This window comes from Anastrepha obliqua, chromosome 2, assembly GCF_027943255.1.
Source record: "Anastrepha obliqua isolate idAnaObli1 chromosome 2, idAnaObli1_1.0, whole genome shotgun sequence".
Taxonomy (NCBI): Eukaryota; Metazoa; Arthropoda; class Insecta; order Diptera; family Tephritidae; genus Anastrepha; species Anastrepha obliqua.
Window position 1 is genome coordinate 19,309,658 of NC_072893.1, and position 72,089 is coordinate 19,381,746.

General features: G+C 38.9%; 2 protein-coding genes and 1 pseudogene across 2 annotated transcripts; 2 read left to right on the top strand and 1 right to left on the bottom strand.

Annotated features, from left to right (window-relative positions):
• Positions 1–27,354: 27,354 nt before the first annotated feature.
• Positions 27,355–28,951, bottom strand: LOC129237155 (uncharacterized; annotated as a pseudogene).
• Positions 28,952–29,311: 360 nt separating this feature from the next.
• On the top strand, positions 29,312–55,913 carry LOC129237156 (uncharacterized). The gene is made up of 4 exons (XM_054871657.1): positions 29,312–29,396; positions 29,730–29,923; positions 33,858–33,954; positions 55,472–55,913. The coding sequence occupies exons 1-4, from the start codon at positions 29,312–29,314 to the stop codon at positions 55,615–55,617; spliced, it is 522 nt and encodes a 173-aa protein (XP_054727632.1). The 3' UTR covers positions 55,618–55,913.
• Positions 44,305–46,221, top strand: LOC129239476 (protein spaetzle-like). The gene is made up of 2 exons (XM_054874983.1): positions 44,305–45,538; positions 45,629–46,221. The coding sequence occupies exon 1, from the start codon at positions 44,807–44,809 to the stop codon at positions 45,512–45,514; it is 708 nt and encodes a 235-aa protein (XP_054730958.1). The 5' UTR covers positions 44,305–44,806; the 3' UTR covers positions 45,515–45,538; positions 45,629–46,221.
• Positions 55,914–72,089: the final 16,176 nt, after the last annotated feature.

The window sequence follows — 72,089 nt, forward strand, 5'->3', positions numbered from 1 at the left end:
TCATGCTAAGAAAGAAGAAGAAGCCTTCCTTGCTATGGGACAACACAACACCAAGGAAGAGCTTTAAAACGAAGAGCTCAGGTTAAGAGACGTGAGCTGGCACCATACTATGGATCTACGTCAGCCAAAGTCTCTACTGGCGGGTATAATCAAAGGAGATTCAGGTAACTCGCAACCATCCCTAAGGACAAACTGATAATGCTAGTTGAGTATTCTCACAGGTCACTGCAGATTGCGCAGCCTTCTGAACAGGATTGAGATATGGTCCACTGACTTCTGTCGTTTCTGTGAAAAGTCCACGTAGACTCCAGCACACCTACTTCTCGAATGTGATGATAAAACGCGAAGAAGATATGACGGCCGTGTGTGGCTGGAAATAGCCACATATGCTCAGCTAAACCCAGCTCTTTCTCAGGTTTATTGAAGGAACTGGGTTCAGATTGAAGTACTGCAGAGCACAAAAGACCATGAGACCGAAGTGAAACCGTCATTTTCTTTCAATCATTTATTCGTTCTTGTTTTTTGGATCATATTCAAGGCTTTCATAAAATAAATAATTAGATAATTGGCGCGTACACTGCTGATAAGGGACTCCTCCTCCTATTTGTGGTGCGCGTCTTGATATTGTTCCACAAATAGAGGGATCTACAGTTTTAAGCCGACTCCGAACGGTCATTGGCTCCCGAGCTGTCATCGGTAAAAGAAAAAAACTTTTCCTTTTGCTGTTTCATGCACGAAGATTCGAACTTACGCACCTCCGAATGGTAGTCACGCACCAACCCATGCGGCTACGGTGACCGCCCAAGACTTTCATACGATAGGAAATAAATAGTTTGATGCTCCATCAGTCTACCAGCGCTGGATGTGAAGTATCTTCAAGTCCAGCATCTTAATTTCAATTGAACCGCCAGAGAGGTTTCTTGCCTTCAGCATCGAAACTTTTTTGTAGCTTCGGAAGTCTTCCCATGTGTTTTTAGAATCATTAGAAGCCTCTCATTTGACTAAATTTTTTTTTTAATTGAAGGCACAAAGCGACGCATCAAGCACAACAAAAATATTTTATTACGTCGATAAAAAATCACAAATTAAATTATGAGCAGCAGTTGACAGATGGAAAGCTCTCTTCTCGCTGCTGTAAATTTCTAGAAGCAGTTACCGTTAGCGCCACCAGGATGCAATGTGTTACCGCCTCAATCAAACCTTAGAAGACTGGACAAGATTTAGTTTAGTGGTACCGAATTTTTTTTTATTTTTATTTTTTGCAGACGGCGAAGTAAATTTAGGTACTGAAATCGTCAGCTATGTGCAAACTAACTAGTTGAGTTAATGCACCGAATAGGCATTGTTGCAGGCGTTGAACTACGACACCTGTAGCCACTACCTGCAGGAGGCATACAACAACAGAGACGCGCCTTGCCATACTGGCACACAAAAATTAGTAATGTCACAGAGACGAAATGCTTATTTCGAAATTGAAGGAAATGTTTTGAAAACTCCGGAGCATAGGTACACCTGTGCTCAAAATAATAGTAGCGCGACGAATTATTAAGTACCATTTTTTTTGTATTTAATTTTTTTATTTAAATTTTTTTTTTAAGTATAGTATATGCTACAACAAAAACCATAACCAAAACCAAGGTAGGTAGGTTAGATAGCAAGAGTATCCAAGGTACACTACAAGTAGCACTTACGTGCCGTTTTGATATCATCATGTGGACCACTACCTGCAAAAAAATTTAGGGAAGAAAAAACAGCCATCCAGTGCTGTTGATGTAGTGGAGTAGAGAAAAGGGATTTAGGCTGCAGAAATTCTTCAAGTCATCCGCAAAGCGCACGCTAAGGAATCTCAAGCGCCTAGCCGCCAGAGTCGGACGTTTGCAGAGAAAGTGCTCAACAGTCTCTTTCTCCGCAGGATCCCCACAGCTTCTGCAACAGGAGTTGTACGGAATTCCAAGCTTCTCCGCATGAGTACCGATCACACAGTAACCAGTGAATATCGCAATGAGTTTGGGAATTGAATGGCGGGGGATTCCCATCACCTTGAACGTTCTGTTTATATCGTATTGAGGCCATAGTGTTTTCGAAATATCACACGATGAGACAGCCCTCCATCTGTCTTGCGATTTTTTTAGAAAGAAATTGTGTAGTTTCCCTTAACCAACGGTCAAGAGGACACCGTTCTCTGAGAAGGGTACAACTGAAACCGGTTCTGTCGGCCCCTTACTGGGAAGCTCATCGGCAATTTCATTACCCTCTATATTTCTGTGCCCAGGAACGCAGATAAGGGAAATATTTCCTGCACATTCGAGACGTTTGAAGTTCCTCCTTACAGGAGTTCACCAGAAGAGATCGCAGGCCTTGATCGCAGCTTGACTATCGGAAAAAATATTAATGTCTCCTTGCCAACGGCGATCCCTAAGCATTTTGCATGCTTGAAGGATCGCGAAGACCTCTGCTTGAAAAACGCTGCTCGTATCCGGCAGTTTAGAGGAGTCTGAAATATTGGCTGATTTAGAGAAAACCCCTGCTTCTACTCCAGATTCCATCTTGGATCCGTCAGTGATCCGTGCCGACTCCCCTCTTTCCAATTTTGCCTGCTCGGCCTAACCTAGCACAACCCTCAAAATCCAGTTTGCGGAAGGAGAGATCAGTACGAAGTACAGAGAAGGAAGGGGATATCTGCTTCAAAATGCTAGTATGTCCTACAGGAAGTTGACTCCAGAAGCCAATCTCCTTCAACCTAATAGCGCTCTGAGCAGTAATGGACTAAACTTGCAAATCCACGGGAAGTAAGTGTAGAATGACGTTGAGGGCAGCAGTGGGACAGGTTCTACGTGCAGCAGTGATTCCCACACATGCAGTTCTCTGCACTTTCTCTAATTTAGTGATGTTCTAGCCTTTCTGAAGAGCTACTCACCAAACTAGGCAACCATATGTCAAAATTGGCAGAACTACTAACATAACTAACTACATCCAGAGTACGACACGTGGTTTGAGACCCCATTTTTTGCCGAACATAGATTTATAGGCATAGAAGGCTATACTGGCTTTCTTAAATCGATTTTCTATGTGCAGCTTCCAGTGGAGCTTGGGGTCAAGTATTACCAAGTATTAACCAGGTTAGGTTAGGTTAGAGAGTGTAAGACACTGGTTGTTTAGTCTTGGAATCTTAAAAGGTGGAGGCAGAGTTGACTCAGAGGCCGCAAGTGGCAGCCCAGTGACCTATCTAAAATCTCAGCGTTGACTGGGGGAAACTGTCCCGAGAGTTAAAACGTCATCAATAGCCACTAGCCAAAGGAGAGGCGAGAGGACGCCCCACTGCGGTGTATCCCTCTGTACGAACCTGGTGATTCTAGCCCCTCCTGCCACAGCATTTATTTCCCTACCACCAATCATGGATGAGATCTAGAAGTAGATAGGTTTTTCTACTCCTAGCCTGCAAACAGACAAGCAGTGGAGTACGCAAAGGTGAAAGTAAAGATTTTGTATAAGCCAACCAAGGAGAATTCTCGATATCGTATGCAAAATCAATTGTCAAAAATCAACGCGATTTTTGAGCCACTTCAAACTTACTCTTTATTATACCAAAATTCTACGCGCTATAAAACTGCATACCTAAAAGTTGTCTAAAAATTCTAATTAAAAAGTAGAAAAAGTTTGTTGTTTTAAAATTTCTTAAACTGTTGTGAATTTTGTACGAAGCTTGAAGCTTTGAGTGAATTTTGCTGTACAAAGCACCATAGTTTATATAAATATAAAAAAATACAACAAAACTAAACTAGTTAAAACTGCATCATTCATCACGCTACTATTATTTTGAACACAGCTGTACGCACATTTAATTGCACTCACTTATCCAAGGTGACGAATATAAATAAGTGCGCCCACCGGCCACTGGCAGCGACGACAACTAAGGGCCGTTTAATGTGTGCTGACGGGCTACTGTTACACTTTGGTGCATATTGACACGTCCGACGCCTAGACATGTGCATGAATGTGTGTGTTATGTGCATACATGTACCTCTTCCCACACACACACACATTCGATAGTGCTGATGGCGACAAACTGACTGGCATTTCATGGCGCTTGTCTGAACATTTGCTGTCAATTAGTTGGCCGCAAGCAGCAGGTAGATAATGCACACAAAATACAAGCAAAAAACAGAAATGTGCTTAAGGCTGTTTGGAGATGTTCGCACACATTAGGGTGACTCACCAAAAAAAGGTTGCAATTTTTTCATTAGGATTGAAAAATTTATTATGTTTTAAAATTTCTGCCAAAATTTTTCGGAAAAATTTTAAGACGTGAGCTGAAGGAATTTGAAATTTCGTGTAAATAAAATAACGTTTTAAAAATATTTGTTGATCACCTCACATAATACAGAAGCTTAAACTTTAAAGGTCTGCATGAAATTGCTTAAAAAATTTATGAATGGAATCGAAGTAAACTTATTTTTGGACCTACTTTCAAATCAGTCCAGCTCACGTAAATCTTAATATGATATTTGCCTGAAATATTTTTCATTTGGTAAAGTAAAATAAAATAAAATAAAATGAAATAAAATAAAATAAAACCAAATAAAATAAAATAAAATAAAATGAAATGAAATAAAATAAAACAAGCAAAACACTTCAATGCTGATGCGAACTGGTTAGCCAAAGAAAAAGAAAAAGCGGGTAACGTAGCTACGACATAACAGCGGAAGAAATAAAGAATCATATATGTATGCACTTCAGCTAACTGGAAATCCCCTATAATGAGCTACTGAAGAATGTAGCTGCTATCGCAGAATTTCTCACCGCCAGAGTAACCTATCTTCTTCCAAAGGCCACACCATCTGCGGATCCAGCAAAATATCGCCCAATTAATTACTTGCTTGAGCACGACATACAAGCTCTTGAAGAAAATTATCGCTAGCCGAATATATGAACACTGTGAAATTAACGGCATTTTATGTGAAGAACAGAAAGGTTGCAGGAAGCGCACAATGGGATGTAAAGAACAGCTTATTATAGACACCGTAATCACAGGAATAGCTCTGAGAAGAAGGCGGAATTCAAGCGTCGCGTTTATTGACTACAAAAAAGCTTTTGATTCAATGCCGCATGACTACCTATTAGAAATATTAAGAATATACAAAATCGATGCTGACACTGTTGCGCTCTTGGGCCGCATAATGAGCAAGTGGAATACAAAACTGGTTCTAAATGGAACTGTTTCAAAACAGATTTCAATCAAACGTCTTATATTCCAAGGGGATGCCTTAAGCCCCCTATGGTTCTGCATTGGCCTCAACCCGCTTAGCAGGCTTCTTACACATAAGCAAAACGGCTTTACACTGAAAACAGAAATAAGAGAGCATACGTTCAACCATCTTCTATTTGTTGATGACTTGAAACTTTACGTAAACAAAAAGCATAAGCCTCATGAGCTGATAGATGTCACTAAAGCTTTTACCGATGACGAGGGAATGGAATTTGGAACAGATAAGTGCAAAATAATACACTTGATTAGAGGTCAGCTTGATGAATTCGAAGAAAATTACGCAGTAGATCAAAATATTATTATAGACAACTTGCATAGCAGCGAATCTTATAAATACTTAGGATTTCTGCAACTTAAAGGAATCAACCACACGCTAGTAAAGCAAAACCTTATTAAAAAATTTGAGGCACGACTGAAAGCTGTATTAAAAACTAGTCTAAACAGTGGAAATAAATGCAAAGCAATTAATACGTGGGCCATACCTCGTTTGACATACTCGTTTGGAGTAATAAAATGGTCTCAGATAGACATCCTTCGGATTGAAACGCTGATACGCACCACTTTTACAAAGTTCCAAAGTCATTACCCTCAAAGCGCTGTGGAAAGAATATCGCTTCCTTAAAAAGTTGGTGGGAGAGGAATCATCAATATAGCGCGTCTACACTTCTCGCAAACTTTAAAGCTACGTACATACTTTCTAAGCAGCGAGTCGCATCTATTTAAAGCTATCGCTATGGCAGATAATGGCTTTACCCCGCTAAGTCTGGTGGAGCAGGATTTCCCAGTACCTGAGGGGGTTAAATCCCCAGCAGAAATGATCGCAGCATGGAAAGCAAAAACAATTCACGGTGCCCATCCCCATGATCTCGAAATGGAATGGATAGACGCACAATCATCCAATTTATGGCTGAAAAAAGGAAAACTATTTTCTGAAACAGAAGGTTTCGCAATCGCTATCCAAGACCGAGTTATTCCAACAAGGAATTTCCGAAGGTCGATACATGGCGAGGCAATAGAAGATAGATGCCGAAGGTGCGGCATTCACGGCGAAACAATCGACCATATAATTGCTGGATGTAGCGTACTTGCCCCCCGTGAATATGTCATGAGACATAACAATATAGCAAAGATCCTCCACCAACAACTTGCGATAAAACACGGTCTCTTACAAGCAGAAGTCTTGTATTTTAAATATGAACCAAAGGCAATAATCGAAAATGCAAATTTTAAACTGTACTGGGACAGATTTATATCCACATATCAAACAGCAGCTGCCAACAAACCTGACATTATCTTGTTCGACAAGACAAATAAAACGATCGAAGTAATCGATATAGCGATGCCCCTTAATCGCAATATCCAAAGCACATACTCCACTAAAATATCGAAGTATGCAGTTTTGGCCATAGAACTTAAACGGATGTACAAAGCGAGGGAAGTTAATATAGTACCAATAATTATATCTTCCACTGGATTATTGCCTAAGCATTTAATAAAAAACTTGAAGAAGTATGACTGCCAACACCTCTTAGAAGACATGCAGAAGTCGACCATACTGGACACATGTGCAATAGTTCGTAGATTTTTAAATATTTAAGCAATAGCAATCGCATGGGCGTAGAACTTGGACTACGCTGCACCAGAGCACAATCCCTTGAAAATCTTATCCGGAATGTGTAATCTCCGGCAATAGCCGAGATGGATTAAGCTCAAATAAAATAAAATAAAATGAAATAAAATAAAATAAATAAATTTCTTGAAAAGTCATAAAATATTGAAAATAGAATAAAAAAATAAAACAAATAAATTTTTTCCAAAATCTTAAAATATTGCAAATAAATAAAAATTAAATAAAATATAATAAAATAAAATTTAAATAAAATAAATAATTTTATTTTTTCAAAAGCCTTAAAATATTGCTAATAATATAGAAGAAAAAATAAAATAAATCAGTTTCTTCAAAAGTCTTAAAATATTGCAAATAAAATCAAATAGATATAAAATAATTTTTTTTTTTTTCAAAAGTCTTAAAAAATCGCAAATAAAATAATTTTTTTTTCAAAAGCCTTAAAATATTGAAAATAAAATCAAATAATTTCATTCAAAAAGTCTTAAAATATTGCAAATAGAATAAATAAAAATAAAATAAATACATTTTTTCACAAGTCTTAAAATTATACAAATAAAATTAAATAAAAATAAAACAAATAAATCTTTTCAAGCGTCTTAAAATATTGCAAATATAGTTATTTACTTTGAAAAAGGTACGGATTTGTTTTGTTTTTTTTTTTTTCTTTTTTAAGGAGACCAACGCACCCTAATGTTCAAATGTTTGCATGTGTGTGCGCACAACTGTGTTGAGCACACTTCGCATTCTTAGCCGCTTCGTTCATCCTACACCTGGCATCAGGTCCTTGTTATGTCGTTGCACTTGTCGACAATGACCTTTGTCCGCCTCGAGAGCCCTCCATTCAATGCTGGATTGTTATTACATTGTTGTTTCGTGACAGCATTGCTGTTATTGCTATTTTTTGAGGAAACATAAGTGCACGCCCTACTGTCGCAAATAATTGCTGGCTACTAGGTTTGTGATTTTTTTCGCCGCTCCTTCGACATTAAGTAGACATAAGTAAATAAAGACAGTTCCAGTGGCGGCAGGAATATAAAGACGCAAAGTTTGTGTGTATGTAAGTAGAGTGCGGTAGCTCAACAGACAGTTCTAATGACCTGTTGTCGCCATTTCAGTGTTACCAAAATTTTAGTGGTATATCATTTTCATTAAAATAATCATTTTTAGCCTTAAAATTGTCTTCTTATCATCATCAATACAATTTTGACCCAAGCCAGTCACGCACTTAACTATTCATGAGCCTTTGTGCGTGGGCGATGACGAATATCGCTGACGGTGGAACAATGAGCTGCATGGGCTTCACCGTGATATGCGACGCTGCCATCTTTTGTTGGGCTTTTGACTTCTCTTAATGCGTGCTGTTCGCGCCGGGATCTTACACGCAGAGAGCTAATCTTTATGACGCCTTCGAGGGGCAGATGTGTTTCTTTGTTGTGTGCAGTTTTTTATGGCAAAAATGTATAGCAAAAGGAGGTTTGTCACTGCCTGCCGCGACGCGGCCACTTTTTGGAAAAATTCCTTCCATAATTTGATTTTTCACGTCCTCGAACGATCGAACGGAAATCATATACAAACTCTCTGGCGCAGTGATGACAAAGGCAAAGAAAGAAGAGTGTCCAGTCTGCGTTTGAAGACTCAAGTCGAGAAGGACTCGGCTTCAATTTTTGTCTCTAACTGACGCCAGTTAACACGAGATGGAGAGAGAGAGGGAGAGAGAGAGAGAAAACGACTAGCAAAGTTTATTGAACTCAATGAAGGTCGGAACTAAAATTGGGTCTATATTGCTTTCTAACAGCTATTACCATTCAATTTAGTTGGAGTTATAGAAATTTGGAATTTTAGAAGTTCGATTTATAAAAGTTTGACTGTATTTCGATGATGAAATTAACGTAGTTTAAAGTTCCCGATTTAGTTCAAATATGCGCCGTTTTGATTCACAGCTTTTGCCCATTTTTAAGGCAATTTTATAACTCCCCTAATGAAGAAGTTTTGCTGGTAAAAAAAGGCCTAACAGGCTCATTTTCAAAAGCCTCTTTTGAGGTCCGATGCCACGATCGTGAGATGTTTCCTACCCCAGCTATTGAAAGAGAAATTACCAAATAAATTTACTTCATCCAATTCTTCTTGGGAGACGCCCCTCCCGGGACTACTTTCGGCATTACTTCCGGAGGGACCAGGACGACATCCTTTAAGGACCAATTCTATTCACCCACGTTTGCGACCACTTTATTTTCACAGCTTTCTTGCTATAGGCTCGTCTTCTTTTGTCTCTATCTGTTCGGCTTTGCTTTGTTCTACTGCGTCAAGGTCTGTCTTTTTTCCCCGTGATACGTATCTTTTTCCAGTTATCCTTGCCTTCATATCGTATTCCAGTTATCCTTGCGTTCAAGCACCAATCGGCTCCCTTAAAGTATCTCTTTCCACGAGCCATTTGTCACAACTAAAAAACGTGTGTTCGGCGTCATCGTTCGGCTCTTCGCAGTATTTACACCTGGGGACACTTACCTTACCCTTACGGTATAGGTATTTTCGGAAGTATCAGAATTAAGTCATGAAATAGCCCACTTCCTCGAAGTTCCCTTAGACCCATTCACCTATCGCAGGAATCAGCTTCGCCGTCCATCTGCCACTCGATTCAGTGTCCACCGCTGCATGATTTGGCATCTCAGTTCCGCGGTGTTATTGATGGCGTGATTTTTCCTAGAATCCCACGCATCCACTCGTTCCCGGCGATGAGGCCGATTGATCTCACTGATTACAAAAACTGCTGCGCCTGAGACAGTGCGGTAGGCTGAAGCAACTCTGAGTGCCGCTGTTTGTTGTACAGCCTCCAGCGCTTTGCGCTTGGCTTTGCAGTTTAGCGCATCTCTCCATATTTCGCTGCCGTACAGGAGTATTGCCTTTGTGGCGGTCATGAGCAGCCTTCTCTTACTTTGGGTTGGTCTAGCGATGTTTGCTATTAGTATGCTCAGCTTTCCCGTGATCTTCGCTGTTTTAGTAGATGCATGGCGTATCTGCGCCCAGAACGTAAGCCAGCAATCGAGTTGAATGACCAGGTATTTCACCGCTTTTTTAGTTACTAGGGACATGTCGACTAGTTGCATGCTGACCTCGAATGGCATGTGGCCTCGTGTCATCAAGATTACTTCGGTCTTATGTTTGGCGAGCTCCAGATTATGGCCCTCAAACCAAAATTGAGTCCTTAACATGACTTGGTTCAGCTTCCTTCTGGCATCCACTTACGTCGAAGCTATACCGTCCGCATATCGCACCTACATATATAATATGTATGTGTCTTCTGGCTTTTCTATACTCAGGATCTCGTCGTAGCTCAGATTCCAGGGATTGGCACCGAGAATAGGTCCTTCAGCTGCGCCATACGTTTCCGCTTTAGTTTTCTGACCATCTGTTGTGTGGTACAGAAGTTCACGCTCGCTCAGGTAGCTCTGGAGGATCCTTAGCAGGTATGTGGGTATTCGAAACCTTTCTCGCAGTACTCTTAGTTTTTTCTAATAGCGTTCGCCCCTGGCAGGCAATGGTGAACCTCCGAGTGCGTTTCTGCCATGAAAAAGCTCCTCATAAAAAACCATTTGCCGTTCGAAGTCGGCTTAAAGCTATAGATTCCTCCATTTATGCAACAACATCAGCTCAGATTTTGAACTCAGATTTTCAGCTCAGCTCAGACATCCCTTGAAGATCTTAGACGTTAGACGTGAGTCCTTAACCTCTGCTTTGAAGCGGAACTGCAGGAGTTTTTTATGTTTTTAGAGTAAACTAATATTTGGAAAAAGTTTTGGTTGAATTTTCAAATCGCTATGATGATTTTTACGATTCCAGTTATGTCATACAAATCCTATCGTTCAAAGCATGAGTCACACAAAAAACCTGCTTGGCTTCGAATGAAGATTTTCATCGAGATAAGTAGCACCAGGAGATTTGGTGGCTCCTAAAACACACACTAGAAAGACCATTGTATTTAGAGCTCTGGAAAGAGGATACATAGTCAAGGAGGGAAGGAGAAAAGTATCAGAGAAAGAGATACGAAAGAATAGAGACAGAAATAGAGATAGTTAGTCCTGTGAGAATTTTCCAGATTCTTTGACAAATCTGTAAATATCCTCCAGTTTTAGAGATCGAATATTACTCATTCTCACGACATCGGCACCCAAAACTCGTAGCCTCCAAGCATGACGGGCACATTGGGTCCTCAACGATTCCAATGGTGGTCATACGCTGACCCCATGCATTGTGTCCTTTAATAATACCGACCATCAACCGCACGTATTTCCTTCTAAGTTTTAGTAGAAAGTTTGACAGTTTTCTGTCCGAACTTGTCACACAAAAGACTTTGCAGTTCTGCAGTGTTCTAGACCGGACCATCGCTCTTTATGTAGATTGCCTACATAATTGCTGATGAAATTCATGATTCCTGCGGAACTGATTCCGATTATTGGCTCCGGCCCTTGTGGAAGAACCGCTGATCCACGGGTGGCCAATTCATCGCAATTTCATTTCCTTGAACACCGGAGTGTCCTGGAACCCATATAAGTACGAGCCTGTTTTGTCTTGATACAGAGTTAAGCTTCTTCTCATATTCTTGAACAATCTTTGAGGTTTACTTCGCGTTCTCAAGGGCCTTCAGTGCAGCCTGACTGTCATTGAAAACTCCAATCTGTTTCCCGCTCCATCTCTTCTCGATTATCCATTCGGCTACTTTCAAAATGGCAAAACTTTCCTTTTGGAAAACAGTTGCCAAACAGATGATTACTATCGCACATAATGAAAAACTTCTGCCTCAAATGTACACCCTTAACTGTTTTGCAAGATGTTTAAAATTTGACACTTTTGATCTTCTCTCAAATTTGCGGACTAACCACAAACTTTTCAACCACAAACACCTGTCTGGCGGCATTTACAGACAACTTGCCAAGTTGGCAGTTTAAGTAGACTGAAAGTGATAAACCGCAAAAGGATGTTGCCAAATAAAGCCCCAAACAAACAAATTTACTACTCAGTGCGTCTACTTAATACAGCAGTCCAAAGTTTTGGCAAAAGTTTTCTGGACACTTTTGTTGTACTACAAACAAAACACATAAATTCAGTTCTACAGCTAGTAACGGTAAATAAATTAGAGCAAAAATTAAAGTACAGCAAAAGTGGAAGTTTTAAATCCAGAATGATGAAAAATTTTACTAAGGGGGCTGCTTCAAAACCATTTCACTTTACCAGCTTGTTGTTTTTTTTTGTTTTTGGTTAGATTTAATGTAATTAAAATTAGTTCAAAATGAGTTCTGTTTCATTAAATTTAGTTAAGGTTTATTTACATTTTTCCTCTTTTTCCTCACTGCGATTTGCATCGTCTGCTTTTATCTGTCTCCTTCGATCTAATAGAGTTGAGTGCTGCGGACAAATACTTAATTAGGCGGAAATAAATACGTTTGTTGTTGGTTGTTGTGCGGTATCAACATCTTCAGAGTCTGTTGCATGCATAGTTTGTGTCAAATGTTGTATAATGGAAATTTTACTGCTCTACGTGGCCTTAATATTCAGATTCAACAAGTCTATGCAGCAATTTTTGTTGTAAAAAAGTTCTGCCGCAACTGCAGATATTGAATATTCACTAAAAAGTTCCATGAATAGAAGATGAAGAATTTGCTTTGGCGCATTGCCAATTTTCAAATACGTACATATATATGTATATATGCATGCATCCATGCACATAAGTAGGTGTAACAGTTCGCACTTTTTTCTTGGAGTGAAATTTTCAATGTAAATAAACATCAATGCAAAGCTTACCATGCCATACACACTTACATACATATGCACATGGATGTTCTGAGTTTATTTTATTATGCTCTTTTTTTATCTCTTTCGTATTGCAGCTGTCAAACTGGAGAAGTTATTAGCGAGGCTAGAACCAACGCCAGGAGTTTCAGAAGGTAAGCAATCCCTCTCGTATTTCACGTTCAAAAAACAAAGAAAACCAAAACTAAGCAAACAGAAATTTCAAAAATTAGCAAAAAAAAAAATTATTAAAAATATACAAAAAAATTGTTAAAAATTTACAAAATAAATTATGAAAAATATTTATAAAAAAATACAAAAAAATTATCATCAAAAATGCACAAAAAAAATTTCAAAAAACTACAAGAAATTATCATCAAAAATGAACAAAAAAAATTTCAAAAATATACAAAAAAATTATCAAAAATATATACAAAAATTATTAAAAATATGCAAAAAACTTATTAAAATAAACAAATCATCAATAATACCAAAAAACGGAAAAGACATACAAAAAAATTATCAAAAATAGCCCAAAAAAAAATTTTCAAAACTATACAAAAAAATAAACAAAAATATTTCAAAAAATTATCAAAAATATACAAAATAAATTATCAAAAATATGCAAAAAAATAACCAAAAATATTTCAAAAAATTATCAAAAATATACAAAATAAATCATCAAAAATATTCCAAAAAATTATCAAAAATATACAAAATAAATATAAAAAATATACCAAAAAATCATCAAAAATATACAAAAAAATGATCAAAAATACAAGTAAACCAAAGAAATTATCAGAAATATTCAAAGAATTATCAAATATATAGAACAAGATGATCAAAAATACACAAAAAATTACCAAAAATAGACTAAAAAATTATCAAAAATATTCCAAAAAATTTATCAAAAATATACAAAAAAATAATCAAGAATATTTCAAAAAATCATCAAAAATATACAAAAAACTTATCAAGAATATTCCTAAAAAATTTTCAAAAATGTACAAAACAATAATCAAAAATATTTCAAAAATTAACAAAAATATAGAACAAAATTATCAAAAATACACAAAAAAAGAGTCAGAAATGCACAAAAAATTACCAAAAATAGACTAAAAAATTATCAAAAATATACTAGAAAAAAATAAAAAGTGCGTGTAGAGTAAGCCTAGCGACTACAAGAACAAAGTGCATTAATAGGCGCAGCCATAGCGGCCATCATTATAGTTGCCATAGTGCAGTCTGAAATAGTCGCGGCGGCGCCGAACAGTTCCAACTATTGTATCTTTTTCTTTTTCTCTCTCGCGGAACGAAAATGCCCAAAACGTTGCATGGCCTTGAAATGTTACTCTCCATTCTCGCTCGTCCATCGACGCCTAAGAAGTTTCGCTTCAAAAATTACCAAAATTATCAAATATAAACACGAAAATTTAGCCGCTTTAAACTTGCCCAATTTTATATCTAAATTGAAAGATGCATATCCACAATTTTTCTACAACTTCTGATTTAAAAATTTTAATCTCTGTGTTATAGGTATTTTATGTATAGTGCCATGAACTCCGTTTTTATACAAAAATAAAAAAGGACAATAAAAATAAATACATTGTCGAAGTTTGCAATACACCGCACGAAAAAAATTATAAGACCAACTAAATTTCTTAAATTATAAATATTAAGAAAAGTGAAATAGAATGAAAAAAGTATACGACCGAAGTTATTATATTTAAAATAAAGAAAAATAATCTTTGGCGTTAGTTTATAATTTGAAGCTGAGTAATTTGTGTAGGATCCCCCTTTAATTATAACTTCTTGAAGTCGTCGAAGCATCAATTTGATTAGGTTTTTTATAATATTTTGATAAATTTTTGACCATCCAACAATAATCCCACTACTACAGCTCTTAGCGCCACCAAACTGTCTTCCATTTATGAAAACCGATTGAGAAAGCATTGCCCAAATTTCTCGATTGGGTTGTGATCAGGGCTGCAGGCAGGCCATTAAAAATTGATATTTTTTTTGCTGGAAAAAACTCTTTTACTTCTTTGGAAGCACGAATGGTTGCATTATCTTGCTGAAAAATGCGCTGCTCATCAAAATTATTAACAAGAACAGTAAAAAATACTTCGTTTAGAAGTTCTATACACTTAACACTATTCACTTTTGTGGATATGAAACATATAGACGTTTCGCCTTTGACACTAATGGCTGTCAAAACCACGAATACCCCATCCGAAATTAAAAGGCATTCACTTCTCCTCTTTCTTCCGCTTATCATGCCAATACATCGGTGAACCATCTGATCCGTCCAGATTGATTTTTTTTTTTCAACGGGAAAAATTACTCTTTTCCATTCATGTTCCCAAAATTTGCAATTTTCTGCAAATGTCAGCAGTGAAGCATAGGGCCCCTTTTTTTCTTTCCAAAAATAGTTCTGACGTTCCAAGTTGCAGTTTCTAGTTGCATTGTTGTGGTTTCAGTAATCAGTAAGTTTTAGAGAGGCAGCTGATTAGGCTATGCGGCAGCTGCTGGGGCTGCCAGTTTATGCCTGCAGTCCGCCCGTATTGTTTTAAAGGCTTAACCTGGAGACAGATTCCCACCTGGGGACTTTTCGACTATTTTCGCAGTTTTTGAAGGTTACACCGTTGGGCTGTTGGTTCATCCGCTCTATAATTCTGCACCATCTACAGGTACCTTTCGCCAGGTTTATCCCATAAATCGACATTTTCAAGGATGTGGCGTTTGGAGCCGGAGGTGTAGAGTTAGACTTTGGGTGAGAAGCAGGTCCTTTCAGCGACTGCGTGCTATTGGCTATTTGGAAGGCATTCCTTGGGACTAGGAGTGTTCTCCCATGAATATTGTAGAAGCTGTAGAGATGAGGAGGAGGAAGAAACAGTAGAGCACTTCCTTTGCAATTGTACAGCCTTAGCTAAAATCAGAGCAGGTTGTCTAGGTAAACACTTTTTCAATTCTCTTACAGAACTATCTGGCGCGGGGATTAGACCCATCCTGCGCTTCATAACAGCCTCAAAATGCTTTCACGAAAGTAAATAAACAAGGTTCCCCTGTGGCACAGTGGTAGCACAACGGACCTGTGAGGTCTAAGTGAGTTGGTCATACGGACCGACTACCACCATAACCGAACCTAACCTAGCCTGAGTGTTTTAGGAGCCACCAAATCTCAACTCTCCTGGTGCTCCTTGGCTCGACCCTTTCAAATTTCAATTTCAATACTAAAGCAGCTTTCCTTTTCGCTTAAGTTGAGGCAATCCTCAAGCTCACTTTTAAGTTTTATGTCTAAATAATTACATTAAACCAATTGTTCTGTATTTAATTTTAGAATGGGGCTCCGGCTGGACTGGCCCAAATTTTATTGTGGAAATCGAAGAGACTGGATCTGCCGCAGTAACGAACTCAGACTATCTCAACAGCCTCGAAGATGTGACCAGCGAAACGACATTGAATTCCACCACAGCGGGGACTGGTAAGCTTAGCTGAAATACGAATAAAAACTTTTTATTGTTTATTATTTTTTGATTTCCAAAAGCTGTTATGCGTCGGTAGATATCTTCAACCCAATCTATTAAAATTTAGAAACTCTGGAATTCTTTCGTTTTTTGTAAGTAGTTGGTTTGTGATACTGGCTGTGTTCAGGGTCCCAACTCCTCAAGGATTTCTAAGCTATAAATATATGTCAGTAATTCAAGGTATAGTGAATGTGTGTAGGCACATATCGGCTCTTAGACAAGTCTTAACACACTGATTTCAGTTATAACGAGGCACTGCCTAAGAGACAGGGGGTACCCTAGAGGATGGGCGTACAAACACATGACTTTTGCAGAAGCTGACTAAATGGGGAAGAGAAGATCTCGGGCTTTCTGTGTCATAGCTCTGCCCCATCCAGGCGTAGATTTACCATTTTGGGTAGACAATTTTTCAAAAAATTGAAGGTAGCAGTACTTTGGGCTTTACTGGTATAAGAGAATGTTAAGACAAAAATGGGGGCTTCAACCAAAGTTATCCAATTGGACCTACAAAGTAATTGTAAAAAATATAGTAACATATGATAGTCTGGTGAATCGCTGTGAAAAAAAAAAAAATACAACCAAACCAAGCTAAACAAGATACAAAGGTCAGCGTATATCCTAACCATAGGAGCGTTTAGCACAGTCCTACTAAAGCGGTTCACGCACTAACACATCTATTAAAACATAAAAGCAATCACCACATGCAGCGTGGTGAGACTCAGAGATATAGGAAGCTGGATAATAAGATTGTGCGGTCACAGCAATATCCTCCTACGGGGTCCCTCAGTGCTCAAAAACAAATCAGTCTTCACAATATCCGGCCTTAATTCCAAGAAAGATTTTACGGTACGTTTTCCACCGAGAGCCGAATGGAGGAAAGGGAAGATGATTGGTAGATTCGACATTGAAATCTACACTGTCGGTTCTAAGATGAACTGCGGTGTGGAAGTCGGTCTCTATTCGGAGTTGCTCAACTTCAACCAAATCAATTCGACTTTCTCACTATGCCAGCGTGTTCCAAGTAGAACTATTAACAATCAGGAAAGCTTGCGAATCACTGAAACACTACCAAGAAATTGGTGCAAGAGTAGCTAACTTTTCAGACAGTTAAGCAGCTATCAAGGAGTTAAGTTTCAACTACGTTTTATCCAAATTAGCTCCGCAGTATAGAGAGGAACTAGAACTGCTTGGTGATTGGCTTCAAATTACTCTGATATGGGTTCCGGGACACAGGAATATAGAGGGTAATGAGATAGCAGACGAGCTACCAAGAAAAGGTTCTGCACTAGACATAACAGAGGCGGTGGTATTGGCTACCTCATTCAATAAAATAAATACATCCATTCCACCTTCTCACGTTACTATGCTTTAGCCGAAAGAAGGTGCAAGAATTAACTACATGCACTACAATGGCCACGGTACAACATCCAGAGGACGAATTACCTGTTAAGGTGTTTTGCCCTAAACATTTCACGTAAGGCTATCATGCAGCCTTCCAGTCCCATCTGCAGAAGTTGTCGGGCGGAGCAGGCGAAAGAAAGTCTTTTTCACTATTTAACATATACGAATGTCCAGGTCTAGCTAGAACAAGATTCGGTCTTTCGGTAGGCTTGAAATCGAGACAAAAAGTTTGCTGTTATACTTGGAGCTCTCGAAATGGATCTGACTAAGAAAATAAAAAAAAACGAACAAGAAGAGAGCACTCGAGTAGCAGTGGCAGTAAAACAGCGCTAGTTGCTAATTAGGATTATTTTAGTAAAAATATTTAACCATTTCAATAACAACAACAAAAACTTTGTGGAAATCAGGGATCTTCCAAAATATTTGAAAAGTACACACTGGATTTACAATGGGCTATGAGCCTGAGTGTGTCTTACAACTAGACATCTTATTGGTATTTGTTAGCGGTAAAATTAGCTTCATTTTTTCCCTTCAGTCAAAGTAATAGAGACTAATTTGCCCACTACACTAAAGCGATTCCCTACTTACCGATTGCCCCAGAATAAGATAATAGATGACTAAGTAGATTGAAATGAAAAAAGCGCAACTTTGCTGTTACTTCATTTTAGATTAGTTGGCTGAGAGAACTAAGAACCGAACTAGGTTAGGCTAGTAAAAGTTGGCGCAAAATTAATCACCCTCTCGGAAGACTCATAATTTTCGCAAATGACGTCGTACGTCAATCAGATTTGACACTTGTGAACAGATAGTCAATGGAGCGTAAAGGCCAAAATAAAGATTTCCATCACTCAAAATAATTTTTTTTTTGGTGAAAAAGTTATTTCAAGCCAAGATTGAATGATTAATTTTGTGCCACCCAGTAAAAGAGAATATAATATAGAAGAGAATACAGAATTCAAAAACGTTGTTTGTAAACAAACAAAAAAATTGAACTTAATTCTATAATTATCAGGTGCGCAACTAAGTTCTGTTTGTCAAAAGATGCCGCCAGCAGTGTGTGCTAGTCGATTCTAACATAACCTAAACGTCATAAACCAAGCTTAGACATAGACAGATAAACAAACTGCTTCGACACATTAGTGATATCGCTTTGGTATCATATACTTTTGGCTTTGTGAAAATGTCTGATTTTGTGCCGAATAATCGTCATTTGCGGGAAATGTTGATTTTCCTCTTTAATTCGAAAAAAACGACGGCTGAAGCGCATCGAGAGCTACAAAAAGTTTATGGAGATGCTGCTTTAAGTGAAAAAACGTGCCGATATTGGTTCCGTCGCTTCAAAGACGGTGATTTTAATGTTGACGACCGTCCGCGTGAAGGAAGGCCAAAAACTTTCGAAGGCCCTGAATTTTAGGCATTGCTTAATGCGGATCCGTGTCAAACGCAAGAAGAGCTTGCTTCAGTATTAGGAGTTACCCGCCAATCCATTTCCAAGCGATTGCATGCTTTGGGAATGATTCAGAAACAGGGAACTTGGGTTCCTTATGAGTTAAAACCAAGCTATGTTGAACGTCGTTTTTTCGTTTTTTCGCCTGTGAACAACTGCTCCAGCGGCAAAAAAGGAAGAGAGGAAAGGTTTTCTTCATCGCATCGTGACGGGTGATGAAAAATGGATACATTATAGCAATCCAAAGAAAAGAAAGTCATGGGGACTACCTGGTCAAGCTTCTACGTCGTCGTCTCGGCCAAATATTCACGCTGCGAAGGTTATGCTATGTATTTGGTGGGACCAAGTTGGTGTTATTTATTATGAACTGTTAAAACCAAGCGAAACCCTCACTGGGGATCGGTATCGACTTCAATTGATACGATTGAGTCGAGCACTGCGCGAGAAGTGGCCGCAATACGCGGAGAGGCATGAAAAAGTGATTCTACAGCATAACAACGCTCGGTCTCACGTTGCCAAACCCGTTAAAACCTACCTGGAAACACTGAAATGGGAAATCCTACCCCACCCGCAATATTCTCCAGATATTGCGCCGTCCGATTATCACCTGTTCCGATCGATGGCACATCGTCTAGCTGACCAGCAGTTCCATTCATTTGAAGACATCAATAAATGGCTTGATCCGTAGATAGCCTCAAAAGATGAACAGTTTTACCACGACGGTATGCGAGATCTACCAGAGAGATGGGAAAAAGTAGTAGCCAGCGATGGGCAATACTTTCAATGATTCAGAATAAAATTGTATTTTCCTCAAAAGAAAAACAGCGAGAACTTAGTTCATAATAATATTTTTTTTTTTTTTCGTTATTACTTTTTATGCACTTATGAAATATGCACAAAATGAAATATGCACTTTACAAAAAACACCTACACATTTTCGTCTGAATGATATAATATCAATATTTTCTATTCGAATAAGAATGGATTTCAATTAATTAAATCGATAAAAAGTTTTCAAATAAGTTACTCTCTCCTTGAGCGCACAACTCTCTTGGGTGGACACTCACCGTCAGTCAACTCTTATCCGCCCAAGGGAGGTTTCACTGTACAGAAATATGTACAGAAATACACGAGCGCAAATATACACCACTTTGGCAGTAAGAAATGTTAGCAAAGCAGAAACGCAGAAAATTGATATCAAATAAACTTATTATTTCTACGGCAGAGATGGCAATGGACTGCAGATTCACTATTGCAGGCAAACAAAGGAAATGTGGAAGCAGGAAAAGTTGAGGAAATAAGGCAAACTTACAAAACAAACAAACTAATTTGTATGACCAGAACACTCATGGTTGGTTGCAGGGGCGTATCCACTAGGAGTTTAGCGAATCATATCCCCCAGGAGAAGTGGAAGTAAATAGAAACCCTTTGACAGTGCAAGATAATACTAAAATGAAGGGTGGTTAAATTCAAGGGCCGGTGTTGATTTTGAATAAAATACAATTTTTTTTGGGAAATTATTGTCATTTCCCTTTATTATGATAATATTGGTATGGCTCAATTACGTGTGAAACAAAATATTGGTCAAATGACCGCCGTGGCCTCGGTGGCACACCCCCATCCGATGGTTCAAATTTTCGATGACGCTGAGGCATAATTGAGGTTCTATGCCGTTAATGTGCCGAATTATCTCATCCTTTAGCTCTTGAATTGTTGCTGGCTTATCGACGTATACCTTTTCTTTCAAATAACCGCAAGGAAAGAAGTCCAACGGTGTCATTAACGTTTAGGTGTGGTTCACATTCAACATCGGCCCTTGAAATTGAACCATCCTTTATATTAGAAATGGATTACGCTCACTTTAAGGTAGCTCGAAAATTTGCATAGGCTTCTACTAAATGTTGGTATTTAATTTTTTCAAAAATTTCCCAGGTTCAATAAAAATGTTTCGAGGTAAATCATGAAGGAAATAAGTTCTTCAATACCGCCGCATCTTATTACTCGATTTGAAAGAAATAAATATGCACATACAGTCAAGAACTAAAGTCTGCATACAACGCATTTAATAATTACAACACAGGGACTTATTTAAAAATCTTGACAGAATACTTAGTTCTGCCATAAGTTCTGTTACAAGTTAAGTCCGTTATAGAGATGAAATTATAATACTTTTTAATGAAGTTAGTTTAATTTAATGAAGTAAATATTAAAAAAAAAATTCATTCGAGATTGTCTTCTTTTTTTGTCGGGACAACTGGCAAGTACAGCATTCAGACACAATTAAGTCCATTGAACTGCACTCGGATTCCCTTTTTAATTTTCTTTAAATCTACCCAACCGCCGAAGAAATCTGAGTAGATCTTGCGGTGCCAAGGAGCCAAGGTGGTCGCTTCTTAACACATCAGGGCCAAATACCTCAAGCCTGATTCGAGGCGAAGGCCGGGCAGATACACAGAAAGTGGTCCGTCGTCTCACCCTCTTCTTCACAAACTGGGCAGAGTACACTGTCTCAAATGCCTACCTTTTCCATGTGCTTTGCCCACAGAGAGTGGCCCATCATCAGTTCAACCAGCTGGCAGATGGTCATCGTTTCTTTTACACAAGTCTTCAAACGATTAGGCCATTCAGCTCTTGCAGCCCGCACGTTTTCCATGGGTGTTGACGTCGCTGCTGGAACCAAAGATTGTGTGAGACTCTCCAAACTTCTCTGAGGTCTTCGACAGGGCATGGTCTGAGCACAAACTGTAGTCGTATGAATTCAGATCTGAACTTCCAGACGCCCGATCTTCTACGGCTATGAACCCAGGAATATTGTTTTTTAGCCACTTCTGGGTGGTTTTTGCTTTATGGGCTGGAGCGGAATCGTGCTGGAAGATCCAACGCTCTACTCCACTGAAAGAGAGTACTGTCCAACTGCTTCACCACGCCTTCTAAGACATCCTCCTGGTACACTTTTGCCAAGGTCTTAATCCCTTTTTCGCAGAAATGCAGAGATGTAACTCCTTCACAAGACACTCCCAACCAACGTAGTCTGGATGGTAGTCACGCTGAACCCTTTAAATAACATTTTTTGTGTCTTTAGAAATTTTAGCATAGATTTTGTCGTTTTGCTTATTAAAAACTTTTTCAAAATTGAAAATTTTCTCGTCTGTAAAAAGAATATTTTCATGGTGTCGTTGACCGCGTGCCACCGAAGAAGCTGCTTGCATCTATCGAGTCTAATTTCAATTTCAAGCGCTTTTTCAAAAGACGATGAGTTGTGTGACGGAAGGCTTTCGTGTGGAGATCAGTCTAATTGGTCTCGATCTGGGCGATACATTCATTACCCTGGACTTGATTTTCTGGCTTTTAAGGGAATTTTTGCAAATTCTTTCTCAAACGGCTTTTATGGTTGCGCTGGTTCGAGCCACGCGAGGACGGCCACTTCTTTTTCTGTCTGTCACTTCAGATGTTTGGGAAAAATTATTGAAATATTCAGTATTTTCATCAATTCGTAAATCTCCCTTGCACTTTACCACGCTTTTGTAAAGCAATCACTTTAATGCGATTAATGCGATTTTCCTTAGCTCCCCACTCCTTGTTAACAAGCGAAATTTGCAATGAAGCTGAGTATAATTTATTAGTAGAGAATTCATACAAACAAAAGCAAAAATAGCGAAACTTTTTTCTGCGATTTTCTTCTCGCCGTATGCGCTGTAAAATTTTTTAGAGTTCATGGCAAGAAGGCAATGCTGATATTAAACCCTTAGGGGACGAGTGTCGGCATATAGCCGCCCAAGCCGTTTTACCGTTCCGGACGCGTGTCGGCATATAGCCACCCAAATTAGTTCATAGCTGTAACGTTCGCGACGCCTGTCTGTCGTTCTGAGCGATAAGATACGCATAAGTATAGTAAAAGAGTGACGATTTCATTCAAAGACAGTAGGGGCCATTAGCGATGAAGTCGTATCTTCCTTAAAATGTAAACTAAGGATGTGAGACGGCGGTAGAGTCAGATCGAATTTCAGTTCTTCGATTCAGTCTCTCAGTGTCACTGCCAGAGGAACCAGCTGGCTTTTTATAAAGGATTTTTCAATTGGCGCGGGTCGATTTTGGTGCCCTGTGGCAGCCATTTTGTTTTGGTGACATCTGTGAAATTTTTTATTTATTACTCAGTTGTTTATGCCAAATCATCATACACGATTGAACAGCACGTTCAAATGATAAAACTTTATTAGCAAAATGAGTGTTCATTAACGCAAACGTTGCGCGCATTGCGCCCATTTTTCGGTAGACGTGGTGGCTCTTCAAAGTCGACTCTTCAACGTTTGGTGGCCAAATTTGAGACGAACGGGTCAGTAAACAATCAGCCAACACCCGTACGTTCAAGGAACGCAAGATCAGCCGAGAACATTGCCGCGGTCCGTGAAAGTGTACGGCAGAACCCGAGGCAGTCTATTCCTCGCCGTGCACAAGAACTTGGCCTTTCGCAGACTTCAACTTGGCGAATTTTACGTCGGGACCTGGGCCTACACCCGTTCAAGATCCAACTGACCCAGGAGCTCAAAGTTGATGGCCATAGACAACGCCGTTTGTTCGCTGACTGGGCTTCGAATCGTTTGGAAGAGAACCCCAGTTTTGGGCGTAAAATCATGTTTAGTGACGAGGCGCATTTTTGGATGAATGGCTGTGTTAACAAACGAAATTGCCGTATATGGGACGACACCGATTCACACGAGGTTCACCAGCTGATAATGCATCCTCAAAAAGATACCGTTTGGTGTGGGTTTTGGGCCGGCGGCGTCATTGGTCCGTACTTTTTTGAAAACGACGTTGGTGAGGTGGTCACCGTCAACAGCGAGCGCTACACAACGATGATAACCAATTTCTTATGGCCCATATTGAACCATATGTACCTAGACGACATGTGGTTCCAGCAGGACGGCGTTACGTGCCACACAGCAAATGCCACGACATTACATTTCAACACCTACCCGCCCTTATTGAAAAACCCTTATAAAAATATAATATTCAATTCTACGCACGATGGCTAAGTGATCTAGAGATGACGCGGTATATAGTGGCAGTTCTGACGAATATTACTTTGAATCTGATAAGACGGAAGATGACGGTATTACTTCGTCAAGTGAAAGTGAAATCCGTGCAATAAGGAATCCACTCAGGCATTTTAACATTAGCAGTGGTAGAAGTTTATTCACAATTATTTTGTGATTTTATGAATCATTTTTCTGTGTTAAATAAAGCCTTAGTTTTTATATCGGTCAACGTATTTATTTTCTTTACTGCGCACTCCAAAACATATCGTCCTCAGGGACGCTCGCCCGTCGAGCGGCTCCGTCCCCAAAGGGTTAAACCAGCAGGCGTAATGAAAGCGTGATGAAAAAATAATTCAAAATTCTTGCAGAATAAATTAGTTTTCTGCATACGCCACTGATTAGAAGTTCAATGCAAGCAACGAAAATTGAACACAGCACCTGTAAATATCCTTAAAAATAGTTTGGCTTATCGAAATTATTGCTTGAAGCCGGTTAGGTTTGTGAAGGTTGTATATTCAAATAAATACTTTTGTGCTCTCACTCACTTAGGTTCCGTTTTGTTTCGCTTTTTTTTCATAAATAAGGAAACATTTTACCCTCCACATATTGGCTTCATTTCCTCAAGCGGCGCATGCTTTTCACAGAAAAATGAGAAAAGCACAAAAAAATTAATTTTAATGCCGCTTTGGGCTTATTGGGAAAACGCGTTTCGAATACGATTTCAATTGTTGTTATTATTTACGTTGCACATTAAACTATGAAGGGACATATGAGAGTTACGTTAATATTGGGCATCCACTTGTTGTGGCGGCGGAAAGAAGTTTATGGAAAACAGTGAATGCGAATAATAATTGAAGGGAAGCTCGAGGAACGCTGGAAAGAAAATGAGTATCAAATATTTTTACGAATATTTCTTGTAATCCCGAACAAGACTTAAAGCAACAGCCTAAGAAGGTAGGAAGAATTGTATGAAAAGTAAGAGAAAAGGTGATGCAGTAAATTAGGTCTGGAGTGAGGAAAAGTACAAATCAAGAAATAATGTAAGTGGAGCTTGGCGCCGGGCCGTTTTTAATGGGCCGTATCTTTCACAGAGGTATATATCGCATCGAACCATACTAGGCGGCGATTTAAAGGTGATTTTACGCCTCAAAAAAATGCATTCATACCGGGTCCGGCACTCGAAGTATGATATAACCAATTTAAAAGACCATACATTTAGTTTGGAAACATATTTTTATTCAATTCAAAGTAAAAAATATGTGAAAATAATACAAAAATAAGAGTCAATTTATTTTTGCTCAATTTATCATCAAAATAATAAAAAAATTTTGTGAATTGAATTTTTAGAAAAATGTGGACAAATGTGAATATCAATGTTTTTAGCCCACTGAATTTTTGTGTCATGAAGTGCATGCTTTAAGTAGTTCAAAACATACAGGTTGTCGTCGTGGAACAGGCGGCTAACAACCTTGTTTTTGCTATTTTTTTATCTAATACAGTAACGAATCCTAAAGCTAAGCGATGGTTCCCATTATTGCATTATGTGCTTCGAAGGCGAACCCGACATATCAAAGGTCAATCGCTGAAAATTTCGATAAAACGTGAAAATCAATGATATATTTAGTCTAATCGGAAAAATAAAAAAATTACCTAAATCTAATCAAATAATTTTAACTATGTTAATTTTAGGACAGCCAAGCTGCCCTCATGGCCTTAGACAGCCCACCAACCACCTCAAGGGTAGTCGTGTCCTGTAAATCCAGGCTCAATTATGTCGGTAGAGATAGAGACGTGAGTATCGTGACTCTTTAGCCCGTTCTGCCACTCCCATCTGCAGCCATCAAAGCCACGGTTAGCATACGGGTTATTCTAAACCACAAGCGAGCTTGGCAGGCTGAGAGAAGTTGCAGATGGAGAAAACTGATGCCATCTGTCATGTACCGCCGATCCTTCTGTTATTAAGCAGAAAGGACTGTAGGCAGCTGGTTGGATGGATCACGGGTAGGCATCTCAGACAGTGCACTCTGCCCAAAATGTGGAGCGGAGGATTAGACGGCGGACCACTTTCTGTGCGTCTGCCCCGCCTTCGCTCGAATAAGGCAGGAGGTCTTTGGCACTGATGTGTGAAGAAGCGACCACCTCGGCTCCTTGACATTACAAGATCTACTCGATTTTTTCCGAGGTCGGGCAGATTTAAATAAAATTAAATAGGGCACCCGAGTGCAGTACAATGGATTTAATTGTGTCTGAGTGCTATACTTGTTAGTCTGTTCCGGGGGGGAAAAAATACGACTGATAAGCTCGTTGCATCAAATTTATTTTTCTTGATTGGCACATTAACTACTTACATGGTTTTGGCCGAGTTTAACAAATTCATGCAGTTTGGCGGCGAAAACTCCGTGAAACAGCACCAAATGCGGCCGAGTTTCTTTCAATTTCTTGTGCAACCGGTCCAATAACTCACTGTAGTATTGGCCACCGATTGTTTGTGCTTTTCCTAAAAAATCCATAAGGATGACGCCGTTCGGATCCCAAAAAATCATCGCTATGACCTTTCCGACCGATGTGACTGCTTCGCCTTTTTTGGAGCAGATTCACCAAAGAAAGCCATTGTTTTAATTGTTGCTTAGTTTCTGGTGTATAATAATGAATTCAGGTTTCATCAACGGTGACAACTCGACGTAAAAATTCGTTCGGATCGCGCTTAAATTGCTCCGAGCACTGCTTCGAAGTTGCTGTTGCTTGTGAACAATCGCGGCACTCATCGTTCCGACAATTTTTTCATCGCCAACTTATCATGTAAAATATGAATTGCCATTCCGGTCGACACACCTATGATCTCGGTGATTTCGCGCACTTTCGTTCATTGATCAGCGGGAATCATGTCGCAGACTTTTTGAATGATTTCCTCGGTAGCCACGTCTGTCGGGCGTTCTGGTCGCTCCTCGTCAAAAACGGATGTTCGCCCACGTTTAAATTCGTTAAACCAGTTTACGTTGAACTGTGGTCATAGATGGTAAAGCGTCCCCATAGACAGCATCCAACTTTGCTTTTATCTCCTCGCATTTTTTCCATCTAAAAACCAAAAGCGAATTACGAACGATGCTGTTCCTTTTCCATCTTAGCGAAAATCACGAAACACTTTTTATTTTCACACGAATGCTAATGCATCACTCCGTTTATTAATCACAGTACTCATAAATATAGTACTTATAACCTTACAAACAATCATAGCCTACAAAACTCTTAACTCATACAGAATTTTAATGTTTCTCAACGTACTTCTCTTTCAAGTAGTTGAAGAGCTCCTTTTTGGCTGGGTTGGTGATTTCATAGTAAGCCTCTTGGTTCTCTTCTAAGGTAGCTTCAGTCTGTGTCTTCAATCAGACTCGGCTAGCAAGCCATCGAAGAATTTGATAGCACCGCTCAAGCGCTTTTCGATCTGAGGCAAGTTTTGCTGCTTCAAGAAGTCCTGGAAACTGGCACTAAGGAGTTTTGTGAATTGTGAGTAACTTTCGACCTTCTTAGCGGCATCAGCCTCCTTCGTGATGGCGTTCAAGGTTTCGATGGCCTTTTCAATACCTTCCTTAAAATAATTAGACTCGGCCTTTTCCAACAGGGCCTTGTAGAATTCAAGCAAGCGCTCTACTTCAGCATCAGTATTCAATGCTTCTAATTTCTTGCTTAAATATTTATTGAAATCTTCGGGGAAAGTGCCATGCAGGCCATCCAAAAGCTTGGTTTTTTTATCTTATGGTCGGTCTCCTTAAGCGCAGCCTCGGACTTTCCGATCAATTTCTCCAAATCGGCTTTGTATGCAGCATCGTCATCGGGAAGGATCTTGTTATAAGCACTAAAATTTTCAGAATTTTTCGCAATTGTAGTACCGAAACAAAGAGAAATGCATCAATAAAAAATTCGCCATATTTCGCACTTGACCGGCTTAACTGAGAATCCACTTACGCGAATAGCTGCCAAATCCAAACAAACCTATCAATCAATCTGAAATTTTTTTTTGCCGTCGTTTGATAGATGACATCACACGATGCTAACACCAACTTCCTTCAGGCAAGCCCTCGAATTTACTCGTTGAATTCTCGAAATCGCGTATTAGTTTCATTGCTAATATCTAAATTTATTTTATATGCTAGAATTTCAATATGGAACTGCTCTATATAGCACCGCACATAAATTTTCTATACAGTTAAGGTCTAAGAGCTCTACGGGTCAGACCATAACCTTAATCCCATTATCCGTAAAATCTTCTTCCGTAACTGCTAAGCTGCGCTTTGTGTCTGTGGCGTATTAAAGAACTCAAAATTCAATAACAAATCTTTATGAACGAATGGCAGTACTGTTTGTGAATATAATAAATATATCTTTTTAAATTTTATTTTGAAAAAAATTTAGGATATCATTTTTTGTATTGAATTTCCAAAAGATTCAAAAGCTCCAAAATATCAAAAATTCCATGCAATTGGATTCATGCAAAGCTCATAAACTGGTTGAGTGCAAAAAAGTCAGAAGCCAACTTCCAACAGGGTAGTTATGAAGTTCTTATTTCAAATGATTTTTTTTTTTGTATGTACGTGCACGGCGGGCTCATGTGCGCTTGACAGGCCAGTAATAAAAGACATGAAAAAAGAAATTAGTGGAAATTATATTCCCTTTTCCATGAAAAGGTTTGCGTTAGGATCAAATTCTTACCGCAAGCGCAAGCAATTTGAAGCCGAGCCGCTGTGGCACGTGATATGGCGACACATACGAAAACATAAATACAAACACAAAGGTGCATAAGCACACACACACATGCACATCGATGTACTTAACAACTTACATATGCTTATAAATTTTACTCATACTTATGGGAAACTGGCTAACAAAGAACTGCTAACACGTAATGTGATCGACCGGGTTCACCGGTGGCAAGCGTGGCGCGGAGTTCATGTCACTCATGTGGCTCCCATGCAATTCAAGCATATGCTACCGTTTACTTGTACCTACATAACATAAGAGTACATAAGCGTAATTTTCACTTGGCCACGTGCACATACATACAAACATACATTTGTGGGATATATTCAATTTCCTGCCATTAACCATTTGCCACATTATCCTGCGCCTGTTGTTACCTGGTTGCAAGTAATTAAAACAAATTACCAGTATATCTACCTGCCATTACGGTAGTAATTAAAAGTCGTCGCAGTGATTTATACAACAATGCGACCGATTGATTTTCTTGCTATTGCCATTGGTGGCACTTCCTTTAGCCAGCACTGGGCTGCCCCAGGCCACTACATTGTCGGTTGCATGTTTTTCTTTAATTTGATTTTCATTACATTTGTCTTCGTGTGTCATTACAAAAACCAATTTAAAAGTGAAATCCTCAACTTAGCTGGTAGTTTGGGTGTTTTCCTTTAATTATCTTTTACTCTAATTGAAGCAACTGCCATTGCAATCAGAGCTGTGAATGTGTGAAGATTTTTTGCTTTTAAATTTATTTGTTTGCACAGAATGCAAAGCTAAAACAAATAGAATTTTTCAGTTGTTTTGAATACTAAACTTTTTTTACAAAAGATGTTGTTGTTATAATTGAATGTAAATATTTTTGCTCTTTATCAATTTCATTTCTACCCAGGACCCAAAATCGTGGTACGACCGGGGGAGGTAATCATTGTTGGCCTCGTGCTGATGCTTTGGGTAGGTGCCATTGTTTTGTTCTTTAATCGTTGGGGCAAAATACGCATGCTGGAACCATATCAGCCGAAATTTCAGCAACAGCATCGGTCTTCCTGTCCACTGGTCGATATCGACACAATACCAACGCATGGGGTAAGTAACTAAGAATTACTATATTAGATACGAGTATATTAAAAATACTTTTATTTAAACACAAAAAAACCATAATTAAATCTATAAGTTAATCAATTATATATTCGCCGTTACTCTTTAAAACCTTTTCCCACCTCTCGAGCAATTTGTTGATGTCGTTCCGCCAAAAAATCGCCTGATCGGGTGTCAAAGAAATTTCTGTGTCAGTTTTCAAGGGCCTCTTTGTTATCGAAGGTAACGCCCTTTATATGGTTTGATAAGAAGCGGAAGAGCGGAAAATATGGTAATCGATCGGTGCAAGGTCCGGAGAATACGGCGGATGCTAAACGACCTCCCATTCGAGCTCTTGGAGTGCGCCTTTGACGTATTGTGCAACATTTGGCCTGGCGTTGTCATGAAGGAGTTTGGTTTAACCAGGTCGATCAAGTCTTTTCAGTCCAATAGCCTCATAGCCTCATCCACGCGGTGTAACTGAGCAATGTAGAGCTCCTTGTTGACCGTGGTATTCTTTTCGAGCATTCTCCAGTGCACCATGCCCTCCCAGTCCCACCGAACACATATCATGACCTTCTGTGCATGAAGATCCGGCTTGACTCTCGGCTTTGGCGTATCTCCTGGAGCCACCCACTCCTCTGTTTGCTTCATATCGATGTACTCATATATCAAGTCAGTTCATAAGTTTGTGCGTTTTTTAAAGGTGGTTTTGAAATTAATAAAAAAGATGTTTAAAGTATTTATTAATCAATAATATATTTTCCTTCATTATTTACAATGTCTTCCCAACGTTTAGGCAAATTTTTAATTCCCTGCTGAAAAAATTGTTTGTTCTTGGAGCCAAAATACGCTTCGATATCCCTTTTTATAGCTTCTTTTGAGGAGTAGTTCTTCTTACTCATATGGCATTGAAGTACACGGAAAAGGTAATAATCATCCGGAGAGTATGGTGGATGCGGCATTAGCTCCCATCCGAGCTCGTTCAGCTTGCCTTGCGGTATGAGGTCTTGCGTTGGCGTGGTGAAACAAAACTTTGCGTCTATTCACTAAAGACAGTCAATTTTTTTTAAGTGCCTCATTCAGGTTTAATAGCTGATGGGATAATTAATCAGCAGTTATCGTCTGGTTTGGTTCCAGAAGTTCATAATAAACAGTAACGGCCATATCCCACCAAACAGACAGGAGAATCTTCTTGGGGTGAAGGCCATCTCTAGGGGTCGGTTCTGGTGTTTCAGCTTTATCTAACCATTGGCGTTTGCGAACAAGATTATTGTAAAGGACCCATTTTTCATCACCAGTAACGATACGGTTAAAAAAACTTTCATTTTCAAGCCGTTGCAGCAGCTCAGAACACACATTCACTCTCTGCTGAAGGTTGGCGACGGAAAGTCTATACGGAACCCATTTCCCCAGCTTTGAAACCTTGAATTTAATCTCTGAGCTATATATCGATGGCCAAATTTGGGTCAGCTTCTACGAGTTCGAGCAAGGCGTCGGAGTTAAAGACTTCAGGTCGACCTGCGCATCCTCCACGTCGGAGTTACCACTTCGGAATTTTGAAAACCACTTTTGCGCAGGCCTTACACTCACGGTATCTTCTTCGTGAACAGTGTTTATTTCTGCGACAGCAGTTGTTGCATTTTTAGTACTTTTATAAAAAAAATACAAATATTCTTCTTATACACGTTCGAAGATTCCATTTTATTTTTTAACAACACGTGCTTCTATCCGCAATTAAAATCACTAGTTGAATGCACAATACATCAAAGAAAATATAAGTAGTTCCGTTATATTCCGCGAATAATTTTTTGTATGCAAAAATCGTACAAAAGTGAAATTATGGGTAAAATACGCACGAACTTATGGACTGACCTGATAGATACCATTTCTCATCTCCCGTGACGATTCGGTACAAAAAGCGCTGTTTATGACAGCGCATTGCTCAATGGGGGGCGAGCTGCTGAGAAGCAATTTGAAGGCGACTTTCTTTGCTTTTTTCGTTGAGCTCGTGACACACCCAGGCACCCAGGCTCCCAATTTTTCGATAAATCCCATTGCATGAAAGTGATTGAGAATCGCTTTATGATCTAGTTCATTTTTTTCGCCAATTCACGACTGGCTTAGCGACCGTTCTACGTTCTCCTTCAACAGTGATTTGAGACATTCTTCATCGAACTCAGGAGGCTTTCTGCTGCGGGACGTGTCATCAACGTCAAAGCCGCCATTTGCCATTTTTCAACTTTGCAAACTATTTTCTTGCTGTAGACTCACCTATGACATGTTTCTCATACTCGTCGCAAATATCCCGAACTGCTTTAGTAGCTTTTTGACCTCGATGAAAGCAAAGAAGAGCAAATGTGAAACAGCTGATTTTCGCCTCCTGGGCATTACATTTCTAGACCTCAAAAGTAATAAAAAATTAAATAAATCTAAAAAAATTATCATAGTTTTGTAGTGTAAATGTAAAATTTTACAATCACGAGCGATGCGACTTGTTTCAAATTTTCTTCCGTGTAAATAATGATTCCTCTACTGATTTTGGGCATGAAATTCAAATATTAGTTGTGCAAAGTTGCGCAAAATTAATCAACAAATTTGTTTTTGAATAACTTTTTACAATAAATAAGAAAAAAAATTAGAAGTGATTAATTTTGCGTCACCTTTAATTAGGAAATATGTATGAATAATCAAACCTTTCGAAATTGTTATGGATAGCAAATACGATACAAGAGGCACTAAACTAAAAATTTGTTGGCTATGACGGAAGTGCTAAAGGCTATAGACTTTATAATCAAAACAAGCGAAGTATTGTTATAGCTCGTGATTGCATAATTTTTGAAACGTCTTTTGAACCAATTTTAATACAAGAAGACGTTAGTGAAGAAGTACCTTTCTACCATGAACTAAAAGAGTCATCTTAATCGGATGATGGCAAGTGTGGTGAAATTCAGAATGAAAGTGCTGTTGAAGAGCCACTCGAAGACAATGACGATAATGATGAGGAGTATTCTTTAGATGAAGAAAACGACCCGGTAGTTACACGAAAAAGAGGTGGAGGAAGACCCAAATTATTACGAACAGGTACTGTTGGTAGACCAAAAAGACGGTATAATGAAAGAGAGAGTCCTGAAACAGTAGAAGAAGCTTTGTCTTTACCAGGGCGCGAATATTAGGAGGAAGCTATGCAAATAGAGTTCGATTCGCTTACTAAAAAAAATACGTGGGTGTTGGTGGGTCGACCAAAGCATAAAAACGACATTGGTTGTAGGTGGGTGTTCACCAAGAAGCGAAAACCATGTGGTCGTATCGAAAAGTACAAAGCTAAATTGGTAGCCAGGGATGCTCCCAAAGACACAACATTGATACACCGAGACTCATGCACCTGTTGTACGGCATTCGACCATTCGATTGTTGTTGGCTTTAGCAGCGAAGAGCCAACTTGTGGTTAATCATGTCGATGTAGTATCAGCGTATTTACAAAGCAGCTTTGATTAATATGGCTTTTTTCTTTAAAGAATGGACTATATTTTTATAAAAAGTTAGTTAAAATTTAATTCGAGAACATAAATGTGAAAGTTTATAATCACGAGCGATTTCGACGTTCGACGGGTATACACAATGATGCCTCTGGTAATTAACAGTTCTCGATTTCCAACGTGAAATTTATTAGAAAACCAAAAAAAACTGTGGTTCGTGTTTTAGCACATTTAAATTAGTTCCTATTAGGATATATTATAATATTCATTACGATGTTTTTCTTATATGCAATAGTTTGTTTATTATCAATGGAGAATACCATCTAAATGTATAATTTTTCATGGAATAAAAAATAATAATTTAAAAAATTTACTACTGCACAAAATTATATAGCCAGCGTACTAGTTTTTGTTTTAAAATAATTTGGCACAAACATTTAAAAATTTTTTTTTGAATATTTCAGCGCGCCTCTGTATCTCGTATGTCAATGGGATTAGTGAATAACATCAACATGCCGACATGTCATTTCGCTGCGTATAATCCGACGATATACGCAAAAGGTAAGCATAAAGCAGCAACATTTCATTCCCAGTATTTCTCATTGTCAAAATAAGCAAAAATATTGTTAAAGTCAAGCCTAGTTTCAGTTATTATTTTCTGTTATTTTTATTATCATCCCAAGGCATCAAACTAAAATAATTCTATAGAATTTAAGGACTAGAAAATGAATGATAAAACAAATTGTCTCACTCGGTTTGTTGCTTGTTAGATTATCTGCAACTGCTGTCTAATAGGATTAATTACAAGATTTGTTCTCGCACATTTAAAGAGTTTGCACCGCCCATCATTATTCTGCAACATGTTTATCTCAACCAAAAGCACACACATTCACATGATTCATGTTTATAAAATAGTTACTTCAAAGCGATAACATGAAACTGTTTCACAATACCCGAAGTACTTCAATTCATGCACTGACGCTGATAAATGAATGCAAAACTTCCATCCACACCTCCCATTGGCCAAAAACATTCATTCGTATGGAATCTCAAAAGCAGACGCAGACATGTAAGCAAATTCGCATACATTTGAATGTACAAGCATACACGCATGCAAAACTTTAGTGAAACCCTAAGCGTTATTTAGTGCACATGCAGCTACATACCTATGTGTGTGTATGTATGTGTGCACGTACAAGAGTAATGCCGCTGCTGCACTGGAGTACCAACTGTAGCAGCAATTGCAAACATGGAATACAGACAGTTGAAACTAAATTGCGGACTATCAAAGAGGAAATCTCCACCTACAGTCATATGTATATGTATGGATGTATGTACACATATGCAGTGCAGTCACGCAACAAGAAATAACGACGTTAGAATTGTAGATAGCACAGTAATTACATACATATAAATACATATACAAGGTGAAGTCCAAAATAAAAAGACTGAGCTAAAATAGAAACGACAGGAGCTTTGTTCTGATCACCTCAAGTTTATTTCTTCAAAATAGTCCCCTCTGGCCTCGGTACACTATTTTGCTCGATCTAAAAGCTTTTCAAAGAATGTTTCGGGTCATTGACCGGAATGTCCTTCAGGTTGTCGGTACAAGCCTTTTGGATGGCCTCTACGGACGAAAAATGTTTTTCTTTCATGGCCAAATGCAATTTTCCGAATAGGTAGAAGTCACAGGGAGCCATATCAGGCGAATACGGCGAGTGATTTATGGTTAAAATGCGATTTCTAGTCAAAAATCAGGCACAAGAGTGAATCGATCAGATGGTGCATTATCATGCAATAAGCCCCAGCTTCCTCCTTCGCGGTATTCAGGGCGAATTCGACGAATGCAAATTTCTATCATGGCATTTTAAAGCCTTTGTTGCATATGCTTCAAAATGAAAAGATAGATATTTGCATTGACAGTTTGGCCCCTTGGTATGAACCCCTTGTGGACAATTCCGTTGGAATCGTAAAAACAAATGAACATCGACTTGATTCCCATCGACTTCCCCAAACGCGATTTTTTGGCTGGTGGCTCACTTTAACTCACTTAGTTTCAGGTTCATGTTGGAAGCACCACGTTTCATCACGAGTTACAAAGCTGTAAAGGAAGTTCTTCTGCATTCTTTTCTCGCCTCTTTAATGACGTCTTTTGAATGTTGAATTCTCAGCAATTTTTGGTCCTCAGTTGATTTGTGCGGAATGAAACGTGCACCGACCTTTTGTAAGCCCAAATTATCAGTTAAAATGCGATAAATCGATGTTTTGGAGATATACAACTCCGATTCCATGAATTTCAACTATGATTTCGTTTCATTTCCCATAAATTTACGAACAACTGCTTTGGAGTTTTCAGTGATTACTGACTTGGGGGGCCCGTATGTTGTCATTTATGGCCTCACAACCATCTCTGAAACGTGTAAACCACTCATTTCTCACCAACTCTGGCCAGTGACCGGTAAATACAGCTATGAGTTTGGGAATTGAATGGCGAGGAGCCCAAAGGACTTTCTGAGTCCTCCGTATACTGTACTGTGGCCAAAGGGTTTTCGAAATAGCACATGAAGAAATGGAGCTCCATCTTGTCTGCGCTTTGCTCTGAAATAATTTGTGCAATTCTTCTTTAAAAACTGTCAGGGGGATGCCGACAACCGGGTAGGAGGCCTCTGAGGCCAATTCAGTCCTCTTCCTGGCAAGCTCATCAGCAATTTCAATTCCCTCTATGTTCCTATGTCCTGAAACCCAGATTAGGGAAATGTTACCTGCACACCCAAGAGATTTGATATCCTCCTTACAGAAGGTTACTAGTTTCATTCTGCACTATCGCGTCGTCAGAGCCTTGAGCGCGACTTTACTATCGGAGAAAGTGTTAATATCTTCCTCGCTTCCGCGTTCCCTAAGCATTTTGCATGCAGTATCGCAAACACTTCTGAAAAACACTAGCAGTATTCTGCCTATTTGGAAAGATTGCCCTAGTACGACCCTTAAACTCTAATTTGCGGATAGAGAGATCTGTTCGAAGTTCGGAGGAATAAGGTGTTAACTGCCCGAATATGCTACCATATTGCTACCAAAAAAAAAAATGGTTTTTGTATACTATTTGATGTCAATAATAACATAGTATAAAGTCAAAACGATCGCATTTTATTTTCTTATAAAAAAATTCCAAAAAAGTATCTATAAGAAATGAGTGAACTACGTCCTTAAACCAGTGTCAGACAAGGCTATGTACTTTCTCAACTTTTTTTCAACCTAGCATTGGACCTAGCAATGCGGCAAACCTACGCGAGTAACAGAGGTATATCCTGGGTTTGTGTGACCACCAGGAATACCTAGACTATGCGGATGGCATCTGTGTGCTGTCACATAAATACTCGCATGTATCAACAAAACTACAAGCGGTTGGCGACTCTGCAGCACAAATTGGACTTTAAATCAACGTTACAAAAACAAAAGTTGATACGCATTACCACCTAAACGCAAGCTCCGGCAAGCCATAGGAAGGCGTGGATGAGTTTTGTTACCTTGGACGCATTATCTCAAAAACTGCCCGGGCAGCATTCGTAAAAATATTTATTTGGAAAGGAGCTACAGCTGTTCTCTGGGAGCTCCTCTCAAAAAAGACGTTTTACGGTTACCGCTATATCTCTGAAGTGGATCCTCTGAGATTAAAAACCAAACAGATTTCGTTAAAGTAATGTAAAATCTAGTAATTAATCGAAGGAATAAGTAAAATAAAGTTTTCTGACAAAATGGAGGTTTATAAAAAAAAAATGGTGAGAAAAAATCTTCGATTAATTCCTAAAAAATAATAATAAATAAATTTAAAAGGCTCATGTTAAAATAAATTGTAAAAATCCCATTGCTTTGTCAGCAAAAGTCACACCAAAAACATCAACCATGCTATCAACCATCGTCGAAACGACGAAGAATGTACGTCTGGAGTTAATTTTAGCCCTTCCGGGATGGAGCCGCTCGACGGGCGGCGTCTCACATCGTAAGTTTACATTATAAGGAAGATAAAACTTCATCGCTAATGGTCTCTTATGCCTTTGAATGGAAACGTGACTCCTTTACTATACCTATGCGTATTTTATCGCTCAGAACGACAGACGTCGCAACCCTTTCAGCTACGGGCTAATTTGGGCGGCTAAATGCCGACACGCGTCCGGAAGGATAAAACGGCTTAGGCGGCTATATTGTGACACTTGTCCCCAAAGAGTTAGAACACAAAAATTCTATCAACACGTCCGTTAGCGCTCCCCATTCACCTTAACGACAGCTCCTTTCTCATTTCTAAAGATAGATGCGCTGATAGTGCCACCAGTGGTATTTGATTTATTCTATTTAAGATTTATTTGTTTCAAAGTAAATTTCCACAATTTGGAAGCATTGCTGTGTCGTTCAATGATTCATGATGGCTTGTCAAATACGAAAACTACACATTTCATTTTATTACTCTCTAGAAAAGACTACAAAATATTGGTTGGAGTACTGACGGGACACTGTCTTACCCCATATCACGCAGCCAAAATGTCCAGAAGGATGCGTGTAAAAAATGCAACGAAGCGAATGCTAAAGGCAGCTGATTGGCTGCTCGAATGCGTATAACGGTCAAGAAAGTAAATATTTACTCCGACAGCCAAGCGGCAATAAGGGCCCTCGGGTCTATGACGATGCATTCGGAATTGGTCAAGTAATGCTTGACCTCGCTTTCGACCGCGTCCGAATTCTTTACCATCAGCCTCATCTGGGTTCCTGGTCACAGCGACATTGCTGGAAACTGTGAGGCGGATGAGCTGGCCAGACAAGGGACATGTGAGGTGATTTCCCCGCGGAGGGAGAAAATTGGAATCCCCCTGACTACCTGCGGTCTGCTCCTGGAAAGATGGGCATCGCACTAACTCAGCGAGCGCTGGGAAAGTACACAAACGTGTAAGGTCGCGAAAGCCTTCTGGCCACGTGTGGACCGGAGGCGCTCGGGCGAGCTTCTGAGGCTAAGAAAATATCAGCTCTCTAATCTCGTGGGTTCTCCCACAGGACACAATGCGCGAGGAATGCATGCTGTGAGACTTGGAATAACCTCGAGTCCTTTTTGCGCTGGATGTATTTAGGATGAGGTGGAATCATCTCAGCATCTTCTCCTTAGCTGCCCTGCTCTGAGGGCGGTTAAGATCTAGGCATCTTGGCTTCTACTTCTTTGCCACGCCTGCTGATATAGCTGGGGCTGACATTAAAAATCTGATGAATTTCATCAGCAGCATAAAGCGGTCGACGCAAACATAGTCATCGTTCGTAATCCGCACGCTACCAACCATCCCAGCACCACCTCTCCCCGCCCTCTCCCTGCATCCCATCGGTCCTTCTCTCCCGCCTCACCCCTTCATAATGGCATCACAAAGGACGAATCCTTCTTCGTCCAAGTGTGCCCATTCCCATTCCCAACCATATCAAGTTAACCTAACCTAGGGGTAGTTTGGAACACCTACTTTGCCACAGCGCTGCTCTTTGTAGGACTTGACAAATGTGCTTAGGAGCAACATATTTTTCATCCTTGAAGGATATTGTTGAACAGCTTGTAAAACTCACGAAGACGTGCATTAAAAATTACATAAAATAATAATTCGACTCCAAGTACGTAGCATTGGTAACACAATGGACCCTAGACGCCTACGTGGGATGTTTTTACAGATGAGCCAGTGCTGCTTAACCTAACCTTGCCATTCGCAGTTGTCGATAGTTCTCGTACAGCTAAAAAAAATAGCCATTAAAAAATAAAACCTTATAAAACCAAAGACGATTCTTGCAGCCAAAGAATGCAAAGTCTCGACCTGTGGCGTCTATGTTCTTACCTCTGCGATTGTAAGCGGCTATTATGAACTGTTTGGTTAGTGCTGAAAACTGATTGCTGACGTCGTCGTGTAGTTGTAAAAGTAAAATGTGGAAAGACTGGCGCCATTCAAATACCAAATCCAATTTACTAGGGCGTTACGCTCAAACTTATGCGGATAAATTTGCGGTCTTTTACATTTTGTTTTAGGTATTTTCCATTTAGAGAATCAGTCGGAAATGCATTTCAAATGGGTGAGGTGCGCTAACAAGGCGACTAAATGAACGAGCAGGAAAGTGAATATCTGTGCATGTAAATGTCTGGAGTTGCGTGTGGCATGCAAATGTGGACATTCATTTTTGATTTTCTTAAGGTTGTGCAGTGCTCACCGCAGACTTGGTGTAGACGTATAAAAAACTCATAAATATTTCTTTTTGTTACATTGTATTGTGTTTATCAGAGTGGAGGTCACTTTGCAGTGCATCATTGCATTCATTGATTTTTGTTTTTTAAGTTTAATAAGCCCCTCGGCGCGTCTTTAGCAGGATGTATAGAATACAAAGGTGGCGCAATCCTCAACCCGCTACTTGGTTTTTGGTGAATTTAAGAGACGAAGTGACATTACCACAGAAAATAAATAAGCCTTTGCGTGCAAAGTTACTTGTTTGTGAATCAATCAATCAATCAAATGATTTTTAAATTAATCGAAATATTAAAAGCGAATGCCGCGCGTTAAATTGTGAAAGTCCATATTTTATATTCCTCATTTTCCACTCACTTTCGCTTATTTTCGTTTATTTTGTTTCTGTGCCGACGTTGTGGCCTTGAAATGGCGCAATACATCATTAATGAGTCGGCAGCAGTTATTATCACTATCGATTTGAGAGAGAGAAACGTAAACGAAACCCAATCGTTTACATTCAAATGTTGAATTTAATGCATTGACTAACGCTTGGCGCTAACGAGCGATCGGCTTGTTTATGAATGCATACGAGCGCAGCCAAGCACAAAAATGTGTAACAGTTATTCTTAATTTTCGCAAGCAGGTGTGCGATAACGCCAAAAATTAACCATCATATACAAATTGAGAGAGCAAAATAAAATGTGTTAAAAGTGCAAAGTTGAGAGAGTTGTGAAGAGAAGTGAAGTTAGGAGAGCAAAGTGAGTGTTACATACTGTGGAGACATTAATTTTGTGCTGGAGAAATTTAAATTTTTTTAATTACTGATAACTTAGTCAAAAATAAGCCGATTTGAATGATTCTGGGTTCAAAATAATCATAATTACTTACACGAGCGACTTCATGAGGAAACAATTGCAAAAAAGTAGTTGAAAATGTTTTATTTTGCAAAAAACAAAAAGTGCGAAACAGGGTTTTTACTCAAAAATTCATTACTCAAAAACAACTCATTTTAGCTACTAGGCATTCAGCTCAATTAAAGTTTGAGATGTCCTTTTGATTAGGAAAAAGTTATAAAAAAAACAAAATACACTTTTTGAAATATTGAATTTCGAAAAAATTTCAATTTTTTTTCTTTTTTGCTAAATAAAAAATTTTCAACTACTTTTTTGCAATTGTTTTTACATGAAGTCGCTCGTGTAATTAATCACGATCATTTTGAACCCAGAATTATTAAAATCGGTTCATTTTTGACTAAGTTGTGGGCACATAAAAAAAATTTTGTCTTATATAATTAAAAAAAATCGAGTTTGAGCCGAAAAACAAAACTGCCGATAACTCTTGAAAAAAAATTTTTTCGGGTGAACAAAAAATACGTGTCTCATTATTTTGACCAGAGAGCAACATATTTAAGTTACATCGAAATCGAAGAACATGACCCGAATAGCCCGGTTGAATTGAAATGGAAAGCATCATAAGCTGAAAATTTTATTTTTTATGGAATCTGGTATTTGGTATGCAAAAACTATAAAATAGAGAATATAACAACAAAAAACGTGAATATATAATATAAGTTCGGGGGAAAAGATACCCATTATTTTCTCGGTAGATGGTTTTAATGGGCGATATCGCGTAAAGTATCGATCAAATAATTTAAAGTTTATTTTCGTTGTCAAAATAACATTTCTCACTAAAGAGAAGTTATTTTTAGGGTGTTACAGGGTTACGATGGAAGTCAACAAAAAGAAACTTCGGTACAGTTTTTCTTTGATAAAGGCGAAAGTGCAAGCCAGGCCGCTGAAATTGTGAATGGTGTTCATAGAGCCGATACTGCAACAGCTAATTTCATACATTTTTGGGTTCCTCGATCGCGTTGAGGCATTTTTGATGTTAAAGAAAATAATGTCGAAAATATCGATAAAATCATAGAAATAACCAAAGTTACCGCCATCTTAGTAGTCGTAAGATCACCCAGGAGCTAAAGATCGACTATAAAAAGTTTTAATCCATTTTCGCAAAATACAAAATAAACATAACGGATTTATTTTTCCCCAAGGGCGGTAGGTAGGGTGGTTGTCATAAAGACACACTTAGACCTTTCGCAGGTCCATTGTAATACCACTGGAGCTTATCCTTACCCCATGTGTTCCTTTTCAAACCATCCGGTAGCTTTAATAAACGAGCAGAGCTTCGTTCGTTTTAGATGGGCTATGTCCGCTACATCGGTTAAAAATATTGTATCAAGAGTGCGCAGTCTTCTCATAGCAAAGCTTTCACACTCACATGAAAGGTGTCTGACTGTTTCCTCTTCTTGTGTATTAAGACAGCTTCTACAGAAATCGAATTACGGGAGTCCCAACCTTCTAGCGTGGCTGCCTATCAGAAAATGACCGGCTAATACCCCTATCAGGTTGTGGCACGTGCAGTGTGTGTCGTTGCACCGTCCTGTTGGAACCACATGTTTTTCAATCTCAATTCATCAAGTTGCGGCAAAAAGAACTCGTTGATCATTGCTCTGTAGCGCTCACCAATCACAGTAACCGTTTGGCCCGCGACGTCTTCGAAGAAAAAAGGTCCGATGACTCCTTCAGCGAAAACAGCACACCATACAGTGACTTTGAGCGGGTGTAATGGCTCTTCGTGGGTTACACGGGGATTTTCAGTGCCGCAGAAGCATAAATTTTGCTTACTTACGTATCCGCTAAGATGGAAATGGGACTCATCACTCATGATTATTTTTGATGAAAAATCATCTTCCTCTTGGTGGTGATTAAGGATGGCTTGAGCGTATGTTAGACGCGATTGGCGGTCAGCAGCTAACAGCTGATGCACCGTATGGACTTTGTACGGCAACATCTTCAAATCTTGTACCAAAATTCGCTGTAAAGACCGTCGACTGGCTACAGCAGCAATATTCTCTGCAGAACGGCTACTCCGGGGTCTGCCACGCCTGGCAGCATCTCGTGTTGTGCCAGTCTCTTCGAGGCGAGCGGCTAAACGTCGCAGTGTTTCACCAGTAGGCGTTGGACGCCAAGGAAATCTGCGACGAAATTCACGTTGTGCCAAAGTCACCGACCGATTATTGGTCAAATAAATAGTTATCAATATTCCGCGTTCTGGAGCAGTGTAGCGTAACATTGTTTATTAACGTGTATTTCGCATGTGTTTACTACACAAATGTCAAAACAGAACTGACATCGCAAAATTTATAGCATTTTCTGATGGGAGGATTACTTTAGCGCCACCTGTTAGATTCTCTGTTAAGCAAGATTCTCTTAGCAAGATCTTCGATCGACCGCTGTTCCAATTTCGGTCATGTCTGTCTGCTTAGTTCGCATGTTGTGAGGTTTTGCCAACTTGTATTTACCTTTTTGATGGTTTCCCTGTCTATAAGTAATTTACAAGTAGCTAAAGGAATGGGTATCGGCGTCTTATCCATTTGTAGGTCGAACGTTGTACCGGTTCGAGCAAGTTCATCCGCCTTGCAGTTTCCTGCTATATTCCTGTGGCCTGGCACCCAGATAAGGTGCACTTTATAGCACTTGGATACGTCATTTCGAAGTTTAAAACATTCTAAAACTGTTTTTGACGATTGCGTTTTTGATTCAAGCGCTTTTATTGCCCCTTGACTGTCCGAGTAAACGAAGACTTCATTTTTGGATAATACTCTCGCAATACACTGCAATGATTTGTTGTCTAGTTTTGAGCCATCTGTATAGATGTTTATATCATTTTTCTTAACAATAAGCCCGTTATCCCATTCCTCTTTGGAAGGAAATACTGTGACGAAGGATTTATATAAGTTGATATCCTACGTCTTACAGAAATCCGTTGTGCCAGGAATGCAGGGGAATTTTTCTAAAATTGAAGAGTGTCCTCTTGAGACTGAGAGCTGCTGGGCAGCTGTTTGCTTACCGAATTGCTCTATTGGTAAAAGGTTAAGAATAATATTTAGTGCATCTGTGGGTGTGGTCCTAAGGGCCCCGCAGATGCAAAGACTGGCTATTCTTTGTACGTGTACCATGGTTCTTTTAATGTATAATTTATCTAAAGCCGGCCACCATACTAATATGCCGTATGTTAGGATTGGACTGACAATTGCTGTGTAAAGCCAACTAATATTAAATTGATCAGAAAATGAAAAGCTGAATTTGCAGCATTTCAACATAAAATCTTCACGTGCATTTGAAATTTTTACCTGGATAGCAAAAGAGTGAAATTGTAAATTTTATTGTAATACAATTAATAAATTTTCTTTTCCGTTCGAGACAGGTATTTTTTGTTTTAATTTCCGATTACATAACTGTCAAATGCAGCACTGAACAATTTATAATTACAAAATTCATTTCGGGGTAGTCACTTCGCTATTTTAGCCCCTTTCTAAAGTTCCCCATAATAACTTTAAAACGGAACTGTGAATACCCTAATTGCATTGTTGTTGGTAGAACTAAGTGCAATTAAGTATTTATCATTGTTTTGTTGCTAGTTCAATACCTGAATAATTTTGCGTCAAAGTGCATATTATTTCGCATTCCCTGAACGAATTTGTTGTCCTTTGTCTAAGTGTGTTGTTGGCAACGCCAATTCAGAATGTGAGTACTGAAGGCAATCTCATCTCTACAACGCATTTTGAGTGAGCAGGTAAGAATTACTCTGCATAATCGTGCGCTTAGTTTCATAACAACAATAGCTCGTAAACAACTAATGGCGGTGATTCGAGGAATTTCGCGACAAGGACGTAGTAAAAACATTTCCAGAATTGCATCGTATTGTGTGCCCAAATTTAATTGCAAGCCAAACTAACCTTATCGAGTAGTCTCTTTTGTGTATTTATGAATGTAATTTCTCCTCTTTAAAATGTTAACGGCACCTGCACCTACACTCATTTATCATAGACGCTACTCTCTAGCAGCGGTTTGTAGTATAAAGAGCAAGAAATCCAACACAACTTGTCAGTTGTGGGAAAAACCTAAAATTAAGCGGAGCTCATCAGCGCACAGTGGAAAATCCTTAAATTGAATGCAAGTAAATAGCGAAACTGCGTGAAAACCACAAAAAGTTGGCGGAATTCATCAATCACAACAGCTAACAACTGGGCTCACATTCATTCATGCAGCGTTGGGAAATTCTCAACATTTGGCCGATCTATAAAACAATAAAGCAGTCGTCATCACAACAATAAAATGTGGATTTATCGATTGCTGTTACAGCTCTCGCTACTTGGTATTGTGTGGCCTATGAAATCCACTGCCGACAACCGACAACTAACAGCGCTAAATGAAGTTTTTGATGAAAATTTGGACAGCATTTTTAAAGTAGGACCTGGTTTTGCTGTATTCAATGAGACGAAAGTAAGGCCAGCAAGCTTTGATGAAGTTATTTGCCCAGAACGACTTAACGGAATGCCATTTTGCACAGAGATACCAGATTATTTGGACTTACCAAAGTTGGATAATTTCAAACGAGAAGACTTTGAAAAGTTCAAATCCTATTTCAAAGATGATTTTGTAATACCAAATGTGAAGAGTCGCATTGATGGTGAGCCAATGGAGAGTTATTTTTGCGACAGTAGGACACGTTTAATATACCCGAAGGTGGCTCAATCAAGAGAATCCAAGTGGCTGATGGTGGTGCAACACCCACAATACAAACAAGGCGTTTTAGTGGAGCAGTGTGAGAATGAGGACTTGCCTTGTAAATACGAGGAACTCTTACCTTTCTATATAACTACGACATGTAGACAGCATTTTGTCTATAGGAATTTGGTGGTGGTGGTCGATGGCCGAATGCAGGAGAATATGGTGAAATTGCCAAATGCGTGCAAGTGTGTTTTGAGGAATATCGATAAGCCGAGGCGCAAGAAAGGAAGGGAGAAAAAACGAAATTTGTAGCTTAAATTATTGTAAAAAATATGTGTAAGTTGTACAGTAAAGTGACGAAATTTAATTAATAAAGCATTTTTTTTTATTTATTTGTTGAAAATTATTTTCTTTACTATTTGATAGGTGCATATCAGGTGGCCGCCGTAGCGGAATGGGTTTGTGTGTGTGGCTACCACTGGGTAATATCCGGGTGCGAAATCCACTGTGGGCACGAAGCAGTAAAATGAAAGAAAGGGTTTTTTTCTAATTGCCATTGCACATGGGCAGGCTTTGACAAGCCTCCGAGTGCAGATTTGCCATGGAAAAGCGGCTCCATTCAGAGGCGACACAGAAAAATTGTTGGTGCCCTCATTTGTGGAACAACATCAAAGTGCATACCGCGAATTGGAAGAGGAGCTCGATGAAGTACCCCAACATACGAAGTAAGGGTCAATTATATGAATGCACAGGGTACGGAACACGAAGCGTAATCAATTAAAAAGGTCATAAAGCTAGTTAGGAAATTACTTTAATTCAATTCAAAGTAAAAAATGTGTGAAAATAATACAAAATTGAGAATCAATTTACTTTTGCTCGATATGGCCACCTTTTGCTTGACTATGGCCTTGAGACGGTCCAGAAACGAATCGCAAGCTGTCCGAATGTAACTTCCAGGTATTTTGGCTCACTCGCGAACAATGGCTGTTTTCAGCGCCTCGAGATTGGTGAATCTTTTAATTCGGGCTTTGCTCTCCAAAATGGCCCAAAGAGAATAATCCATCGGATTCGCGTCAAGTGAATTTAAGAGCCATTTGAGTGTGAACGTTATGAAGTTCGGAACGTTGCTTTTTAGCATTTTTTTGGATCACTCGAGCTTTGTGAGACAGTGCCGAGACCTGTTCAAACTTCCATGGTCTGCCACCAAAATGTTTGTCTGCCCACGGCTTCTAAGCAACCTCCGGAATACTTTCCCGATAATATTTCGTATTTACCTTGATGCCAGGCTCGATGTACATGATTGGGGAGCGCCCATCTGCGGTAACAGCGGCCCAAACCATTACCTGTGGCGAGTGCTTTTTCCTGGTGCCTAATTGATGACTCAAATTCTCGTATGAACGGTCGTTAAAATAAACCCTATAGTTTTGGGAGTTTACGAATTGTTCAATTTGAAAAGTTTTCTCGTTTGAAAACACAATTTTCGGAAATTGACCGCTTTCAACCAAGTGAAGCAACTCCTTCGCTCTCTTAAGTCTAACTTGTTGCTGCTTTGGTGTGAGATCAGTCCCCTTTTGGATCTTGTAAGGCTTGACTTTGAGATCATTTTTCAGTATGCGGCGGATGTTACGGTCAGATATTTTCAGTTTTTTCGCCATTTGATTGGCGCTTCGTCGGTGATTTCGCTCAAGTCGCTTCTTCACTTTTTGTCCCATTTCTCGTGACGTTGCAGTCTTTTGGTGACCACCGCCATGACGTTTCGCGATGTTACCAGTTTCATTGTAACGAGTAATGGTGCAATAAACAAAAACTTTATTTACTTTAAGGTGATCGAGCTCATGAACAATCGCTGGTTGTGATTTTCCAGCCAAATATAATCCCATCTATCATACTATTAAGTTTGAAATCCGTTACTGATTTCCTTTTTTCGCGTTTACTCTCGGCAAAATGCTTCCGGGCGCTTGTAAACAATACTTTAAACTGTCATTTAGCTCACTAAGAGACAGCTGATGCCCGTGCATCAGCTACGCGAGCTGTCTGAAGTTGGTTACACTTCGAGTCCCGGAACCTGTATGCATTAGTTTGCCGAAAGAGAAATTCCTTGTATAAAATTGTTGATGAACAGGATTAAATCTTGCCATAAAGATGGCCGATGCCTCGACATTTTCGACTTTATCGACATTTTATCATCAAAAATGCATGAACGTAATCGATGAAACCAAAAAAGGACGTAATTAGTTGTCACAGCATCGGCTCCATAAACACCATACATAATTTCAGCTGAGCTTCAGAAAAACTGTAAAAAGTACCGAATTTTTTCTTTGTTGCCTTCCATTCTAGCCGTGTAACAGCCTGACACCCAATTCAGAGAACGTACGTTTATAGAGAAGGCTCAGGAACGAATGGGCAGGTTAAATGTCGAATGCTAACAAAACGCGGCTAAGAAATTTTTATTATTCGAACACGACTGGGGAAAAGTTAGCATACGAGAGTTAACATAGTTTGCATTGAAATGTAAAATGCCATGATTTGGTGTTAGGCAAAATAAAATAATACAGAACTTGGATATTTTTCTTTCATGCTTATTTGCGGAGGAATGGGTCAGGACTGAACCCAAGGATGATAAATAGATACCAGGTTTGCTAAGCTAAAACATATCTGTCAAATTCATTCAGAGTCGAATAACGGTCTGCTAGGTAGTACACCTCTAAAAATCTTTTCACCGGGGACTGAACCTTCTCTGAAATTATAAACATTTCGCCCGGACAAATATAGGTTTTTATACAGGGTGATACGGTGATAGAATTAGGAATTAAAAGTTAAATTAAAAAATACTTACTAATGATTTTTTATAAAAATATAGATCGTACTATAACAAAAACCATATAATGCAAATTTTCCATTTTTGTATGCAATTTTTCAAAATTTTGTTTTTCAGAATTTTAATAGTTTTTCTGGGTATGCAGTTTTATAGCGAATTGAATTTTAGTTGGCAATTTTTTTGTTAACGACGCTAGACTTTTTCTTTCACATAAAAAAAATCGAGCCTGTCATTGGATGGAACCAAATGTGGGTCACCTCAACGAAAAGCAAATTTCCAAAAATCAACGGTATTTTGTAGTCATTGAAACCAGTCAGAAAAATTCAGTTTAGGAATTGGTTTGAAGGTCAGGACAATCTTTCCAAATAGGCAGGATTGGAACGAGGGGAAAATCTACACCGAATCTGGTACTATAACTAACTGTCTAAGACTGAATCTGGAGTCGGAGCAGGGGTTTTCTCTAAATCACCCAATTTATCTATGTATTTGCTTAATATTGGCGAATACCGTTAGTGCTTCTCAGGCAGAAGTCTTTGTGATATGCCTGCAGGCATACGAAATGCTTAGGAAACGTGGGACGTGGGAGATATTAAAATTGTGTCCGTTAGTCGAACCGCGATTAAGACTCTGACGACGACATTGTGCAGATCCAAAGTGGTCAACTCCTGTAAAGAGAAGATCAAATCTTATGGATGTGCAGGTAACATTTCTTTGATCTGGCGCCAGGAAATAGGAACATAAAACCATTTCTTTGCCTTGGCGCAGAATTCGGTGCATATTCCAACATCTATGGAAAAAGTGAATTTTTAGTAGCAACTACATAATTCTAATTATGGTTATCACAACAAAACTGTTTGAAAGGTTAGTAAGAAAGTTGGGGTGCGCATCTATTGAAAAATGTTTCTTAAAATAAACTCTTAGATTTGCGGCTACAACAACAAATATTCTAAATTCCAGGCACTTATTGAGCTACCCTTGCACGTAAACTGCGTTAAGGGGTTAGAGGTAGTCAGAGGCCCGAAAATATGATGATTTTCAATAATTTTTTTGAAGTGAAACTTCTTACGCGTCGATGGACGAGCGAGAATGGAGAGTAAAATTTCAAGGCCATGCAACGTTTTGCGCATTTCCGTTCCGCGAGGGAGAAAAAAGATGTAACGTAGAGGAAAAGTATAGAGAGAGCTATTCCTTATATATATCTTAGATACACTTTAGGCTATTTTTCCTGAGTTTTTCCTTGTGGTTGCTAGTTTCTAGTGAGAAATAACCCTGCCTACTCTTTGGCGCTTGTTTGCTGGTGCAAACTTGTAGCAAATATATTTTTGGTGCCTACTTTTTGGCGTTATATTTCCTTGCTGCCTACTGTTTGGGACGTTTTTGGTCCCAATTTTTTGGCGTTTTTTTTTTTTGGTGCCTACTTTTTGGCGCTATACTATAAAGTGTTTCCATTTCGGCGTCGGATTTATTGGTTATTTGTGCCGTTGCGTTTTAAAATTCTGGATACCCTTAACCCCTTAAAAACTTAATAAAAAAAACAAAAAAAAACAGAGACTTATGAAAATTTTTTTCTTTTTCATTTAATTTTACTAATTATTTTATTAAAATATAATTCATTTCGTACAAAAACCATAGAAATCCAAGTCTCAAATATTTCACAAATTCATTGAAAAAACAAAGCAACGAATTAACATCAAAATTCCACACGTTTTAATCAGAATTTGTAGAAAAGTTTCGAACATGCAGTTTTATAATCCCTAGAATTTTGGGGCAAAGTTTAAAGTGACTCGAAACATGCGTTGAGTTTTTTTTTTTGTTTTCTGGCGGTTTTCAGCATTTTCTCCATATAAAGAATACTCAACATTCTTTATTTGAAAAAAAAAACACTTACCCACAAATTCGATGGCCTTCAAGTTGCATTAATTGAATTGTGCTTCGGTAATTCGCACATTTCACATTCGATATCCCGCCTTATTTATCACTCACTTGTAAGCGCTTGTGTTGTGCTCGCATGTGCGAAAATTAACTTCCATCTGCATATTCACGTGGGGAAATTGAACTTTATTTTCATATTTTGCAGTGCTGCTCCTTCACAATAATTTGCATTTAAATGCAAAAATCATATCGTGCGAGTTGCGTTTTCGTTGCAAATTATGAAAGTCGTTTATTTTCTTAGTTGCCAGCTTCGTTTGCACTCGCAGCAACATTTGTTGTCGACACTCGGCAAATTTGTACGGCAGTGCAGCTAAAAGTATGCAATAATAAGCGCATTAATATCAGGGAAGTAAAAATAGTCACTGGGTAAGCGCATATTGTTTAATAAGTTATGAACTGTGAAACCCAATAGGAAATATCCGAAATTAATTTTGGTTTCAAGAAATTTTGAGAATTTAAATAATCAAACACTAAATTAAAATATGGAGTTCCAATGAAAATAAATTTAAAATGACTAAATGGTAAATTTAAAAGCTACCGACTAGCTCTTGCTACATAGAATCTGTGATGAACTGAAGTCTACATACAGCACCATATTTTCTTATTTCCCAGAAGGTATACAATAACTGAAGAAAACTCTTGATGTTCTTTCAAAATTCATATTTATTAAAAAATATACAAAAATGAAATTATTTACCTTGCTTTATAACAAAAAATAGCAAAACAAGAAAAAAGCGGTATGACAAAAGTCTACATAGGTTAGGTCAGGTTGAATGGCTGCCCTTGCTAGAGGCCCACGTGGACAAAAATTTAAAATTTGTCCGTTGTGATACCATACAGGGGGAGGGGAAGGAAAAAGACAGGTGGAAGAAAAAGGTAGAAATAGCTTGGGATAGAGGATGACGTCCAGCAGTGGCGATTTACGTTTGTGTTAACCGCTTCAAGCTACTGATCAATTTCACCAGGCGAAATAGCGAAAAAGTGAGAGCCTACAGGGTCCGGCACTTGAAGTGTAACTAATTAAAAAGGCCATAAATTTAGTTTCGAAATTTACTTTTATTCAATTCAAAGTAAAAAATGTGTGAAAATAATACAAAATTAAGAATCAATTTACTTTTGCTCGATGTGACCACCTTTCGCCTTGACTATGGCCATCGGACGATCCAGAAACGAATCACAAGCTGCCCAAATGTGACTTGCAGGTATTTTGACTCACTCGCGAACAATGGCTGTTTTCAGCGTCGCAAGATTGGTGAATCTTTTAGTTCGTACCTGGCTCTCCAAAATGGTCCAAAGAGAATAATCCATCGGATTAGCATCTGGTGAATTTGAGAACCATTGTGTGGACATTACGAAGTTCGCAACGTTGTTTTTTAGCATTTTTTTGGACCATTCGAGCTTTGTGAGACGGTGCCGAGTCTTGTTGAAACGTCCATGGTCTGCCACCGAAATGTTTGTCTGCCTACGACTTCAAAGCAACCTCCAGAATACTTTCCAAATAATATTTCGTGCTTCCCTTGACGCCAGGCTCGATGAACTTGATTGGAGAGCATCCATCTGTGGTTACAGTAGCCCAAACCATTATCTGTGGCGGGTGCTGCTTACTGGTGGCCAATCGATGACCCGATTTCTCGTGTGAAAGGTCGGTCAAATAAGCCCTATCGTTTGGGAGTTTCCAAATTGCTCAATTTGAAAAATTTTCTCATCAGAAAAAACAACGTTCGTAAATTGACTCCTTTTGGCCAATCGAAGCAACTCCTCCACTCTCTCAAATCTGACTTGTTGCTGCTTTGGTGTGAGATCATGCGCCTTTTGGATCTTGTAAGGCTTGATTTCGAGATGATTTTTCAGTATGCTGTGGATGCGGCGGATGCTACGGTCAGATAGTTTCAGTTCTTTCGCCATTTGATTGGCACTTCGTCGGGGATTTCAGCCAAGTAGCTTCTTCACTTTTTCAACCATTTCACGTGACGTTGCAGTCTTTTGATGACCACCTCCATGACGTTTCGAGATGCTACCAGTGTCATTGTACCGAGTAATGATGCGATAAACAAAAACTTTATTTACTTTAAGGTGCTCGGGCTCACAAACAAGCGCTGGTTGTGATTGTCCAGCCAAATATAATGCAATTACACTTTTACGTTTGAAATCCATTACTGGTTTTCCTTTTTCGAGTTTAATCTCGAAAAAATGCTTCTGCGCGCTTGTAAATAATACTCTGGGCTGTCATTTAGCCAACTAACAGACAGTTGATGTCCGTGTATCAGCTGCGCGAGCGGTCTGAAGTTGCTTACACTTCGAGTCCCGGACCCCGTAAATGTCTCTGCCCGTCGAGACCCGGGGCAGCTGAGAAGAAGGTGCTGAGATGATTCCACCTCGTCCTCCAGACAGCTTCTGCAGAAAAGAATCCGAAGGCTCACCGCATAGACACCTAGCGGACAATGTCTGGTAAGGATACCTATCAAAGTCGATAGCAGCGTCTTTGTTAACTTCAGAATTTTTCTCGAGCGCCACCGATCTATCCATGGCCAGACAGATTTTGCGACTTTGTACGTTGGCGCACTAGCCCAGCGCTGGTTGAGTTGATGCGAGGCCCATCTTTCCAGTAGCAGACCACAGGTTCTCAAGGGGACCCCAAGCCTCTCATATTGCGATAAAACCGTCTCCAGAGTCCCTTGACTAGCCAGCTCATCGGCCCAGCATTTTATCTCTATGCCGCTGTGAACGGGAACCCAAATTAGCCTAATATCGAAGTATTCCTATGCAAATGAGAGGGAAGTCAGGCAAACATTTTTAACGCAATTTTTCCCCAGTAATCAGTAAAAAAATAAAAAAATTTCAACTACTTTTTTGCAATTGTTTCTACATGAAGTCGCTCGTGCAAGTAAGGACGCTCATTTTGAACCCAGAATCATTAAAATCTGTTCATTTTGGACTAAGTTATGAGCATTTAAAAAAAATGTTCTTATACTCGTATAATTAAAAAAAATCGATTTTGAGCCGGAAAACAAAGTGCCGATAAATCTTGAAAAAAAAAAAATTTCGGGTGAACAAAAAAATACGTGTCTCATTATTTTGATCAGAGAGCAACATATTTGAGTTACATCGAAATCGAAGAACATGTCCCGAATAGCCCGGTTGAATTGAAATGGAAAGAATTATATAAAAAATCTTTTTACTGCAGAAAAAATATATTTAAATATTATATAAAAAATATATAATATAAAAAATAGTTTTACTGCATTTTTTCAGTAATCAGTAAAAAAATATTTTTACTGCAATTTTTTCAGTTTTTTTTTTTTGTTCCCTGTTCACTCCTCCCGGGACATAGGGCCTCGACAAGACTCAGTCTTGCGTTGGTTTCGTTAATCTGTTTTGATTTCTGACACAGAAGGTGATTAGCTTGCCGCTACCAGTCCTAAATAGTGGGAATGCCCACCTGTCGTTGCTTAGGGAAACGCCTTCTAACTGTTTAGAGCGCCATCTGTGTTTCACATCTTTCTGCCAGAAGGATCACACAGATGATTGAGGACTTTGGACTAAATTTGGTGTGTCTGCGCTGCTACTGCGATTCGCCGCTTCCTCTTCCTGGCGCCACTGATGCAATGTGTAACTGTGTCTTTTTCTTTGTTGTTGCTTGTTCTAGCAGCCATAATGCAAATAATGCGCTGATCAGTGTGCAGGAGTAAGGCTGAGAAGGATAAGTTTTTTGGGGTTGAGAAATGAGACTTTTTGTTTTGTGTTTTTAGAAAGAGGGAAAGTAGGTAAATTTGGAAAAGTGGGACTCGAACCCGCAACCTCTGGTGTGGCAGGCTAGACTATCGAGGGCGCGGTTTTTTCAATAATCTGTAAAAAGATATATTTCGGCTATGCCAGCCACTAAATAAAAGTTATTTAATTTAGTGTATTAAATATTAAATCTGGATTCTGTAATGAAATGTTTCGCCAAACACAAAAATAATCCTGAAAAGGCTAAAAAAACCAACACTCATGAAGCGTAACCCCCATTTTTTTTGTGTTTTTGCTTTGTCGGGACAACGAAGTTGTTTTCAGAGCCTATCTTAGATAAAGAGTTAGAGTTCTTGTTACCCGCGATACCCATGAGTCCTGGGACCAATGTTAGCATCAGGATATTCTGTCTACCGACATAGTTCAGCTTAGATTTAAAGAACTCAACTCCGCTTTAAGTGGTTGAAGGGCTCTCCAAGCCCATGAGTGCAGCTTGGCTGTCGCTGCAGACACATATAGATCTGCCTCTCCATCGCTTTTCCACAAACGCTTGAAACACAGATGCAAGCATTCCAAGAGCAAAGTGCAGTTTTGTCCCGCTGGATTCCACGTAGACCTCAGAGCCGGAGCCATGCTCGGTCCTGGAGCCATCCGTAAAAATGCGAAAACAGTGTTCGCCGGGCTCATTTTCTGAGTCTTCCCACAACTAAGCCTCTGGTAGCACTACACTGTATCTCTTTTCAAGTACTGATGGCAAGGAGTCAAGGGGCATGGAGTGAATCGTTGGATCGAATTCCATGCCTTCTCTTTTGTCCACTGCCGGACGAGGGCCGCACCAATTCTCATTGTGTTTCAGCCTGCAGATGGCCTTCAAGGTCTCTCCTTGTATGAAAACATCAAGTAGTGGTAGACTAACCAAAGCATCTCATGCCGGGCCTGAAGTAGTCGGGAAAGCTCCGGTGCAACAGATGGCCACAGTGGGTTGTAGTCTCGATAAGGTCCTACTGACTATCACGAGAAAGAGTCTACACATCCAGAAGTAGATCTCAAGGATCTTGCTAGTAGAAAGGTCCCACGTTTTGCAAAATGTTGTCAATGCCTTGCATGTCTCAGTTTCAACGTGGGACTTCCAAAGGAGTTTACTACCGAAGATTGTGACTCCTTTTAGCTTAGGCAGAACGAGTCCATCAAGCTTCCTCCAGACAATGCCCCCTTAAACCTTTTCCTAAAGATGAAATTTTCCTATTGGGTATGTGCAGCAGGTTAGATGCAGTGGAATGTGGCAACAGTAAGAGCAAATGGAAATAAATGTTGTTGTCAACTCACTTCACAACCTCAGCTCGACTCGACATTCTCTCCACCTTTTCTCGTTTATTAAATGCAAATGCAAATTGCGTGACACGCCGACAATGTGTTGCACGGACATGTCACGCAAATGCAACCTTTCGTTGTGTGCTGTAGCTCATTTTTTTTTTGTCGTTTCGCAAATTTCTGCACTAACCGGCATTGTTGTTGTCGCGTCGAGTCGAGTATCATGCGATGGCTCTGAAGCGAGTGTTGGCACTTAACTACAGATTACAGTTAAACGCTTTTTATAAGCAACAAAGAATGTCAATTAAAGCATTTTTTTCCTCTTAATTGGGTGACACTTTGGAGTACACAAAGTGGCTGCAAAGTATTTTTTTTTAATTATGCGCATCGAGTTTAAGTTTATATTGGTTTTACACATCTCAGCCTGCCTTAATTAATTTTTATAAAAATTTCATTCATTTTTCATTCTTCTCTTGCAGGCTATGCGACGCATGCGCGTCCACGCCAAAACTCGGTATTCGTCGGCCCGAGCCCCAATCAGTTCATGATGCCACGACCGCCGCGTAAAACGCGCTCCGCCATGGATTTGCATTCGATGGTGCTCGATGAGGCGGCGGAGGTGTAAATAACAGAAAAAAATATGCGCGTATTGGAGATGATAGCGAAAGCTTTGTAAAATATATCGAGCGTCAAAGGGAGTTGAGTAAGAGCAAAATCCATTCGAAATGCACTGTCACTTTACGGCGATTCTAAAGTTTCTTACATTTAAGAGTTGAAAATGAAAAAAAAAGAAAATTTTTGTTTTGCTCACTATCTCTCCTTAAGCTGTAAGCGTTTTAAGCAAGCAAACTTATACTTAGCTACTGGAAATTGTTTCCTCTTGCACTGGTTACTTTCTACAAGTCACTACTACTATTTGCATAACCCTCGTATTTATGCATACATATACAAATATATTACTTACATATACGTTTAGGAATTTTTCTTACTCTACTCTACATCTATACTTCTTGGATTGTTCATTTTGCTATATCAAATTGTATTTAAATATTTGGAGTTATTCTTAACCTAAATAAGTCACAGAAATTATTCAAAGTTACTTTAAGTAGTTGAGTGTTTTATACATTTATATGAATATGTTTGTAAGTGTCAAAACTAAAAATTCAAAGATATTACCAAGTATATGAATTCCTATAAAAAAACAACAAATTAAAAAGTATACATTTTTTTCAACGAAATCTCCTAACTAAACTAAAATTTAAAATAAATTACCAAGTAAATGTAACAACTACACAAGAACAAAAACAAAAAAAAAACTCAATTGAAAAATAATAGGCACAGTGAACCAATGAGAAACTGGGACGTCAATATTCAATAAATTCAAATTTATATAAAAAAAAATAAATTATTCTCAGATTTTAAACAATCATCACTAAATAATACAAAAATATCTGCTCCTAAGCCCACTCTTCAAAAGAACTGCATCAGAAAACCAATCTACTACCAAATAGAAAAAGGAAATAACCATTCGAAAGACACAAATATTCTGCACCAAATCTTGGGAAAACTCACAAACCAAAATGAGTTCGCGCTAGCGCTGCAAAGAGGATTATAATCTTGCAAAAATCTTACAGGGTTCGATTGAAAAGTAATGAGCCTTATTTTTTTGAAGCAGTTTTATTAAACCTTTTGTCTTATACAACTAATATTCGTCAAAATAGGACCCTTGAGCGTCAATACACCGCTGGTGGCGGTCCTTCCACTGCAGGAAACATTTTTTAAACTCATCCGCCGAAATCGCGTTCAATTCGGCTGTCACAGATTTTTGGATCGCCTCGATGGAGTCGAAACGCCTCCCCTTCAGCTTTCTTTTCAGGCGCAGGAGCAAGAAGAAGTCCGGAGGGGACAGGTCTGGGCTGTAGGGAGGGTGGGGAAGCACCGGAACCAACATTTTGGCCAATGCAGAGGTGCAGAGGAAGGCGGTGTGCGCCGGCGCATTGTCGTGATGAAGGGTCCAATTGTTGACGAGTTCGGGCCGAACCCGAGCGACGCGGTTTTTCAGCCGAAGGAGCACTTCTTTGTAAAATGCCGCGTTTACAGTGCTTCCTGGAGGTACAAACTGTTTAGCTTTACGCAAAATTTGATCGAGTAACGTTGCTCCAAAGATCGCTGCACTTTCGCCACAGAAAAATCCTAACACACTTTTACAACAGCTTTCACGCGCGGAGCGATGTTGACTGCACCGCTGTTGCCAGTGAACTGGGACCGGTTTCTAGTGGAAGGGGAAGGTCCAACGATCATTTTCCCCCACCAGTCGATTCGGTTCATAGCTTGGTAGACGCTCCGCGCGTGAAGGCTCAATACTTTTCAATCAAACCTTACATCAAGCTAAATTACTATTTTTTTTTTAGAATTATGCTATGGAATGCAAACGGCTTAGATTAGATTTGTGGGGGCTTGGACAAGTCCAAGCACTCAGTCAGTAGACCATTGTGCTACACCAGGATAGATTTCAGTAGAAAGAATAGAGAGATAGGAAAGATAATATTTGGGTGGTAAGACGGAAAAATTAGTTTGAGGTCACTCTACCACAAATCCCTTGGATTCATTGATGAATCTTAAGATATACGGAAGAGTATGAACCTTATCCATACTCAGTATATCGCAACCCAATATCCTAAGTCTGATTCTGGAAAACACCGGACAGCTACAGAGAAAATGCTCTGCAGTGTTGTCATCCTCAAGACAGGATAGACAAATCGGGCTGTCGACAACCACCATGGCAGCTATAAGCAAAGCCGTTGTGCCCTGTGATTACACCCACCAGTACTCTCAGGACCTTTCTGCTGAGTTTTAGGAGAAAGGTCGCTATTTTCCTGTTTGCTTCCTTCACAAAGCACTTGGCTCCTCTACATGAGTTCAACCTAGACCAACGTCCTCTACTGGTAGACCTCATGAAGTCGTCAATCGATAATTGAATCTATGCGGAGTTGACATCTAGAAAGGCATACTTGTAGAGCCTTCATTAGCCAATTTATCAGCTAACTCGTTTCCTGTACTATCACAATGTTCAGGCACCCAAATAAGACTTTGTTGTGTTTTGCAACACTGTTCAGTTTTGTCTTACATTCACTAACTAACTTCGAAGAGCAGCGTGGGTTAGCAAGGGCTTCCAGTGCAACTTGACTGTCACTACAAATTTCAATACAGCTGTCCCGCCACTTTTTCTCAATTATCCAGAATGCCACATTCAAGATGGCATAGACTTCCGTAAAGAATACCGTGGCCATCTGTCCAGTGGCGTAGGAGTGCTTAGTGTCTTTGTCTAAGTACCATCCAGATCCGCTACCATCACTGATTTTGGATCCTTCGGTGTAGAAACTGTGCTAAAATCCCATTAATATGTTCTCTAGACTTAACTATTTATCTCTATCTGCGATCAAAACATCATACTTTCTACCGAAGCTAACGAAAGGCACCCAGTTGTTCACTGGCATCGAGTGTGCACCGCTCCGACAACTGGTGGTATATCTAACAATGGCCAGTGTTTTCTTCATTTCCCCAGACTCCGTTTAAGTTTAGCCCCTACGCCGCCTTCATCGCTTCCTTTCGAATTTGAAGATCTAGAGGTGGCTGGTTCAGAATAGCACTAAGGGCATAACCAGATATCGCACTCATGGCACCTGTGATACCCACTGTAGTCTGTTTGGGGATTTTACTCTGGAATTAACCATTGTGGCAAGTTTTCAACCAATGTACGGCCCTCTTTGAATGATTTGTACCACTGGAAAACACATGCACGCGATAGAGCAGAGTCCCCATAGGTTGTCTGCAACATTTTTAAGGCGTCTGAAGCCGAAATTTTGTTGGAATAACAAAATTTCAAAAAAATTCTTTGAATTTCCATCGTTAAATTCGAAGAACACACTCGAGCTTGACTTGTTTACAGTAGCACAGAAAAAAAACTATGTGACATATCACGCTGAAATTTGCCATGTAAGCTTATAATAGTCTTACCAAAAAACAAAAAATTTATTTTTGCCATATGTCATCCGCGGACCGTTTTATTGATAAAGTCTCGTTCATATTTGAGCAGAAGATATATCTTCAAGTGATCGTCCTGAGATTAATAGGTACACATCGTCTGCGTAGGCTTGGATGTATCCAATTTCCTGCAGATCATTAGGAACAGACTCCATAACAAAGTACCAAAGTAGGGGAGAGAGTATACCGCCTTGTAGGCAACCCTTCTTAACCTCAACGCTGACTCCTTTATCGCTTTCTCTATCCATGGTAAGTAGTATTTTGGATAGCATAGAGCGATTCCATCTGACAATGATTTCTTCTACTCTAAAACTCAGATAGAAGAGCACATAGAGTCAAAGGTAGCATTGTCAAAAGCTCATTCAATGTCCGCAAACACACCAAGAGTGTACTCTCTTGTTTCCAGCCCTTTTTCGATTATGTTGACGCACTCGTGCAGAGCCGATTCGCAAGATTTCGCGCGTTGATAAGCATGCTGTCTGACATTGAGAGGGTTTCGACTTAGATCCCTGGTTCTAATGTATTTCTCCACCCAACGTTCCAGACCTTCAAGGCTTAAACGGCTTACTGAAGCATCAGAATGATTTCGAAATAATCCCCATTGGGGGTCGAGAATTATCACAACAAAAGGTAGAGAATTATACAGACCTCTTTAAAAAACTGGAGGCAGCACACTTTATATTGTGGCACCAACGTATTGGCCAACAGATTCCCAAACGATTCCTGGTCTTGTAGATTTTTTTATAACCAGAAAATTTTCTTCAAGATATATGCGCATAGAATGTGGACTAAATTTACACTCCGATCATTACCCAACATACCTAATAATGCATAAAAGTGTAACTACCAAAAAACAACAATTTACACTAACAAATAAATACGAGTGCACTGGCTGGGACTACTTTAGAAATATGTTCAGTACTGAAATAAATAGTTATGAGGCTCTTGACGATGAGGTCAACTTGTCAAACAACACACAACGCGCAACGTGGGATAGTACGTCTATTATAAGATTGATCTAAGCGGAACATAAATACACTGGGAAGAGATATCGGATTTTAAATCTTGGCCGCAACTGTGCCGTAATTCGGCCATCCGTAAACACCAGTTTTGAATGGCTCGTTGCTCGCTGGAGGACTTCGATCGGTATCTCATGAATAACTTTAGAAATGTTGGCTTCCAATGGCGCAATCGAAGATGGTTTATCCACAAAGCATTTAGATTTTACATACCCCCACATATGAAAGACCAAAGGTGTGATATCACACGATCTTGGTGGCCAATCCACCGGTCCGAGACGGGAGAAAATTGGCTTACCGAGCCGGCGACGCAATAAATCCATTGTTTCACGAGCTGTATGGCAAGTAGCGCCGTCTTGCTGGAACCAAATACTGTGGAGACCATGAGCTTCAATTCCCGGCATCAAAAAGTCGTTTACCATAGCGCGATATCGTTCGCCATTCACTGTTACACTTTGCGCGAGCCTCGTCTATAAAGAAATATGAGCCGATGTTTCCTCCAGCTCATAGGCCGCACCAAATGGTTCCAAACGGGTTTTAATGGATGTAATGGCTGATTTTGGATGGCTTTGTGTTCGTCTTCCGCCCAAATATGGCAATTTTGCTTATTGAAGTAGACATTAACCCAAAAACGGGTACTCAAATGGCTATACATCATAAGTTGGCCTGAACACGCGATGAATCCTTTTTACAGATCGTCGACTTTCGTAATTCGATTGAATGATTTGTAAACTTCGTTAAGGCGTAAGTCATTCCATGATAAAATGTTAATGTACTGAAAAATGTATGTATTTAGTTTGACAGTAGTCACTCGTCATCTGCCTTTATCCCTCCTGGAAAAAGTACCTCCAGTCTGTCCACTCTTTATTTACTTGGTAGCCATAGACCTTTGAAAGGTTTAAACAACTTATGAACCTTCACAAGACCAAGTGAAAATGCTCACAGGGATCCTCAAGAGCCACCACGGAGAGTGAATCCATAAACTACGTTTGCCGATTCTGCGACTCGTCCGTGGAGACACTTTCACAATTCTAAAGAAGAAAAAGCATACATCTTGGCCTGGTATTGCCGAAAGCAATATGCATACGCTCATCTCAGCTCTATACCGCACAAGATCTATCAAGATCATAAGATCTCTTAATAGAACTATGCCTGGATTAAGTATTGTTAGAAGTAAGAGGTATAGTAGGCCTTATGAGACTGCGCACCACTTTCTGTGCGTCTGCCCGGCCTTCGCTCGAATCAGGCCTGAGGCCTTTGACACTGATGTGTTATGAAGCGACCACCTTAGCTCCTTGGAAACACAAGATCTACTCAGCTTTCTTCGGAGGTCGGGTAGATTTAAAGAAAATTAAAAAGGAAACCCGAGTGCAGTACAATGGACGTAATGTTGTTTGAGTGCTGTACTTGCTAGTTTGTCCCGACGAGGAAAAAAGCCTTATGATTGGGATGCTATTCCTTTCATATCAATCCAACCTCATCAACTGAATGCTCATTCATACCGCTTTTTCCTTTACAGTTTCAAATGCAATAGAAGTTGCATAGCGAAAAAACCGTAGAACCGAAACTCTCGTTTCCTTTTGGGGTACACTGAGTTCGTTACAGAAGCTCTGCATTCGGGTCAAGCAGCTGGTGGTTACTGGAGCTTACGCGTTCTTTTTATAGCTGCATTATTTAGCATCCACACCTCGTAACCTCATCCTGGGTCTACCCTGTTTCAGGCTGAGATTGCAGTAAACTCAATTTATGCCAGAGTTAAGCCTGCTAAAGGTTTAAAGATAGTCATGCGGGTATCACGGCTCTTTATTCAATCGTATTTTCACATTTAAAAAAACGCTGTGTTGGAAACCTAACTATTGCGGGAAGTGAAGCATTCGATGAATTGGCAAGAGGAGCTTCAAGCGCTGTATGCCTGGGCCTCGAATCATTTTGTGGTCTTAGTTGGTTCGTGGCCAGGAGCCTAGCAAATGGGGGTATACACAGAGCGAAATAACTACTAAGGTGCATTGGGAGGCCTCAGGCAGGAAAATCTAATAGCGTATATCTTTAGTAGATTTGTATTTCGCAAGAAAAGTATATCTGATTATATGACTGTCAGAAATGCGGCTCCCAAGAACGCTTATTCTTCATTAAGGAGTGCGAGGGTCCATTGAACACTGGAGTTAAAGGAGCGTGGTAGCTGGAGCTTACAGTGTCACTCTTCCCTTTAGCTCCAAAATATTTTATCTGTCTGATCTTATCTGCCAAGAGGCAACTAGCACAGCTTCCTCAGATAAAATTAATTCACATTTGTACAATAAAATAAAATAACGACTAAAAATCTAGAATAACTGACGTTTTAAAGCTTAATCTCTCTGTAAAAAAAAAAGTGTAAAAATAATCAAGCCAACCTGCAATTTAACCTTTGCAACAGAAAATAAAAAACAAAAAATACTATTTGAAGCAAATTTCTACTGATTCAAGACGATTGCAAAGTGAAAAGAACGAAGTTAGAAGAAACATTATTTTCGTACTAAATCAATTAAGAAACTAGAAAAATGGAAAAGCTTTACAAAAATTAATCAAAACACTGGCAAAAAACGTAAATTAGCGAGATTTGTAGTTGTAGTTGTGTACAGTTAAGAGCAAAATGGGAAATATCAGCAACACAAGCAAGGGTAAAATCAACAACAAATTTAACTAAGAATAAATTAAGCCAAAGTAAAATGTAAAAAGAAAAAAAATAAAAATATTTATATAAAGAAAAATGTTAAGAAACTGAGTACTAAAAATTTAAAGGATAAAAATATATTTCTTAAACTCTTTTTTTTTAATATATTACTATGAGAACTTATGCATATGAAAGCAAGAAAACTAAATATTTAGAGTGTATTTTTACAATATGGAACTATTTACAAATATATATATGATACATGCGAACATATACACCTGTGTGCGCAATAAAAGCAGCGCGTCATATTGCAAAGTTTTGACTATGGATTTTTATTTACTTTTTCTATCCTTTATTGAAAAAAGAGGCTTTGTATTACGACAAAAGCCATATATTTGCAGGTTTCATACTTTGGGCAACACTTAAAAGAAATAATAATTAAAAAAAACTAACAAAAAAAATGTAAAAAAATTAATCAACATTTCAAACAGAATTGTTGCTTATAAAATTGTTTAGGTTTTTAGTGCAACAATAGCCATGCAATTGCACGTTTTAGACTCCAAAAAAAATCTAAAAATTTAATGAAAATTTCAAACTTGTTTTTTTTATAAAAAAAGTGTTTTTATAATATATAATTTTTTTATTTTTAATATTATACTTAAAAAATTTAAAAAATTCACAAAATTTTTTTAAACAGAATTGTTGTTTAAACATTTTTTTAGTTTTTATTAAAAAAATTATGTTTATACGGCAACAAAAAAAAAAAAATATAATTCGACGCTTCAAATCTTTTTATTTTTTTTGTAAAAAAAATAAAGTTTATACAGACAAACACTACATAATTGCAAGTTTTACACTTCAAAAAGTTCAAAAAACTTCATTTAAATTTTAAACTTGTTTTATATATTATATATATTGTTTTTTTTATTTTTTATATGAAAAATAGAGTTTTCTATAACAAGAACCAGATAATTGCAAGTCTCAAGCTTTGCGCAAAACTTAAGAAAATTATATAAATTATATAAATTAAAAAAGAATTTTTTAAAAAATTTCAATCTTGTTTTTAATAACACTCTCTCTCTCTCTTTAACGCTCTCCGGGGCCAGAAGCCTTCTCCTCCGCCCTGTCGAAGAACGACCCAATGCGGAAAGCGGGCGAACCTCGGTAAAGAGCGGACGTCATCAGCATTGTCACCCTCCGACGTGACGGATTCCACTTCCATGACCACAGGAGTTTCCTCTACTGTGGGGTTTCCCTCACTACCCTCATGAAAACTGCGGAGATGGCAGACGCTACCCTCTTCCACTCCTCCCTAGAGATGGCGGCGTCTTCTCTACCGTTGTCCATCACCCCGAAAATGATGGAGCCCGCCTGTTTAGCGACTTCGCAAAACGATTTTGGCGGTCCACCACCAATCCTGGGTCTCTTTTCTTGGGAGACATCCTCCCCCTGGGAGTGTTGCCTTTTTACTCCCGACTCCAGTTGTGCCGCACTTGCTTCGGCTCCCTTTCCGCTGCTCTCCTCTGCTCCTCTGATGACCTGGGAGCGTCTGGGAATGCTTCTCAGATAACTGAGGGTCATTCTGGGCATCGAAGCGCTCCAGGATCTTGGTACCCATCAGAGAAGAACCGTTTGCTCTACCCTGCCTGCCTTTAGGCCTAGTGGAGGGTCCTCAAAGAGATAACCCTGAAGTCCCCGGAAAACTAGAGGAAAGTGATCCGCTACCTATCAAAGTTGGTTTCCCACCTTAAACCCCCGGATTAATGAAGAAAGTCGGTTTCGACTTTCCCACGGTGTCACCCTTGGTCACTGCCTTACGCGTCGATTCCGACGCCTTACCCCCACTAGAGACTACCCCCTGGAGTATAAATTTCCGAGAAGGAGATTTCGCTCCTCCTGTCCTGAGAGAGGTGGTTTTGGGGTTCGGGTCCGAATTTCCGCTACCCCCTGAAGCCTTCTGCAGGGTTGTTGTTTTGTTTGTTATGTTGTTGTTGTTGTGTTTCTGTTATTCATTGTTTATTGAATGGGTCCCCACTGGATTTTTTTTATTTTTTTTATTTATTTCAAATTCCTTTGTCAGAATTTTTAGAAAAATTGTGGGTTTGCGATTTTGTAGTTAAACGTTTGCGCAGTTTTGCGCCCGTTTAAAGAGGCCCGTAGTTTGCGTTGATTTTTGACATCTAAAATTTCGAACATTCGTTTTACGGAAGAAAATGCGATAGTAAAATTGTCAAAAATCAACACGAATTTTGAGCCACCTGAAACTTTCAAAATTTTTTTTGTTCCTATGCTTCAATATGGAGCGAAAGGAATAGCTATACTCGTATATAAATAAAACTAGCACTTTATTATATCGAAATTCAAAGGGCTATAAAACTGCATAGTTGAAAATTTTCTAAAAATTCCGCTCAAAACGTTTGAAATTTTTGATGAAAATTTTTATACATTTTTTTTTAATTTTGTACGAAGTTTGAAACTTTAAGTTATGTGTTTTTTGTTGTAGCATAAGTTATATTTTTATAAAAAAAAATTAAAAAAAAAATACTCCAAACTTTGCAATATCACACTGCTATTATTCCGAACACAGCTGTACTTGTGGTAAACTATTCTACGTAGTATAGTACTAATCGTTGACCTTTTCTACTTGAAGTTTCGTTAGTAAAAAAAGTTTACTAGTAGCGTAGTTTGTTACACAGAAATATCTGAAAGATTTGTATAAAACAACAACTAATAAAAAGTGGCCAATTACCGTTGTAAGTACGTAGCGAAAAAAGTATAAGTAGCGTATATTAGATTACATTAGAGTGAATATCTTTTTGTTTCAACAACTTACTTCTATTGTATTCTAAAACAAAACAACTACAAAAACAATTTACAAAAAGTTTTGGTTTCACCCACGAAACCAAAACAAGAGCAATGGCAAAAAAGCTTTATGAAAACGTATGAAAAAATAAAACCTAAGAATTAAGCAAAGCGTACTCCGGAGACGTTATCAGGCATTGAAGTTAGTCGATAGTTGAGTAAGCAAAAAAAAAAAAAGTATATGTAGATTAAGAAAATATTACATAAAACTTCAAGAGCAACTTTTTAATCAAATTGTACCAAATATGTACATACATACATACAAAGAAACTGTATTTATAGAGGACAAATATTTATAATGAACTAAGCACTCTAAAATTTGTCAAGAGTTTTTAAAACCCTACATTTGTTTCTTCTCATTATACTTTCACTGCAATTTCGTATGTATACTCGATAATATATTAAAGTTTTCAAGAAAAAAATGGTATTTTTTCATAAAAGGTAGAATTGTACAACGAAAAAATATTAATCCATATTTAAATACTTGAATGTACAGCAGCCAAATATCATTGTAATAAAGTTGATGATAAAAAAAATTAATAAAAATTGTTTGAAAATCACAAATGGTTTGGCATATTTGAAATTACGGTATATCTTGTAGAAGATTCCAGGTAAGAAATTTTACTACCACTGCGTCGATTAACCCGTGATGTGAACCAGTTTTAAACGAACAGGAACCTGGTGTTTCTATGACAGACCTTCTAATTATTTCTATTTTTATTGAAATAGATTAAATAAAAAAACATAGCCGCCATAGCCGAATGGGTTGGTGCGGGATTACCATTCGGAATTCAGAGAGTGAACGTAGGTTCGATTCTCAGTGAAACACCAAAATTAAGAAAAACATTTTTCTAATAGCGGTCGCCCCACGGCAGGCAATGGCAAACCTTCGAGTGTATTTCTGCCATGAAAAAGATCCTCATAAAAATATCTGCCGTGCGGAGTCGGCTTAAAACTGTAGGTCCCTCCATTTGTGGAACAACATCAAGACGCACACCACAAATAGGACGAAAAGCTCGGCCAAACACCCAAAAAGGGTGTATGCGCCAATTATATATATATATATATATAGATTAAATAAAAAATTTTATTGATTAAAAAAAATTATTACAAAAAATAGTTCACTTATGTTCAACTGAACGGCGTTCTTGCGGAAGAACAAAAAGGATGCGTCCGAGCATTCCAAGGGTGTAAGGAACAGCTAATTATGGACCAAGTAATTCTGCGGCAGGTGAAAAAACAAAATCGAGACCTGTATGCAGCATACATCGACTGGCGTTTCTGTCCCACTCTCTTGGCTAATAGCTGTGCTGCGGTTATATGGGGTTAATGAAGCAATGACATCGTTCTTACAAAGGATAATGCGAAGTTGGAGAATCAGAATTAAGCTTCCATACTACACCAATGAAAACCACATCCGCAGTGACATTTTTCAAGCCGATTCGCTTAGCCCTCTATGGTTCATTTGGAAAAATTGATAGATTACTTTATTAGCTTCTCTAAAGATATGCGAATACCAATAGGATTTGATAAATGCGGAAAAATAAAAATTGCAAGGGCAAAGTTATAAATGTTGATTCGGTTGCAGATGACCACCACAGCAGACATTAATGAAATGGAAAAAGGTGAGGTTTATAAGTACCTTGGTGTATTGCAAAACAACAATGTTGAAACAATACAAATGAGAAAAAAGCTTATATTACAGTAGCTGTGTTCTCTCTGACCAGAGCAGACGTGTGTTTTCTTTTTCCTGCAACGAAGTGAAACTAAACGCAACGGTGAAACGAAAAAATTGCAACCAAATTGAAGACGAAATGTCTTCAAATAAATTAACCAAACTTTTGGACACTAATAAACCAAGTGTGAGTAATAAAAATGATAACAGGAGAAATTATTGGACACCCTTACAGGCTCTTGAAAATCAGGTAGATAATATGGAGTGCAATGAAAACGCCCCAAATGATAAACCACCAAGGCGGTGCTCCCACCTATCAAGGTTTTAGTGCAAGATAGTGACTTTATAAAGAATCTTTTGCTAAAAAATGGTATATCCGATTTTTTCTTAAAAAAAAATATCAATCGGTGTTAAAATTATAAGTGAATTAAGTGATACGTACAACAAAATAAAGGAACTGTTAAAAGAAAAGTCGTGCCAGTTTTTTACTCATGACCTTAAAAACGAAAGGTCGTTTAGGGTTGTCCTCTATGGACTTGAAAACAAAACCACAGAAGAAGTGAAAAATGAACTAAATGCTCTTGGATTTAAGTGCAAAGAAGTCAAACTTGTTATTAAAACATAAGAGCAATATAAAGACACTATTTACATTGTGTATTTTGAGCGCGGTTCGGTTAAACTGCACGATCTTAAAAACAAAGTAAAATCCCTATTTCGTGTTATTGTAAGATGGGACTACCAACGCAAATTAAAAACAAAATAGTGCAATGCCGAAACTGTCAAATGTATGAGCATGGCGAACGTGGATGTTATGTGAGACCGAATTGGGCAAATTGTGCTGGTAAGCACAAAACTTCTGACTGCTCCAATATGAATATAGTGCGATGCGCAAACTGCAGCAACAGTCATATAGCAAGCGATGTTACGTGTCCCAATCGAAAAATGTATATACAAATCAAAGAGAAAAATAAGGTTGTCAAAAAAGTCTTGCGGTATTTCCGCAAGCTTGTCTTTGCAAGCGCGTAGTTCTAGTTGTATTCGTCGCATCGGTTCACGCTAGAGCTTTTTGGAAAGCTCTTTTCACGTGCTAACACGTGCTTGATTAATTGTTGTTTGCTTTTAGTCGTTCGCGAGTTATAGCGTCGCAAACATGGAGCAAAAGAAAGAGAAAATACGGCATATTTTACAGTACCACTACGATAAAGGCAAAAATGCATATCATGCTGCCAATAAAATTTGTGCAGTTTATGGACCCGATACAGTTTCCATTTCCACCGCACAACGATGGTTTCAACGTTTTCGTTCTGGTGCAGAGGTGATCGAAGATGCGCCACGGTCCGGAAGGCCTGTCGTCGAAAATTGCGATAAAATCGCTGAATTGATCGAAAGAGACCGGCATAGTAGCAGCCGTAGCATCGACCAAGAGCTGGGCATGAGTCATAAAACCGTTATAAACCATTTGAAGAAGCTTGGATTCAAAAATACTTGACGCAAAAAAACATTTTTGCCCGTATGGATGCATGCGAATCGCTTCTAAATCGCAACAAAATCGACCAGTTTTTGAAGCGGATGGTGACTGGCGATGAAAAGTGGGTCACTTACGACAACGTGAAGCGCAAACGGTCGTGGTCGAAAAGCGGTGAAGCTGCCCAGACGGTGGCCAAGCCTGGATTGACGGCCAGGAAGGTTCTTCTGTGTGTTTGGTGGGATTGGCAGGGAATCATCCACTATGAGCTGCTCCCCTATGGCCAAACGCTCAATTCGGACCTGTACTGCCAACAACTGGACCGCTTGAATGCAGCACTCATGCAGAAGAGGCCATCTTTGAACAACAGAGGCCGAATTGTCTTCCAACAGGATAACGCCAGGCCACACACATCTTTGGTGACGCGCCAGAAGCTCCGGGAGCTCGGATGGGAGGTTCTTTTGCATCCACCGTATAGTCCGGATCTCGCACCAAGTGATTACCACCTATTTCTGTCCATGGCGAACGAGCTTGGTAGTCGGAAGTTGTCCTCAAGAGAGTCCTGTGAAAATTGGCTCTCCGAGTTTTTTGACAATAGGGAAGCGAGCTTCTATAAGAGGGGCATTATGAAGTTGGCATCTCGTTGGGAACTCGTCATCGAATAAAACGGCGCATATTTGACTTAAATCGCATTATTATAACCAATTTTATGAACAATTGCAAATTCAATAAAAATACCGCAAGACTTTTTTGGCAACCTTTATAATCGTCCCGTGCACCCGCGCACACTTTGCGCTATAAAAGTGGTATTGAAACAAATTTTGAGTTTTCGCCCTCGCAATTCCCACCTATCTCTTCACACCACACACACCACAAATAGGAGGAGGGGCTCGGCCAAACACCCAAAAGGGTGTACGCGCCAATTATACATACTATATACAAGTATATATATAATGGTGCTCACACTCACCAACGTAAACGTACGCCCATGTCAGCTGACACGATGAAACTAACGAGAGCCCCATGCAAATGACAAATCACCACCGTTACGTAGTATCGTACATATATCGTTGACATGGGATTTTGGATTGTTTCCGTAGAAACATGTCAGCTGATTACTCTCTCACCACACAGTGCTGCCAAACAGTACATTTCGAAATAATTTACAAAATAAACTTAGAACAATTTTAATAATAATTAAAATATATACTGCGAACGAGCCAACTCAAACTAAAAATACGATTTTTAGCATATTTCGATCGTAGCGCCATCTAGGAAGTACATTTTTCTCGAATACATTACCTTTTATTTAGTTAAGATATATGCCAAGTATGAATCGAATTGGACTACGAAATAGCGCCACCTATACCAATTTTTCTAAAAGTAGTTTCCCCAACGATATATGGTACCTACATATTAAATTTGTAAATACAGTAAATGATTAAAAATCAAAATATTATATGTACTAATTTTTCCCCCATAACTTACCAACTGGCATTCTCGCATGCAATTTTGCAATTATACAGAAGCATGCATACAAACGCATCGCAATATTCACATCGTCTGTTCGCCCTGTGCACAATTGCAAGCACAGGAAAGAGCGCAGAGAATGCATACTAAAGTATGTATGTGTGTATGTTTGTACTCATGTATAACCCGCTTCAATATTTAGCGTCATGAATTATCTCTCACTGAGCGCTTGAATCACAAGTACGACCGCCGCCGCTTATTAACCCCGACAAGAACAACAAAAACGGCGAACGCACATAAGTACATCAAGGGCTCATCAACGTCATAACGTTGACAACAGCTGATGGAATGACTGGCGACAGCACTAACTTGCTGACTGACAGACTGATTGTTCGCTGAGCACTCGAATGCCGGTTCAGGCTCAAGGTCAGGTGATGGCAAGAGTGGTGTCGTAATGGGTTAGCTGGTGAAATTTGAGAAATAGCGAAAGGGCGATTAAAATTCCATGCGAGAGTGTATAAGTAAATGTACAGTACACAAGTAAATGAGCGGTTTAACAATAACAAAATTGAGTTGAGTATGCAGTGGATGATGAGAAAGTTTTGGAGGTTAAGATCATGGCGAATTAAAAATAATTCCTTTTTAATTTCCATAAATTGCAGTTGGCTTTCTGCGAAATGTGTGAGGATATACACATGTGGCTACTAAAATAGATACAACCTACGTCGATACGGAAAATTAATTTTTTTTAATTAATTAATTTTAATTAATAATTATTTTAATTAATTAATTTTAATTAATTTTTTTAAATTAATTAATTATTTTTTATTTTTACTTTATAGGATCTTTTAAAACTTAAACTAGTGACAATAGCAAAAAAAGGGGAAACTCATGTGGTCATTGAAATATGTACGAAATAAAAGGTCTTTCAAACAATGAGCCTGAATGTTGTATTCGAATAAAACATGTAAAAACTTAGATTCTTTCAGGTTTGACTATTTTTATTCAAAATAGGGCTCTTAACAATTACATGTGAAAAATTGCATCATTTAAAGGTCCCCGTTTGCCACAGTCTTTTATACCAGAATTAAAATTTTCAAAGATTTGCTCTCACTCATTATCGCATTGAGTTCAGCAATCTAGATGCGACAGTTCTGTTTCAGCTCTGGAATCGTTGTTGACTTATTCACATAGATTTTACTTTTTAAGAAACTCCAGTCTGGTCTGCCAGTCCTTTTTCTATCTTGGACAGAACCAGTTTCTTGAAATTTTCCAGCAACCTTTAATTGTCTACTCAGTTGGACGATTATTTCCACCCAAAAAATTACTAATATTGCTATATGTTGTTCTTAAAGATTGACCATTTTCATAATAAGTTCCAGCAATTTTAAGGCGTTGTTCCATCGGGTAAGTATCCGTGGTTAAAATTGTACATCTGTCTACTTGACAAATGTCACAGATGACATCAAAATAGGTACCATCTAGAAATTATTCACTACTGACATCCAGGCGTCACTTTTCAGAGCCTCTTTATATGTAAATCTATACTAATATTATAAAGAGGAAAACTTTGTTTGTTTGTTTGGTTGTAATGAATAGGCTCAAAAACTACTGGACCGATTTTAAAAATTCTTTCACCATTCGAAAGCTACATCATCCACGAGTAACATGGATTATATTTTATTTTGGAAATAGGGTCAAAACGTGGACCCGGGTAACCTTCGGATGTGTATGTACAATATGGGTATCAAATGAAAGCTGTTGGTGAATGCTTTAGTCCAAAGTATTTTTCATTCATGGGGTAATTTTCATACCTATTGCTGACTAGGGTCTCGAAATATATGCCAAAACGTGGACCCGCCGTGTCTTTGAACCGAATTAAACCAAACTTACACACATTGTTAAGTAGGTC

Excerpts from the sequence above, each read along its gene's own strand:
- LOC129237156 (XM_054871657.1), top strand. The coding sequence starts at position 29,312 with ATGCGACCGATTGATTTTCTTGCTATTGCCATTGGTGGCACTTCCTTT. Across the intron at positions 29,924-33,857 it reads ACACAATACCAACGCATGGG|CGCGCCTCTGTATCTCGTAT; the intron begins GTAAGTAACTAA and ends TGAATATTTCAG. Across the intron at positions 33,955-55,471 it reads TCCGACGATATACGCAAAAG|GCTATGCGACGCATGCGCGT; the intron begins GTAAGCATAAAG and ends CTTCTCTTGCAG.
- LOC129239476 (XM_054874983.1), top strand. The coding sequence starts at position 44,807 with ATGTGGATTTATCGATTGCTGTTACAGCTCTCGCTACTTGGTATTGTG.